Raw genomic sequence first — 72,089 nt, 5'->3', positions numbered from 1 at the left:
ATATATATATATATATATATATGGTTTGGTTTTTTGTTTCCAAGTTTAAACAAGTTTGTCTTGCAAGATCATCAACACAAGGTTTCTGCTGGGTGCTCCACAGTGGCTCCTGAACACCCTGAACACCTCTGGACAGACTCCGTCCCACCTCCGTTCACTCTGCAAGGGTATAACCTTCCTTTTACAGACAGCACTTCTACTGAACAACTGCATTGGTTCAAACCTAGATCATGTCAGCAATAGTAGAAAAGGAGCTCAATCAACCTCAAAAATACAACCTGTTATGGCAGACAGGTTCCCACACCCTGCAAAGGACATCCTGCTTTTCCCCCATCTGACAGCAGCCCCATAAGCTATTTCCTGACACCTTCTCAACTTGAAGACACAATGTGTTTTTCCATCATTGATTATCTCAGAATGATGAAACAATTCAAATACTGTAATAGCATTTTCCCCTCCAAACTCTGTTAGGAAAAACAGATATTATCTGTACAACCAGTGTGTTGTAAAATGCCACAGGCACCCATCTGAGTAGCACTTTTCTTAAGGACAAAAACACTTCTGTGATTATTTTTATATCTTTTTTAATAAAGCTGTTTTCCTCTCTTTTTACTCTTTTGAATTAATAGCTGTCACAGGCACAGCACCACATCTCTTTCAGTTTTAAGTACTTAAAAGTGAGGAAATATCCTTAGAATTGGTTAAACTCAAGATCTGATTATATGTTATTAGTACAGTCAAGAAAATTTTTGATACATTAAGTCTCTCTCTAGCAGACAAAAACATTAGCAATGCAAGGCACTCTTGATGTTCAAATAAATTCCTCATGCCCCTAATTTTAGCTCAGGTGTATACAACACACAGCAGCTTTAAAATAGTAATAACGCCCTTTGCACAATGTATTTTCATCATCTTTTCAGGGCAAGTTCTGGATAAATACCTCTGGAGTGACTGTGCTTCAAGTGGAGAGCAGTTTAATTTTACAAACTTTCTTGTTTCACCAAGTATCAGCCGCACCCACACATTCCCACCAGTTATCCCTAAAAATGACCAACCTTGAGTCATTATGTCCTGTCAATTTGGAAAGCTTGGGTGGAAGAATTCTGTTTAACCTAACTGTGGTGGGTTGGCATCAATCAGCAGCCAGACACCCACCCAGGCTCAACAGAACAGGAGTAGAAAATAGACTGCAAAATCTTGTGTCAACACACAGAGAGTAACTTACCAGTTATGTCATGGGTAAAACAGACTCATCTTGGGGGAAAATAATATAAATTATTGCCAATTAATTTAGAATGAGATAGCAAAAAGCAAAGACAAAATGATTGAAATAATACCTGCCCTCCATGTCCCTTCTTTTCCCAGGCTCTTACCTCCCAACTCCTTCCCCACCACTCTGACTCTGCAGGACACAGGGTGATGGAAAATGGGGAGTGTGCTCAGTCTGTAACAGCTCCATCCTCTTCACACTTTTCCCCTGAGCCAGCCTGGATCATCCCACAGGCTGCAGCCCTTCAGGAACTACTCAATCCTCTGTGGGCTCTTCATAGGCTGCAGCTTCCTTGAGGGCAGCCCACCTGCTCTGACGTGGTGTCCTCCAGGGACTGCCTTGTGGATGTTTGCTCCAGCACGGTCTTCTCCAAGAGCTGCTCTTTTCCAGCACCAGGAGCACCTCTCGTCCTCTGACCCTGCTCTTCCTCCTGCTGTTCCACTCTGTTTTCCCCTCGATTGGTGTAGGGCAGAGCTTTCCCCTTCCTCAAAGAGGCTTTTCCTGAGGCACCACGAGCTTGGCTGTGGGCTCAGCTGTGCCCTGGAGTGGATCCACTGGAGCTGCCTTGAAGCAGCTGTGTCAGGCAGAGGACAGCCCCTGGCCTTTTCTCCTAGAGGCCACCCCTGCAGCCCCTTCTCCTGGGGCCATCAACCTTGCCAAATGCATCCACCTAGGAAAGAGGGATCACCACTGCCAAAACCTCTGTGCACTGTTTTCCCTCCACTCCTCCATCCAGGGGAGTGCTGATGTGGGTGAGGCCAATGCTTCAAGTCCCATACCTACACTGGGGGCACAAAAAATGGCTTTTCTAGTCTTGTCAATGCAGCTCTGTCCAGCATTAACAATATGAGTTTATTTTCCCTTTAAACTAACTGGAGAGAGCTGGGACCTAGTAAAATCCCAGAGAACAAAATAAAACGGATGATTTCAGCACTGATACATCTCTCAGTAGTTTCTTTGTGCTTTCTCATATTTCTACAACTTCTGGGGTAAGGTGTTAAACCAGAAAACTGTGCTGCAACACAATCCAAGTACCTTGTGTTTTCTCTCCTGGATGATAACAATGCTGTTCTGAGATGGTTGTTCACTCAGGTAAATTCTTACCTCCTGGCCTGCCAGACACCAACAAGTTGCATGAAGCAACAGCAGAATAAGTTAGTCCTCTGAATTGACACCACTGCACTTCCCTCATCAAATTGACCGGCTCATTTTTTCTCTCTTTCAATGCAGATGTTTCATCTCCCTCTCTCCCAGTTTCAGTGTTTCTATTGAAGTACAGGCTGTGGAGGATTCCCAATGACATACCTATCTCTGGCTCACACACAAACTGTAACGCCTAATAAGGGTACCTCTGTTTCCATGGCATCTCAGAATCATCAATGGGTGGCTCGTCTCTGCACAACACAATTTTCATTCAGTGCAAAATCCTCAAACTGTGAGTAACAAGAATGCCATAAAATGCAATCTCTTTTCTGCTTAGGGTATTTACAGCTTCACAGCTGGTCAAGGTTTGCAGTCATCATTCTGTGCCTGGTTTTCAGGATACAATTCAGACCCTTCACATTAATTACATATTGTTCCCTAGAGCAAAGTCACTTTTCTCTATGATTTCTCACATGCCACATACACTGATGTCACAAAATAGATAATAAATCATCCACATTAGATAATAATAAATTAACACATGTTCTGCTCTCTAGACTTAGGCAGATATACAAAATTGTGTGCTACAACAACAGAGCTGCTTGGGCTGCCTCTTACTTGATGGGTCAGCCAGGTCACACAGAATATCACAGTAATACCATTTTCACTAAGGACTCATTAAGGAAAAATTCATTTGCTTGGTGCTGGAGGAATATCCCTAATTGGTTCTCTTCAGCAGTATATAGCTTCCCTACTGTTATGGGGCCCTTATCATCTGCACTAACACTTTGTCTAAGGCTGATGATTCAAAGTCACATTTAGGCCTACACAGTTCAACAAACAGTACCTGTAAGAAAAGTGTAGGATTAGGTATTTTGACAGACAATCAGGTATTATTACTTCAAGCATTTTTACCTTGCTGAAGAAATTAATCAGGAAATCAAGAATAGATTCTCTGAAGGAAGCAAACCATATTTGATTTTTCACATTCTGAGGACATTTGTTTGTGCTGGTTTTACCTAGCATACAGTGCCAGAGTATGTCATGAATTTTCAATTTTTGCTTCTTCATTACATCCTTAAATTGGTAGCCTGAGAGTCTCCTCATAACCCTCACTGCCTTAGGATTTGTTTATTCTTGGTTCAGGTAGCATCATAACTGATCACTTACCTAATCCTCATTATTTCTGAAGTTTTGGGAAATAACACAGCCTGGGAATAAATATAATTAGGGATTTATCAACATCTGTGCCATGCTTTTTGTTCTTGGCTTCTGCAGAAATATCTGAAGAGACACAGATTTAATCACACTGGACTCACAATTTATAACTAAGCAAAACTCAGCAATGTTTTGCTAAGTACCAAATTCATTCATAAGATAAAAATCCCTTGTGCCTTTCAGTAGTTCAAAACAAGGCCACTAAGAAATGTGAATTCAGTAATTTTATTATTAGCTTGAGAGTTATCACAGACACTGAAGCATAAACATCTTAAAGTTCTTAATACCCTTAACTGCAATCTTCAGTCACTGAATATTTCAATGGCACCAAAACCCTGTTTAAAAATTCTTTCCATTAGGACTCAGAAGAATATAACATTTTTCATGTACCTGAAGTTGTTTAATACCTTTGCTTTTCTGCCTTGCTATCAAACCTGATTCAGTCACACTACTGAAGACAACAGGTTGAGTATTTCACTTTTTGCAGTCCTTACCAACAGTGAATGGAAACCAGCCTGGGACTGGAAAGTGAAATGTTTTGGGGTGGTTTTTTTTGGTCTTTTTTGTTTGTTTGTTTGTTTTTGTCAAAACCCTTAATTTAAACAAATTAATAAAATTTCAGATTGCTCTTTGAAAAAGTGGTCTTTGTACCAAGGGATATTTGTTAAATACCTTTTGGGACCATTAATATCAAATTACAGAGGAATTTCCATTATAAATAATATTTTGTAGTAATAAGATATAAAAATATGTTAAATATGAGCATAGTGTGGGAATATTTAAATTATTTTTGTTACAAAAAAAAAGATAAAATGATGAACTTCTTCCCAGTATCTGTGCTTTATTTTTTGCAAAAGCAAGTGTGACCTGCATAATGGCTGTAAAAAAATAACAAGCTAGTCATAAAAAGAAAGTCTACAGAAAGCAGCGTGTAGTGGTTTTATTTAGTGTGGCTTTTAAGTTTCAGGGAAACAGATCAATATAAGTGATCAAAAGTGAATGCTAAAAAAATTTCATGCCATGAAGAAATTCCTCATACTCTTTTTTCTTAATTATCAGGACACAAAAAGAGGTGAAAGTGAGACTAGATAAGAAAGCACAAGTTTCAAGTATCTCAATTTTTGTTCAAGTTTTGCATTAACTTTTTCTGATCTTCGGCTTTCCCCAGTTGTGGCAAATTTTGGGCAGGAGGGAATGGAGGGGAAGGAAAAAAAAGAAAGAAAAAAAGAAGAGTCTTGTCGGCACTGGTCAAAACCAACTGTATGTCCTTGACCATTTCAGTATCCTGAGCCTCTGTATCATCAAACAAGTCAGAGAACTGTTTGTGCAGGATCTTCAGGGAAATGTAAATGAGAGAAAGACCTTGTAAAGAACAGCATCATAATGTAAAAGACTAAGCTGGGTAACTTGAGGATACTAACAAGAAAAACTGTTTGACTGATCTTGATTTACTTTTCAGATTTTCCTTTTTTAAGACTAAGATCTATTCTAAAGATAACAAAAGCCAAATAAACTGCAGTGCAGCCAGAAGTTCCTGATTTTTATAAACAGGTGCATTTTGCATCCTGATTCTGATGTACAGATGATCAGACCATAAAGAAAAATTCAAAAAGATGCAAGCAAAACTATTATTACTTCCCTTTTTCCATTTCTGGTAAAGCCCTGATTTCTCTTCTTTCACATCTCCATTTCAGCTGTGCCTGTTTCATGACTGCATCACTGGGTCTATCAAACCAACAAACCAACCCAAAAACCCCTCAACCTCTATAAGGAGTAGAGAGAAAGGATACCCTTCAGCATTTATTATCAAATATGTCCCTCTCCAATTTGTTAGTAATCTTAATTCTGTTACACAGTATGAATAACTAAATTTAAAACCTAAAAAATGTGAACTCTGGGTTTTGAAGGACAAAAATATTTCCTTCTTTGCTAATAGACAGAATTTATTAATACATTTTGCTTAGATACAATATGGCTTTGTATAACACTTTTTGGCAGTTTATAACCAGATGCTCACTAACATCGCTTGGAAAATTTGACTTCCATATGTGCCTTTCCTTATGCTTTTCTTGCAAGGCAATTACCATTCATTCATCAAATGACTGCCTCATGGAAAACCCAAAGCCCTTTCACTCCTCACCTTATGTGCTATTTCCTCTCCTTCCGCCCTTCTTCTTATTCTAGTGGATTTTTAAAAGGACAGATTTGACTGATAGAGAGAAGAAGCACATCTTTTTTCTTCTGGCTCAGCTTCTCATAACCCTTGTCTAAGATGGTCAGACACTTCCCCACACTGTGGGTATTTTTCAACTAAAATTTCAACCTTCTTTAGGAGGAACCACAAACTGAGTGTAGCAGCATGTGACCAGCAGCAGAAAGCCAAGAGCTGCCACACTGCACACATCTTCCTTTTGTCAGAAAGAAAATTCAGGACATGTCAGGATGAGTTCATTCAAAGCTAGTCCTGGAGTGCTGGTGGACAAAAAATGTACAGAAGCAGATATGGATGTACTGACACCATAACATATTTCCAAGGCTATGTTTCTGGTTAAGACTATCCATTAAAATAAATTTTAAAAAAAATCATGGCCTAGCCTCAATAAAATATTAAATTATTTGGAAGACTAATAAACTTTGTCTCCACCATAAGTGATCTCCTCCCATGCGTCTGCTGTTGAGCACAAACTGCACAGCTCATAACCAAAAAGATATCTTAAGGCTGACAATGCAGCACTGCTTCTTGCAAGGCTCCTCCAAAAAGCACTAGGTCCATGCACAATTTGATTTTCTATTAACAGGTCCATTCTAACCCTCATGTCACTACTAAAATTATAAGTTTCTATGAATAACATCAGCAAAGGTCAATCTCCAGTCTTCCAAACTTCATTACTCCTGGGGTGTTAGGCAGCTGTCATTTCCCTCCTCCACAAGTTTTCCTCACTAATTTGAGCCTCTCCCTACCCTAATTCCCTTTTAATCCTGTAAGAAAAAGGCATTGACTGAACTTGCAAGTGCTTCACTGAACAGAGGCTGATGGGAATTGTCATTGTTCTGCCAGACTGCTCCAGCCCACATCCTTAATCTCTGGTTTTGCCTGCATCTCACACTTATTTCCTGTTTCTCCCTCTTCAGTTCATGTAACCAAGTATCAACATACACCCTGGTTTTTATCTCTTTTTTGCTGAGTTAATATATGTACCACACCTGAGGTACATATCTGTGAATCTGTGTGGAAGAGAGTGTATTTTTCTTGTGTTGTCACACTGCCGAGGACTACAGATTCCTTATCGTTGACTAGGATTAATAACCAGAATTATGTGAAGGAGCACATACAACCAGGTTCCACCTCAGTCAGTAAATAACCTTCCAGACATTTCTTAATTATGTCTGCCCAACATATGAGTGACAACTCTCTGTGCCCTTGCACACCTTCTAGAACACCCTCCCAAGAAGAGACTTGAAAACATGCATCCCATATCTAAATATAAAGTGAAAGATGTCAAACATGTCACTAAATATAAAGTGAAGACAGAATGGAAGATTTAAATGTAAGGGTAAGAGAAAATCTGTGTGCATCAGGTGAAGGATGTACAGACACACAACTGGATATCTACATGTATCTATAGTAGAAACATCTGCTGGTTCTTATTGCTACTTTTCTCTTTTTTTCCGCTTTCTGTTCATTTGCTTCCTAGCCCTCTTTACTGAATGTAGATGCTCTTTCCTTATTATTATTTTTCACATTTGATTACAAGCTTCTAAGATAATAAAAGGAAAGGAAAATTAATATATGGTTTCCTCTAATCTCACCAGATCTAGACTTTCATGACTAAGTTTCAACTAAATTCTTAACATTTTAAATTGTTATTTTTAATAATAAGCATCATATACCAGGGCTTGCTCATTAGACAGGCCTGTATTACTGTAGGTCTATTTATAATCAACAGCTGGCTCCACCTAGTGTCCTATTAATTCATCAGTGAAAGAGAAAGCTAAAACCAAATACTAGAGAGAAAACAGAAACAAACTATAAAATCACTTGTCAGCTGGGTGATGGCCACAGACAGCATGAAGTTACAATTACTGGCATCACAGAAAAAAGAACATTTTAAGTAACTACTGCATGATGATTGCCAGCCAGCACTCTGGAGACATGAAGAGACTAAGCAGCTTCAGGAGTATAAATATAATATATGCAATATAAAACAGTTTTACTGCTACCCTGAAAAGGAGAATGAGCCTTAAGCTGTTTATAAGGGTTACTCTCTCTATGGTTTCACTGTGATCAACAATGAGAAAGTATTGTTAAAATTAATTGAACTTCTATGAAATAGAATAAAATTTTATTTTATTGTCATCAAAACTACAGAACTGTTTCTGGCTATTCCTACCCTACAGTGATCCTCTCTGTTAATGAGTACATCTCCCCTCCCGGCAGTTACAAAATCATTTAAAATGTCTCTTGTAGATGATCAAAACAGGGCAATGCACAAGCTAAATAACACTAGCTATTAGTTTTATTAATCCTTACATTCAAACTTTCCAAAGGCTGGTTCACTGCTGTGTATCTAGAAACATCTATCTTTCTAGAACTGTTACAGTTTTACTCAGCAACATTTAGTCTTTAATAGCCTGATCCCTGTTGACAAGACAACACAGAGCACAGCCAATAAAGTAATTTAAGATAAAGTCAGAAAAGTGAATATCCAGTTTGACAAGAGATTCCTTAATTATCACCTGTGAAAAAAAAAAAAAACTATAAATCTAATGAAGAATGGAGTTTACATAGAAGAAAGCATTTTGTAAAGCAAAATAATCCAAGTAATTTAACATAATCATAGCCTGTGAGCTATCAAGCAGTGTTTGAGTGGTTGTTGAACCTTTGAATAGGAAGAAAGAGAATGCCTTACACTTACAAAGCACTACCTTCACTTCTCTGATCGAGGGCGATCCACTCTGATAAAGCTGATGTCTGTTTTAAACCTGTTCCTATCACCTGTTTGGAGCTGCTTAGCTGTTTCACCCTAGTGGTGATAAAATATATTTCAATATGTACAATATGCACTTAATGACTGTTCACCGTGACAGACAGGGAGAATATATATGTTGTGTGGGGAGAGGTGGACAGGAGGAAGGATCATGTAATAAGACAATACCTACACCAAAGAAAACACCTGTAAATTTTCTCAAACTCTCTAAAAATATTCAGTTCAAAGTTATGTTTGTGACCCATCTAAAGTATTCACAGTTAAATTCAATTATTACATGAAAACCTCACAGTGCAACACAGAACATGAATTTAATAAAATGCACACAGAAATGCTCTCTAATGTTTCAAAAATAAGAGAATACTCAAGTTCTCAACAGTTAAGCAGTTACTGTCATTTCTCATTAACAGCTTTCAGAATCCTGTCTGAAACAAGTTGATACAGAGAAATTAAGAACAGTAATCAAGCGAGAAATGACAGACCAGCTGGGGAGGCATCAAGTTGGCAAAACGTGAATACAGTTCAATAGCTGAAACAGATGCTGGAGTTGTTGAGAAACCCTGCAGGAGATATTGATGTATTTTCTTTATATAATTCTGAACAACCGGATAAATGTCAAGAGCTAAAAACTGATGGGGAATAAAACCTGTCATAAAAACTTACTGTAAAGCAGAGACATGCAATAATATCCTTTCATTATACCAGAGCAATCAGTACATGCATCTTCATTTCCTTGGAATTCCTTAATATGCCAATATACCAATCAGAGCTTGCTAGTGAATCAGAGGGAGCTTTTCCCAGTCTTGTTTCACATTTGTTTTTTTCTATCTACCTGAGGCTTCAGAGACTTAGAAAATACTTTATTCCTCAGTCTCATCCTAACCGACCACTCTCTTTCAAGCAAGCAATTCCCCGAGCTTTCAGGCAAGCAGGAAAGAAAGAGTAACACGAGCATAAATGAAACTGCAAAATCCATTTTGCACGAGGAATTTTGTTTTCAGAGTTTCAAGACCTCAGCAACAAATCCTCTGTCATAAGTGACAGCTCATTCTAGCATATGCTTTGTCATGGTCAGTTTCTAATTACATTCATAATGATGCAATAGCTTTGATAATCCTACCTTCCATGCCAGCTGCTTTTCTTGTCACTCCATCATGCCAATAAGTTGGCTGCCGTAACAAATCAAGATAGTGCAAAACAGCATCTTTCCCCTGCATCTGTCATCTTCCTGAAAGCATTCTATTACTGCCGACTGCTGGGAACCAGAAAGTCTATTTGAATTCCAGCAGCTCCCCTTTCGCATGATTCAAGTTAGGTTAGGTGGGCATGCCTAACATGATTCTCTCCATCATTTATTATGCAGCTGCTACACCGTCGGTGTGGTAACCACTCTGACTTTATCTGATACGTCAGTCTTGCAAACCTCTACCTCCGTGCAAGCCCACGAGCCACAGAAGCATCTTGCATTTAATGAGCATTCTCCCTGCCTAAAGAAAGTGCATCTGTAAATCTGTTTCAAATCCTGCTGCTTGTATTGTCCTCTAAGGCTGATGCAAATGTTTGAAGGTTTTCTTTTTTTTTTTTTTTTTTATTCTTGCGTTTTTTTTCTCTTCAGAAAGCTCTTCATGCACGCTGGAATTATTCAGCTTCAGCTAAACGTTTGCTGATTTGTGTCCAACCAAACAGCACCTTCCCGTTGAAACTCTCTGCTCGAAAGCTACTTCTGAATAACAGTGCTGTGCGTTCAGGCTCTCAACTCTGTTTCATTTTGAACATAGCTTTTATAGCTACACCTCGACAAATACATTTCGTTCTTTTCATACAATGAATGGCTGTCTAATGAGGGAGCTGTACATTTTTAAGCAATTTATCTAAGCCTATCTGTAGGTGACGCTTTCTGTTCTTTATACATTTTAACAGTAAGTAGATAGCTCTGTTACAGCATCTTGATATTCTTAAAGTGGTAAGAACACCACCATAAGCTGCTTTTTGCCAGCCTGTGGAGGACACTTTCAAATGACAGAGTTTGCTTAACTGTTTCTGAGTATCGTGAATTAAAGGGACAGGGTTATTTTGTTGTCTTTCTATTTATATGTTCTGTTGAGTGGGGGAAAAACACGCTTGCGTCAGTGATTTCAAAAGAATATTAATAGAAATTGACATCTACACATCAATCATCCTCCAAGTCAAATTAACTGTATCTCCTCCCACCACTTCTGCCTGCAGTTCAGAGTCAAGGCATTTCATCTTTAATGTGTCTGGTTGTTCATAAGCTGAATAAACAACCCCAACCCCACGGTGGAAAGTTTGAATACTGTGAGAGAAAAAAGGGACAATTCAATAACCCGGCTTAAACCTGATAGTTAACTGAAGTAGTGAGGGGAGAGCAAGGACTGTCACTGGAGTAATACCTACCTCCTTCCTCAGCCTTTGCACAATGGCAAAGGAGGAGAGAGGAAGGGGAAAAAAGGCAGAGTCTCCCAGGAAAGCTTTCGCTTGCGGCAGCTGCCAGCTCAGCATCACTCACCAGTTCTCATATTCCTGGCTCAAAAGACTCATAGACTTAAACCTCATTTCTTTACTCAGATTATATGTGTTGAACTTTTCTGTGGTTTGCAATCCCTCCCCACCCTGATAGCCCCTTCCTCCCCCACAAGTTTTGAATATCAGTTAAGTTCCTCAAGGTCTTGGCTGTGAAAAACGAGCCTGAAAACATGAGCTCAGGGGAGATCCAAGCCACAGAAAGTAAATGTTGAGGGGGGCAGGTGGAGGGACAAACCAAATAAACAAAAACCAAACCAAAGCAAAAAAAAAAAAAAACAAAAAAAACCCAAGCAAACAAACAAACAAAAAAAAAATAAAAAAAACAAAACAAACAAACAAAATCCAAACCAAAAAACCTAAATCCCAAAAACAAACCAGGAAACAAGGTAAGAGGGTTTCCTATTTTGAAAAAACAAATAGAAATAAAAAATCAGGACATCTGATATCCCACAGGGGTGTTACCGGTGGGTGCCCCTGGCACAGCACTCAGCAGAGACCCTGGACAGAGGGGCAGGTTGCTGCTGGGTTGCTGAATGTGAGAGAGCTCCCAGCCCTTCTGGGAGGGATCTGACTCCCTGCTCTCGCCCACATCCAAATGGCACAGCTGACACCTGAAGGAGCTAACATAGCATGGCGCCGTTTCTATATGTGATACTGTATTTATTCCTAGCACGCTGCCAGAAAATGCCTTTTTAGAGATTTCATGTAAATAAAGTAGAATTACTACATCTGTTCCTCTGTCTGTAGCAGCACGTATCAACAAGCTAATTTTGCATTCAAGGCAACAGAGATAGTCCTATCATATAGTTGCAAAGTGCACAACTATAAAATGCCTATCTGAAAATACTGTTAGCTCCTTTTTGTTCACAGTTCAAGTCATTGCTGAAGTGAAACAAACCGGGCAGTGAATGAGGACTGACTTTGAAGTCGCCATCAATTCCAAGTACATAAAAGGATATGCTTAATATTTCACACTTCTAGCTGCGTTATGATTTCTAAATCATAGACATAGCAAAAAGAAATTTACATGGTATTTCACAACAGATGAGTTTGAGCACATAGATCATATAGCTTGTATTTGCAGGGAAGATCTAAAGTACCCAAAAACTCAACATAGATTTAATTTCTAATTCAATAGACTTTAAGATGTGCAAGATTATAGATTAAAATGTCCAGAAAAAACATTTAATATGTTATTAAGATATATAATAATGAAAAGAGAATGGGAGCATCTGGTGTGGCAAAATGTATTTTACCAGAATCCTATCCCACGCAGATACCTTTGAATTACAAAAAGGAAGAGGGGGGAATGAGGGAATGATGAGAAGTATTTCCAGACAAATAAGCATGGCATTATGGGTAGGACCCACTGTGGTTTATCATTCAGTATTACTACCTTGCAACACAGCACACAGTGGATGAGATACAGTTCAGCCACACAGACGTTCCCAGACACATCAGATCTATGGGGAGTAACCATTTTTGTTCAGGGAAAAGAAAATATTGTTAATTATCTTTTTTGGAGGAGAAGGAAAGTGCAGTACACCAGTGTTTGTATCTTTTGTGTGCACTAGCTGTATAGAAAAACAGCCCAGAGACAAATGGAGAATCTGGGAGGAGAAACCAGTATCAGTCATTCTGAACACATACTAATAGGCCAGATTAATAGCTGGCTTTTGTCTCTAGCTTTTTCTGCATTTTTCTGCAAAAACAACAGCCGTGGTTTCTGCATATTGTAAGTGGATTCAGCATCTGCATAGATATAATTATAGCAACCCACCCATATGGAATGAATTGCTTTAGAGAGAAAGCTCCATGGGTTGCACTCCCAGAATCTACAATAACACAAATACATAATTTTTTGTCTTATACAGAACCGTTTGGAAAATGCAGAAATAAATGACAAGTGGAAAAACACTCATCAAGTTGCATTCTGCTTTTTACAGTACTGAAAACTCAGTAGGCAACGAAACTCCAGCCTATTTGGGTGACAAGTCTCTTCCTATCCATCTACAGCTTATGGCAATGACATACCTATTTGTTTTAATTGTTTCACTGCTGTTAGGGGTGTGGGACTGATTGGTGCATTCAAGGTGCTTGAGTTCTATTGTGGTGGTGTGTGCACATGACAGTGACAACTCAGGTACCTTGAAGAGCCTCTTCTTGATGCCATTTCTTTTTTGTTTGTTTGTTTTTGTTTTTCCTCTTTGGAAGCACCAGTGACTCTGACCAAGCAAGAGTAAATAATGGATCACTGAAAAATAGGAAGCAAGCAGATTGGCCTTGACCTTCAGCTCTACATGATGTTCTACATAATGCACTCTCTCTGGTATGCAGAAATGAATGCTGATTTTGCTTAGCAAAAATTGTTCATTTGTTTTACTAATATATCTCACGAAGAAAGTCAATTTCTCTTCCCTTTTTCCCTTCCTCCCATTATACTTAGGTACTTCATGCCTCTCCCAGTGAACAACTAATTCAATCGATCAATCATGCAAGAAAATACATTAATGATATACTGTGCATGTTTAGATTAATAAACGCCTGCAATAAAAGCACTGTGAAGTTTGTTTGGATAACACAAACAGGAATTATTATTTCTTACTGTTAATCATTCTATATTAACTACTTTTCAATTATAGGATTCTTGATGTATAAGAGTAATCTGTGCATAAACAGTCACTTTCCAATATAGTTAGACACATCAGTATTTTCATTTTTATGGCAATATTTTAATTGTTTGGAGAGGATAACTTCTGAAAATTTCAGCAAATGTGGCTTAGACTGCTCAAGATTTAAAAAAAATTACTACAGACAAGTGTATGAAAAACTGAAAATTAAAAATGCATAAAAATCACGTCTCTCTAAAACAAAAGGCCAGTGCCACCATCCTCTCCACATGGATGCTTACAAGCCCTTTCCAATGGAAAGGTTCAGAGGCATCATCATCCAGACAGGACCATGGTGTTGGCCAGAGAGAATCTGACACATGTATGTCCCAAGTCATCCAGCCAGGAATCTGACAAACATCCCAGGAGCTGAAATTTTCAAGGGTTTAAAAATTTTTGCTCCCCTGCACCATAGCTTATCCAGTTATTTTTGTGCAGAATTCACCTCTGTTTTTTTAACTGAATCTCAGGTATATGAAATTCAGCTAGGTTCAGGCATTTGTCATTAAATGAAAGCCCAAAACACACTGATCTCAAAATGTGTTAGGAGGACTCATGACCAACCTTTTAAAATAAGATTGATCATGTTTATGGTAATTTTTTTTCCAAAATTTTATTACAGATGTACTTACAACAATAAGAAGCAGTGATTTCTTCAGCAGGAACAGGATTTCATACTACACGATATTAAAAAGTTATTCACAAAAAATGCTACAGAAACAGTTCTCTGAGATGCAGAGCATGGCACACTAAAAAGCGGATACTCTACATTAATTCTGAATATTGCTGTGTGATATAGTCATCTGAACACTGCTGCAAACATGAATAATATAATCTCTCACATGCAGTAACTATTGAGGATTTTTAATGTCAACCTCCGCTTACATCTACAGATAAGCCAACACACAGTCTACATTTGGTTCTCACATAGCATATGTATTTCAGTGACACTGAATTTAAAAAAGTAGGTTCTAGCAAGAAAAAATAAATCTGGTTAACTCATTCTCCAAATATTTAACATACATCAGGAAGCAGACACATAGAGTTTCCCTATGTAACACTCAGAGAATTAGTGACTTTGAACTCTTCAGCAAATGCTGCTAATCTTCCACTTTAAGGAAGGCTTGTATGTTCTGTTAGCACAAAACCGAACAGTGACATGAAGTTCATGCTAATTACATAAAACATGTATTTTGTTCCCTTACAGTCATTTTAAATCAGACTGATGTGAGCTACACAGCTTTAACCTTCTACCATTCGTACCTTGACTTCTTCAGAAAAATACATAGTTCAGCAGTACTGAGCTTGAAATAATTACTGACTTAAGCCCCTTAATTTGTTCATTCTTTCTACAGTTGTAGTCCATGTGTAAAATGACGTATAACAGATGTACCAGTAATTTTTAAAAAAAATGTCAAAATTAATTAAATTCAAAACAAAACCAAACCACCCAGATCTAGCACACACCTTACAGCCTGCCCTTCTGTGCAGCCCATGGGCTAGTACTCAGCTCGCTGTGGTTTTGACTTCATCAGCACTTTCATCTGGTATAGCTCTCCAGCAAAGCATTCCATGTTTCTCTCAATTTTCACCAAATGCAGATGATTGTCACACAAGCTAAATCAGGGAACTAATTCAATAGCAGTTGGTCAATAAATGTTTTGGAGATCACATGCTTTGAAATGTGTTCTATTGGTTACTTCTACTGCTACTGCAGATACATTCTGCTTTAGTGGTATTTCCAATTCACTGTATTGGTTTTCTGATGGATCATTAACCAGCTGGCAACATGCATATGACAGCTATATATAACAGAATTAATTAAAGCAAATTCTGCCATATTCCCAATTTCTGTAATAGCTCAAACTTATTTTTTCTTTGCTAATTTTTCCTGAATTAATTACTTATGTTGTTTGGGTTGCAGTAATATTAAAACCAGATTAATATTGCTGATGAGACTGCAACTGCTAACACAAGCCCAAAATCTCCAAAGATGGCAACTGAGAGTTCTTAACAGGCAACACTTCTAAGGCTTTGCTTTTCAGTTCAGGCTTTAAGTTAAAATTCCAGGCAACTCTGCGACACATGTTCATCAAACACCAGTAACTGTTTCAGAAAAACCCCAGTCATTCCCTCAAATAACAAAGCAAACACCCCAAACAGAAAAAACTTACCCAAACCTGTTAATCTGTTAAATGTTCCCAAAACCCTCAAAAATACAGGATGCAGAAAGCAAATTCTTTAATACTCAGTGAACAAGCCTGGCCCTAGAGTCTGGGATTCCTGTTGTCTGGATTTCTGTGCATGTCAGCAGTTGACTTTGGAACACTTTCTCCCCTTCCTGGGATAAATACCATCATGAGAGCTCAGAATATTAAAATCTTCACATTTTCTCTTCCTGTAATAGGAAATAAAGCTACACAGCAACATTAGAAGATGTTTTAATATATATTCTAAATTAAAACAAAATAAAAGCCATGGTGGTTGTCTTCCACTTCACAGCAGACTTACTGCCTTAGAAAGGAGAGTTCTCCCTGAGGTGTCCAGGGCTCTAGCCACAATGTAAATTAACAGTGGGAACCACAAATAAAAGCATTTTCTACCTTTCCCACCCTCCCTTGTCAGCAGAAATAACATACTCCATAGTTTCTACTCCTGTCATTAAATAATCTGTTTTAGCTTTGGCTATTTACGACTGGATGTCTTCTATTTTGTTATAACATGCATAAAATGTAGAAGAACAAACTGGACTAAGCCAGCTTGGTTTCTCTGGAAATAAATGGATAGCCAAAAAAGCACTTGTAATAAGGGATTCAGGGGATTTTTATGTGCATGTGTTTGTTTTTATGTGGAATTTGAGATAAAAATCTAAATGTGAAACAAAAGTTGAATTTACCATCCTCAGCTGTTAGTGCTCAATAACCTTCTCAACTTCAGCACAGAGACCTTGAATGTTCATTTTTCAGTGAATGTCCTTTTTCATGAAAAGTTTGAAGAAGACACTGTGCATATTTTATTATTTTTTAATCCCCAGAAGAGCCACAGAACAGTGAATTATTTGGGCTGCCCTACAGGCCTTGGTTAAAAGGGCACACAACAGTAACTTAGCAGCCACTTCAGCAAGAACCTTTTCTCCCTCAGCCAGAGCTGAAAGCAGATTTAGGAGAAGGTGAGACCCTTAGAGAGTCAGGTCTCAAGCAGACAGGAACTGGGGAGCCCCATGGCCTCAGCCCTCCCAACCCCACAGCTGTGGTGGCCTGGAGCCACGTGAGACCATGAGCGCTTTCCAAACAGACAGGAGTGACAGAGGAAGAAGTAACCCTCTGCATTGTGATGGGATTGATGCATAACTCACAGATTAGTTGAATTAGTGAAACTGTGGCCCAATTAAACCCTCTCTCCTGCATCTTGTCAAACTTCCAGCGTATCTGGGACACTGAATGGCACCAGCGAGCAGGGTGGCAGCTGCCAAGGATCACTTTGCCTGCCAGGCTTCATTTTTAACACTGTTTTGCATAATATCAGAGTGCAATCAATTTTGTATTGTATCAGTACAATAGCTTAGATTTTGATTATATAAACAGAGCATATAAAATAGCTCAAATTTTAGTTAAAACAATTACAAAAGGTGAATTCTTAAACAAGGTATTGCATATGGAAACAAGATATTGTGGGAATACATGTTCCCTGAACAGTTAATACTTTTTTTTTTTTTTAACTACTTATAATTCAGGGCATATTTACTAAGATTACAAAACATGATATTACACTACTTGATTCAACGTATTTTACATTACTGACCCTTTTTATGCAAAAAAATGCAGAATTTAACAACCTCATTATCACCAGAAAGTATTTATCTTGCAAATTTCCCAGAAAAATATAAGTTCAGTTGATACAAACAGAGAACACCAGTTCCAGTAAAAGTGACAGACATCTGCATCAACTCCCACTTCAATGGGGTGATGTGCAACATGTGGATGCTGCTGCATGCAGCATCCCCCCAGGTCATTTTGGAGTTACTAGATCTGGTCCAAAGCACAGAAAATTGTACAAAAAGACAAGCAAAACAGTATCCCAGACAGCAAACACAGAGAGCGCATAAAGAAAGGTTCACCACACACATGGTACCCTAGCTCCAGCATGCAGTTCACAAATGTTAGCAACAGCAGTGGCACTTGGGAAGTTTTAGTACCTTCCTCTCATCCAGATACTCAGAAATTTCTGATATCTATCCCTTAGAAAACAGAATTACTCAAATTTGTAGTGAAATCAAACCTGCCCAGAATGCCAAGGCCATGACTGTCATTGTGCTTGTCTGTTTGGGGTGGTCATAACAGAGGACTCACTGTTAAACTTCCCCTTTTATTCTAATTCATGCCTTTTGCCTGCCTTCATAATTTTAACTTAAAACTCCACGCATTTTTTTTTCTTTGCATAGTTATCCAAAGACACTTTAGATTCAATTAGGAAAACATGGAAGAGAAAGATGTTTCAACACCACGGTGCATACAGGTTTCCTGTCAAGGAATATTTACTGCCCTTTCCCATAAGGTCCCACTCACATCTCCTCTCAACAGGAACAACAAAAGATCAGGAAAGACACTTCCTTGATGTAGGCACAGAGCTTCTTCATAACCATTTCAGGCTAATCCCTGTCTGACTTTAATATATGCACAGTTGAAGTAACAATAGTTTCTGCCATCAATATATTCCTGAAACTGTCTCCACGTCTGTCAACACTTCCCAATTGAACAGACTTGAGTAAAAGCACCATTCTGCTTCTTCTCTGGCTGGCAAAATGGGGCTACAATATCAGTGAGAAAAATATCCTTTTGAAAATCACCAAGAAACTGTCGTATGAGCTCTTCTGATAGGAGCAGAAGTCAGCTCTTGACTTCCAGGCACAGTTTTGGCTATGAGCCTAAATTGGCATCCACTCCAGACAGAAAACTAGGGAGAGGGGAAAGGGAAGGAATGTCATAAAGCAACTCCCTTCCCCATCTCAAGTAGGAAAAGAAACTAAGAAATGCTCTGAGGCCTCAATCATGTGTTTAGTTTTACAGCTAGACCCTTGACCAGTATTGAATAGTACCAAAGCTGCAGGTTCTCTCTACACCCGCACATATTTCTTGTATAATCTTTTCCAAAGATGGTTGTTCAGAGGTCTACATATGCCTACTAAATCAGAATGAAAAAAAAATCACTTCATTAGTGTAGTATGGCTAGGGCACAACCTGAGTTAAACCAAAGACAGAAAAACAGTTATGAAAACAGAAGTCTTCAATGAAGTGGCTTCGTTTTGTCACAGTTTATCACTTCATGGAAAGTACTGTTCAACTGAATGTATTATGTGAGTACATCAAAAGTTCTCTTAATTTTTAAGCACACTGTGGATTCAGAGTGACTCATTTGCTGTGAGTATTGGAATACTTGATCTTTAAAATGTGTGATGTGAATGGGAAGATTTGACAAGATATAGTTTCTGTTTGCTCTATGGGATAAGTGTAACACAGTCACTAGAACTTTACAAAAAGCCCTAAGGCTCTGAGTCTCTGTGTGAAAGGACTTGCAATTTATGGCGAAGCAATAGATGAAGAGAATCATGAAAACATTAAGGGACTTTTTTTTTCTTTTCTGGGATACTTGTATCCTTTGCCTGTGGCATCATTCCAAGAAAAGTTAGGCAGCTGTAAGATTTATTGGCTGGGACCAGAGCTTAAATGCAATTTTCTCTCATCACATTCACACAAAGATATTGCATCTTCCTGTACCTTCCTAGCTAAGAATGGCATATTTAATTGCTTCTGTGACAGGTTCTGGTTGGGGGTTTTGAGAACCCACTTCTATCTCTGTGTCAAGTAATACCACAGCACTGTGTACAGTTCCACTCCCAGTATGCATATTAAAGTGTGGAAACTTAAAATTTGTTTACAAGGAGCATTGATGTGAGCAAAATTTGATTGCTTGAATGTTTTCAGAAAGCAAAACACAGAAGTTAGACAGTGCCTAGAGCAACTGGGTTTAAAATCAAGGAAAAAAATCTAAGAATTAGAAAAACTTTTTGCTTGGGTAAAAATACCACCAGTTCTAAATGACTTTTAAACCAAATTGAGTAAATAATATCAATTATATCCTAAACTGACACTGAAGAATGTCAATTTATTAATCTGTACCTGGATAAGGCCTGTAGCCATAGGACAAAGAGTAGTAGTTTTAAACTAAGAGAGGGAAAATTCAGATTAGATAAAGGAGGACTTTTTCTTATAAGGGTGGTGAAACACTGGAATAGCTTGCACAGAGATGTGGTGGATGCCCCGTTACTGGAAACATTCAAAATCAGGTTGGATGGGCTCTGAGAAACCTGATCTAGTGGAAGAATTCACTGCTCATTGCAGGGGGGCTGGACTAGATGACCATTAAGTGTTCCTTCCAACCCAAACAATTCTATGGTTCTATAATTATAATGACAATTGTTAATAATATGCAATTATAATATTAAATAATTGCATACACATATATCTATTTCTCTAGATACAAATTTAAAATGTCAACATTTCTAAGATAGACACTTTTCTCCCTTACCCTTCAGAGCCTTCATCTTCATTACTGACTAGAACATGGTTCACAAGAAATGCTGACTGGCTGCACCCCCTGGCAACCCAGGACACAGTCTCACATTTCTGTTCTTAGCTGACAGTAATTAAAAAAAAAAAAAAAAAAAAGCGCATATATCTAGATGTCTTCATCAAAAGCTCTGGCAGCAGCCTCCTAACACCCTGACTAATAAAATTCAAATATTAGGATAAACACAGCTGAGAACTATATCAGGTTGTCAGCCAATGCCTAAGCTATTGGATGTATTTAATAAATTGCCTGAAAGAGGACTGGAGAATTTCTTGAGAATAGAAGAAAAAGTGAATTGCCATAAAAGTTTTACCTAACAGGTTTATTAAAATGTGCCTCTTCTTCAAACACTGTTCCAAACTTCCCCACAGAAGTTACAGATACCACATAGCGTCCAAGAAATTAAAAATCTGCCTTATAACCCAGGCTAATCACTATTTCTAATATTTCCTGTTGATCAATACCTGAGGCACTTAACCTTCTTCCCTACATTTAGTCCCATCCACCTGGAAAGAACATGGGCTGCTGACTGGCCAGGCAGAACCAATGACATTTATAGGTTTCTTCCTCTATTTGTCACATCTGAATGACAGCAATTAAAATTTTATTTTAAAAAATCCCGCACTATATCTCTAATAAAAAGTTGACTACCAGAAAATACATAATAGGAGGAAGCAATTTATGAATATTATGTTTAATCTTTCATTCTTCCTAATACCTTACTGCCTTCCCTGACAAAATAAATCAAAGCAACATCTACAAATTCTGACACAACATTTCTGCAATATGATATTAAATGTATTTTTTTTTTGATATGGAGTGGTACTATGTCAATAACTGTCCTCTGAAATGGGTGTTTAGGAGATTATTTCCTTGATTGCTAATGAGATGAGTATCTCCATATATTCTGATCTGAAAATACCTGTGAGTCATTATTACTGCTGCTGCTGTTCATGCCTTGAAAACAGCCGGCCTGTGGCTGTTGTGCTGCACATCATAAACACAGGAGTCCTGTGCTTTGCCTTTCTTCAGGAACCACAACTGAAAATTTGTTTGTTCCAGCCTGAATCGGCATCTTTCCTCCTCTCATGCCAGAGAAGCGCATTTTCAGTGAGAACACTGCACCCTACACAAAGCTGCCTCCTTAGCAATGCTAAGGAATCACTTGCCACCCAGCTCAAGGCTACCTGTCTTTTTCCCAGTGACACCTTCATGCTCTCAGTGCTCTGACTAGTCCTGATGAAAGGGAGGCTTAAATGAAGTATGGATTTTCCTTCAGAGGTTTTCTGAACAATACCTTCACATATTAGTAAGCGTTTGGGTTTGAAATTGCAATCAGAAAAAAAGAAAAATGTTCTAAAGTAAAGAGCTACACCACTTGTACTCCTGTTTTAAGGGCAGGAACACAACATGGTTCTGTTTAACCTGCAGAGGAAGAATGTGAAATAAGAAGAATTTCTAAAAATTATATTTTCATATTCATAATGCAATAAGAGAATGAGTAATACACTTTCCTTTCCATAACCCTGAGTAGCCAACATATGAAATGCACCTTCTCGTTGGCCAGGCACTGGTGATTTTAAACAAGAGAAGAAGAAAAAAAGGCTTGGAAGAGGATAATGCCATATTGTGCTGTTTCTGATCTGGTTATTTCAGGAGTAATAATGTCTCTAGTCACAGTAAGGCAGGCAGGAAAAAGAGATTAAGAGGGGTGAAAGGAGATGGGCCTGGACTAGTTCCTTTATTTAGCTTCTCCTGGTTGGCACAACCATGGGGCAAACATTATGTCCTTGCCATATGAAAACACATCATTACAGGATCTCCTTCAGCAGTTATGGAGCACTGTTTGGATAAATGAATGCAGCCACCTTCAAATCACCTACAGGGGAGAGCTACAAGCAAGGACCATTAATGGAATCATGCCCAAAACATTGCCACAGGGAAAGCTCAGAACCAGGCTGAGATTAAGCACTGAAGATTTACTAGAGAAAAAAAACCAAACCAAAACCAAAACAAAATAAACAAACAAACAAACAAAAAAAAGTCAAAGACTTAAAAGGTCATAGCTGAAAAGAAAATTAGGTACTTTTTTTTAAGTAGGTAACAGAAGAAATCAGAGCCAGTTTTCTGTAATGAGCTAGAAGCTAAGTTTTTTAGAAAACATTCTGAAGGAATTAGGATTTCCCTTATTGAATAAAGTTTCTTTTTCCCAGAAAAATACCCCAGGATCAATTTCTACTTCACAGTTGTGGCAGTGGGATGACAAAAAGGAATGACCATGCACGTTTAAAAGAAAGCATCAAAGACATCTTCGTTTCACTGAAACATTAATCACATAATAATTGTTTATTAGTCTGCAATTCCAGAGACTAAAGTTTATTCCCATTTAAAACAAAATACTCTCCCACAAACTGCATAATAAATGCACCAAAAATTATGGGCTTTGAAACTAGAGTGAAGATTCATTGAAACATGAAATAACTCATCTGTCATGGGAAAAATCTAATTGAAATTAGGGAAAAGAAGAGCTTAGAAAGAATTATTGCATTCAGAAAAAAAAAAAAAAAAACAAGGAGACAAATCAAGATTGATTAAGGGAAGATAGTCTTAGAATTTATACTATCTCAATTTTTATATCTCTGAGTGTTTTGGTGATCAGACATGCTCCCACCTTTATAAGAATAACAGTTCCATTTTTACCAGAACTAACCATAACCTTTTATGCCTTTTAAAAATATATATTTCCTGCAAAAAGTAATATACTTTAAAGTATCAACATATTTTCAAAAAACAAAAACAAAGACATTGACATCATTGATTTCTCTTGATAGCTAAAACCATGTCTGGAGCTTTTCTTCATGCTTTAACTTGGTAATTTTTCATGTTTCAATGGGAATTTATAAATTTTTAAAATGAGAGAAGGGTACTGGGTGTTAAAAGAAGGAGTAAGTAGGAGCTTTTAAATTATCAAAAAAAGCTCAAAACCAACAAAACCTAAACCTTAAAAAGGTAGAGGAAATAAAGAAAAATAAAGTTCTTAATCAACGCTGGGTCTTATTTTGGTCCAGTCACTTCTGTGGAATATGAGCTCCAGATGATGTCTGAGTCAGAAAAGCAAAGACAACCTCCTTCCTCCCAAGGTGTTTTACAGCTGAAAAATCCTGAACCTGTCATTCATAAAGCCATCTCAAAACTAATGGCAGGATATATAATTTTAGTCAGATGACAGTTATTACAACAGCAGACTGACAAGATTCATGCTGTCTATAAAATGGCAGCCTCCTTGTAACATAAGCCTGAATAATTAAGTTAAAATACAACATATTGAAATACATCTACTTTTTTTACTGTTCAACAAAGACAATGGATCTAGTGAAAACTGAAAAAAAAGATAGTTTCATGCAGATGTTTAAATAAATAATAAAACTTTGTAAAATTGAGTGTGTAAAATAAAATATGGACTCTTAAAAGTGGTGGAAGTTTTTTGGAACATTTTTTCCTACAACACTGGAAATATTTTCCACTACAACAGCAATTGTTTTCTTTAGATGATATAATTACTCTATCTTTAAGATCTATGATGTAAGTTAATAAATTTTATGCTTTGGTTTTTTCTTTCTCCTTACTCCTGTATATATTTTTGAAATTCTGTGATTACAGCTTACAGAAGAAAAATCTCCCTAGGAGAACCATCTAGCACGTGAATCAGTATCTTCTTTGCTACATTAGTCTTATGCTAAGATGAAAATTATGTAGTCTTCTTCTCATCCTGCTGGAGAAAGCCCAAACTTGAACCAATTTCAAAATTTAACAAATATAATGTAGACTAGGAAACACACAATGCTTTGTTATTTTTTGAATCATATCCCAGCAGTCATACTCTATTTACAGGGAATATTTATTATTTTAATTTTTCTTAAATGAGGAATCAGAATTTAAATATAAAATTTACTCAACAGTACTACTAAAAATTTGACTTAGCAACCAAAACCAGATTTTACCCCAGGAGTCTTAAGTGTTCCTTCAAATTACAGTGAAATGCCTTTTATATCTGTACCCTAACAGATATAGCAATCACAAAGCTATAAACCTGCTGCAAACATAACCATGACACCAGAAGGCAAACTGATTACATCTTAGGAGACCCACACTTCCATCTAAATGTGTTTCAGTAGCAAAACTCACTTAGGCAAGTCCTGAGCCAATTTCCCCTGTAATTTCTCAGCAGGAATCAGCATAAGCAATATTTTGATGATCATATTTCTACGGGATTACCTGCTACAGGCAGTACCTTTCTTTGCCTCTGGACAAAATGAAATAAATTAACACATTTCTCAGAAAGGCAATTCCAAAGGACTGAAGTGTGTCCTGTGCCTCTGTGGGGATCTATGCATTCCTAGGTTTTTCACACGTTAGGTTGTTGCATTTTTTAAACAAACAAAAAGGTAGAAGAGCTCCCCACAGTTTCAGCAACATTTACCCCTTTGGGTTTTTTTTTACGTATCTTTCTTTTACTACCATCCTTCCACGACAATTTCTGCAGTTATTTTCATTGCCAAAAATAATTTTAAAAGCTCTCCTCATCCCCAAGAAGAAATCCTAAGTAGTGGATGGCACACAGAGCACAGGAACGCTATAAAACCATACACTGTTCCATCAACAAATTCCTCTAAATCTGGAAAGTCATTCTCTTCCCCATCCCAATCTGACTGGCTCCTTATAGTTCCTGTTGACTCAAATGGTGATTGCATCCTCTCAATTCAACCTTCAAACCAGGAGTTTACTTTTCTCCCACATTTTCCCCTCCAGGAATAGCTGAGGTTGAATTAGCCCTTGAAGATCAGCAGCACTGAAGTGGTGATGCCCATCTCCAAATACCAAGGGAAAGTGCAGCTCCTGTTCCCTGTTTATATCACATTTTCATCCTTTTGATTGGCACAATAACAGTAAAATGAACAAACCTCATGGGTCATGTGCGTGGTAAAAGCACAGACCCTCCCTCCCCACCGTGCTGGGGCAGGGACCCTGCTGAGGCAGATCTCCTCAGGCGGCCCCAAGGCTTGCACTGAGCTCCCCAGCCTGGCATCCCTGAGACTGACATACAGACTCTAGGGACTCCTCTGATCTGAAAGTATCAATGCCCTCAGAGAATTAAGTAATGGCATTTAACCCCTCTTTTAGCACAATACTGAGAATTTCAGATTTTCAGAAAAATCAGACATCATGGGGTTAGAATTCAGTTTGCAGGGTGATATTCACCTTTCTTGAATTATTTGAAAGTGTATCATAGAAATGTCATGTTTTGGTTTTTTTTTTTTTTTTTCCCTTTAGATACTCCCATATAAACTCAGAACAATCTTTTGATTAAATTACTGTGAAAATTTGTTCTATCATGGCAAGAAGTCTCCAACACTAGACTTGATTTTCCATCTCATCGACTGTATTTAAACAGGCATTTAGCAAGTTGAGAAAACTCTCAGAGAATACAAATCTTCTTTCTTCCCAGGGTACATGAAGCTACATATGAGAACTACCAAAATCATTTCACTGGGGTTATTTTGGAGATTGTACAACTGTTTGCAACTGAAAGTAGACTCCTATCCGCAGAGTGGTTTTGAACATGAACAAGATTTGAAGGGACTGATAGTATAGGTCCTATTTATCCAAGTTCTACAAAGTGTGAAAATGAATGTTTAGTGAACGAATAAATACAAGTTCTCAGTACTAATATCTAAGAAATCTCAACGGTATGATACCATAAACATTCAAAAAGTATCTGTTTTTCCATCTCACATAATTAGTACTGTATTTGGAATTTTTGAAACTTCAAATTCACAGGACAGAGAAATTTTAAAAAACAAGTCCTATCTAGGAACAAAATATTAGTATAAATTCACATAATATTTTATGTATTTTTGTTTTTCTTTGTACAATTAAATGTAAACATTTTTAATGTTTTGGTTTATAAGTAGGTGAAACATTATTTAATATAATGCAATTCCAAAGTTTAACTGCACAAACTTAACACTGTATTTAAAATAGTCTCTGCTACTGAGAAACAAGTTATAAAAGAAATAATGAAAAAGCCTAACTTGTAATTGAAATTGACATTGAAATATGTTACTCTTGAGCTATGTAACTTTGTATGGATTTGCTAAGAAAGATGTAACCATCACCAAGATCCCTGCTAAACAAAATGAGAATTAAACATACACACAGTTTATTCTGTTAGTCAAATAATTTCCAAGTGACTTAGAAGTGACAGTGGAATTAGGGAGAATCTGTCATTTAGAAAAACAAAACAAGAAAGCAAAGGCCAAAAAGAGAACAAAAAACCAAACTAAACCGATGTTAACCAAAATAGGGTACTTGTGCTGCGCTGTCTGTGGACCGAATGGATGGATGACTGGCAAAGCACAGTGAGAAAATAGATTGTATTACTTTTGGATGCAGCAGTTGAATATGAAAAAGGAATATTTGGTCAAAACTGAGGCTGATTCCAATACCAAAAAAATATACTGAAATCACAAAGATTAGATATTTTCTCAGTATATTAACGCCCTCTACTTTGATTAGAATTTGAGACACAAATCATCTGTTATTTTGTTTTTCCCCATGGCTAGCACTGCACAGCTCCATTTTTTTACTGAGTGATACTCTCCTAAAAGAAAAAGAAAAAAAAAAAAAAGAAAAAAATACAAAAAAACAACCAAAACCCAAAAACTGTTTGTAAGGAGACAATTTTAAAAATTGCCCTATTTCTAAGTATATCATTGGAAAGTCAGAAGCCCAGGTATGTACATGACTTTTGATACTTGAACTTCTAAAGTATAAGACAGCAAATGCCTATAGCACCATTGACATATCTAGCCAGAATTTATAGGAACTGTAAGTAAATTTAATGCATTTTTCAGAAAAGTTGTTCAAGGATACAGAAAAACAAGTCTCAAGTTGACTTTTGACTTTGAAAAGTCTATAAGTTTCCTCTGTCAGAAAATGTCAAAACTGAACAAGAACAATCTTACAAATTAAGAGACAAAGATATATTCAGAATAATTTTTAAAATAAGCAAATTAAAAACACTTCTGAACACTCTGGGTATTGTGAAGTATGACTCTAATATCCAATTAAAAAAATCAAGTTTGCAAAATTTCAGGTTTATTTCCTTCTTCCAATGAGGCTGATCTGAAGCAGCTTTTCTTCCATCTTGCTCTGATATGAATGTTTAATTCACATTCCTTTTTAATCTCCCTTTCAGATAATCCCTTGAACATACATTATATGTCTGAAAGTTTTCCCCCCTATTTGGTTTATGTTTAAGGTGTTCAAAACCACAGAGTTATTTGGCTGAGTCTTAAGGAATTTATAGCTACAAAATGATGGAGCCAATTTTTCTGGTCACTTGGCTTAGTTACCACAGCAGCAAAGTAACAAAGACAGACTGAGCCAAAATTCCTTGAAGCCAGCAGAGTTTACTCTCAAAGAATTCACATTTTCAGGGCATTAGGATAGCTGGTCTCAGGTTTCTGTAAGGGTTTTGTGTTGGGCATCTCACTAACAGGTATGGGGGAGTGACTCAGGCAGGCTCCCTGATTTCTATAAGTGAGCAGGGAATAAATGGCTCAGTGATGTGTGAGAGATTTAAATGTACTGACTGTCAGGTTAGTGGGAGATTAGACTGACACAGCTCAATGTTTGTTGGCTTTGTAAGGTTCATCTCTGCCCAGTCAATGAAATAATGTCAGAAAATCACAAGTTTACTTCTGCAAAAAGCAGCAAACAATATCCCTTACTAAATATCATCATTGTACCAATATCCTTTATGTATTTATCTATTTTACCCTAATTACAGTTAATACTTCAGCAAAGGGCCAGCACATGGTCTTCTTTGAGCAACTATCTACACCTGCAAGGATCATCCCTCCTTCCCATCACAACTTCATTTCCATAATAGCCTTTGATTAAGGGGAACTACCTAATTACTTCTGGAGATCCCAGCAAGCTGTATCAAAAGGCAAACCTGATTTGATCTAAGCATGAATTCCCTGTACAAAGACTCTTCCCTGGTATACTGTCCTTAGCTTCTGTGTTCCCCTATTCACTGCTTGCCATGGTTTCTCCACATTTGGCATTTCTGCAAAGATCAAATAGAAGCACTTGAGACTTCATATCCCCCTGCTCTGAGGCCAAAATTTATTTGAGTACAACCCAGTTCCTAGTCCAGTAAGTTTCTAATTCTTCCTGCTAAGTACACCCTTATACATCAACCCAAAACCTTATGAAAACAATCACATACAGAAACAAAATCCCTGAAAAAGGCCATGAACAAATATTTGTGAGCTGTGTTGCCACCCATTGTATGAAAACACTGAACTAGAAGTGAGGCAAACTCTTTGTTATGCTTGTAGCAATTTTGGGACTATCAGACAAGTCATTCAAACCCTGTAGTGTGCCATGCTGCCTTCCAGCACTTGTTTGTTCCATGTAGACTTCTTGTCCTCCTGGGTCTATAAATAGCTTAAAACAGGGGACACCTTGCAAATAAGGCATGCAGGTATTGTGTGAGCAAACTTTTCAGAAACAGATAATGATTTTGGATGTCCAAGTTTAGTGGCCTCAGAAAGGACTACTTTTCACATGGCAGGCGCTTAACTTCTTAAAGTCTTTAAGCCATCTTAAACTGACTTCTGAGACACTCAAACTTACCATTTACTTTCAAAATGTCAGCCTCTGTACTCAGACAGCTTAATGCCACACAAAAAAAAGAGCGTTTTTGCTTTCTAAAGCAGCTCAGATTAAAGTTATGTAATATAGCAGATAACCATGAGCACTTTGTGAACCAAAAAGCTTTGTAATGTTTCAATATACCATGAATTTCGTTTGCCACTACACAATTCTGCAGTGCCTTTCACTCTGTTTTCTTGTTTCATGCCTGAATCAATGGTATGACAAATCTCAAATTCTGTTTTAATAGTTTCTTGAAGGCTGATTTTTGTCAGTATTGTGTCCGATACAGTAGAAATAATAATCATCTAGATATCAAAACAGTTATTTTGCATTATTATAAATCCATTAAAAATAGGTAATTAAATGAAATCAGATGCAAGTTGAGAGAATGCAGACTGTACGTAATAATTTACCAGTGGATGGCAGGTTGAGAATCAGTCTGAATTTCAGATGTTACACCAGAATTGGGACTCTTTCCAGCAGCAGAAATGGAAAAAAGTGAGTAGAGAAAGTAAAAGAAAATTTATTAGTTTTTAATTTTTTAATTGTTAAAAAGTGTGGGAAAAATCGAGAGAAATCAAAGGAGGTCAAGTAAAAAGCAGAACTGAACTTATCTGAAAACCCAAGTAGAGTTACCAGATTTATACAGGAGTTGCTTTTGTCAGACAAATGACTATCCTTCATTCTAATCCTTGAGACAATCTGCATATCATCTTACACTTTAAATACTCCACTCATGAAGATAACTGCTCCATGGATGAGATTCCACCAAATGTCATTCCTAAAGATGAAGGAATTAGAGGCAAAGTACCTGGAGAAATTCAACAACTGAAGAGCTCATGTGCCAAGCATGCATGACAGAAAGACTGAGGAGTTGTTTGGATTTCGAGGAAAAACACAACAAAACTCTGGCTGCTGGGAAAACATCTTGAGAGAGAAGAAGATACTTTCCATGAGAGCCTGGGAGTCCCACCCATGCTGGGAGCTCATTTCCAGTATTGCATAAGGAGGAAAAGGGGAAAGGGATGCCAAGTTCAGATCCAACCAACCACCCCAGACACTTAAGCTGAGGTTCCCCAGGGTCCATCCAGGCTTAGAGGCTGAACAAAAGCACATTCCTGGCAAGCAGCTCGTACCTAGAAACTCTGAAAGCTGCACTCCATTGTAATCAAGACACAGCACTCCTTTTAATCCTCCAGTCTATTAAATTCAATTATTGTGGTAGGCTGCATTCTTAAATAAAAAGAACACATACAGTCTGTTTTTATAGGAAATCATATTACAGGATATGGTATTAATTATCTGTACCAAAAAGAAGTAAGAAATGTAATCAAAAGGTTATATACAAATCTGAAAGAGAACTAATTACAGTAAAACCTGGGTATTTTTGCTAGTAGCCTCAGTCAGGGAAAATAGGTATTTATCACAAGTATACTCCTGGCAGGTTGTTCAGAGAGAAGACATTCACAAAAGAAACTGTGAAATAATTAATACACAAAGGACCTTTCTGATGATACATAAATAGACTTTACTTCGATGAGATGTTGCATCCAGATTTAGCAGTGGGATACCAGACCAATTTAACATTATCAGCAAAACCTTAGACTAGATATTAAATTACTGTTGCTTTTAATGAGAGTAGACAATACTTATGCATGCACCTTTACTGAACAGGATACACTATTCCAGCACAGCAGAAGCAGTATTTTTTTTTTTCTTACAGGCTCACAAGTAAAATCTAAAGACAATTTCATCTTGTTATTAGTTAGGAAGAGTTTTGAGCAGTTGACACAAATGGCCACCCACATTTAAATCATGGCTCCAAGCAACCATTGGCAAATAACTAAATGGAAGGGTCCATTCTCTCTTTATGATCAATAAAGATATAGAATTCCCCCCAATAAGGGATTCCTGCTATTCTCACCACTTTTCAAGATATACAGCTCCAAGAGAGCACACTAATGGTTTCATCAGCACAATTAAACCTTATATATTGGTTTTGTAATTCTCTCAGCCCTGTGTCTCTCTGGGTTGCATTCATCCTGATCAATACATGGTCCTCTGGTGTAACTCTTGTTTCTCTCTCTGTGCTTCCAAGGTCTCTGTTTTGACTGTTCAGGCTGTAACACATTATTCCTCTACAGACCAGCAGTGGTCTCCTGCAACCATATGCACAGAAAACATTCAGCACTTTCTCAGCTATTGCTATCAGTATCTAATTACAGAAAAGCTATTAAAAGCAGTTTGAATTTCTCTCTTTCTGGTTCAAAGTGGAGATATTACTTCTAGAGCATAACAAGCAAGATTGGGGCCACCCATCCCTTCTGCCTGCTCTATGGGACCACTTAAGGCTTTAGAAAAACCTTCTTAAGTAGAGCACATTATGATTGCCCAAGTTCATAAGGATAGAAGAGGGCACTTCTATCCCTAATGGCAGCATAATTCCTGTGCAATAAAAAGGAACATTCAAATAGAGGTTATACTTCCGTTCTCACTGAGTTGCTATGAGATGTAAATGAAAGGAGGCAGAAACAGCTACTTGTGTGCTCTTCAACTCGTGAAAGTAAACCACAAGGTCCAAATTCTTGGCCCCAAAACTCTGTTCCTGTCATTTCCTACCTATGCCATCTGCTCACTCCAACTTTTGTTCCTCCCCAAATCACAGATGTCTCTGGAGCACTGCCAAGGGGGACCCCTTCCAGGGCTGGGACCATAGGCTGAGGGGGCTGCAAGCAAATGCCAGGTTACAGAAGTGGTTTTGATCCTCTCAAATTTACCTCCTATTCTAAATAATGTGCATCCTCACCATAAAGGGTTGCTTACAATTTTCCTGTTGCATGGTACTTCTGACCTCTGATGATATTAGTGGTAGTAGGAAGGCAAAACAAACCTTGGGTAGTTCCACTAGTAACTAACAGTGTATTAATCTGATGACTGACTTAAGCATAAATGCCAAAATGGAATATTAAAAAAAAAAAAAAAACATAAATTGGTATTTCCACATGTCCCAAGCAATTTGCTGCATAATTCTTCAAAAAGTCATGACAATACTGCTACATGGGTTATGTCCTCCCTGATTAAAAAAAAAAAAACAAACTAATGTCAGGGTCTATGAGCAAAATCTCACGAAAGTCTTGTTGGAGATGAGTTTTAGTATCAGACCTCAAAAGCAGCATATTGCATCTTCAGAGATTTTTTCTTATTCCTCCCCTGAGATCCCAGCACAAGCAGAGCTGACGGTCAAATGAGGGATCCTATAAGTGGAAGTAACACCTCAGGAATGCATCTCAGAGAGCTGCTGAGAGCACAACAACACCAACTAAGCACTTACAGCAAGGCAGCACAGACACTTGCTGCCTACTCTTTCTCCTCCCTTCTAGGTTCTTTTTTTCAGAGCCACTCATTTGTCTTTTTTTTTTTTTTAATTCTATGAAAAAAAAACGTACTAAATGAAGGCATATTGTCTGAAAAAAAGTGAAAGCCTGAAAAAATTCAAGTGACCTGATCACTTTTTGTCTGTTGCTTGACAGACAGAATATTTTAACAACTGCTTTGGGACTGTGTCTGATTTCATACTTTGTACATCTTTTTTGTGCAAAAGAAAAAACAGGTTTATTGAAGCAGTTAAAACTTTATTTTCACTAAGTCAAGTACATCATCATCAAAAAAAAAAAAAATCTAATACCTATAGCTGAATAAAACAAAAAATATCAGTATGTAAGCAGTTATATGCAGCTCTCAAAACCACAGTGGTCTCATGTCAGGTTCTGTCAAAGTTGTTCTGATCCACAGCAGACTCCCACATTTTTACTCTTAAATAGACACAAATCAAGCAATTACACATGATAAAGCACTTACAGGTCACTTTACAGCATAGATGCTTTCTGTAATGTGTATTTTGGTTTTAAATGAGGAATGTAAAAAGGGAAGAGGATACTTCAGATTTTCCTGATTATCCCATTCATTTTCTTTGTACTTGAGTTCTAAATTAGGCAGCTGTTCAGATGTCTAATCATAACAATAAACCTAATCTCCAAACATAAAGCATTCAAAAAGTATTTTAATATCCTTTAAAGAAGCTTTCTTGGGTATTTTGTATTTTTTAAATCATGAATTATACATCAAAGTAAAAAGAGTTAATAAAATCAATTTATGCAGTCTTCATCAATTATTAACGTGAACGAAGTCGTATCAAACTTTTTTTTTTCTTCTTACTATATGCTTTGATTCCACTTACCACTCATGACACAGCTCCTTTTTGGAATGTATTTTGCTTTTTTGCTTTTATTTTTTGTTTACACACTACATAAGGTCTTCCTGAAATTACAGCTAAGATAAAAGCAATGCAATCTTTAGTTTTCTTTTTCATCTTTCTTTTCCTCCATTATTCCGACAAATAACAAATTATAGTGACCATGAAATCAAGATGTTAGAAATAATTGGCCTCTGTAGTACTTTTAAGTTAATATACACACATATGCATACAAATTTTAAACATATATCATGTACTTGCAGATAAATAACAGGCTATCTATATTGTACTCGCAGAAGAGATGGTTCAGCAGATAATATTTTTATAGCTGCACTTGCATAATAATAACTACGACAAATATAATGCTTCACTCAATAATTATTTGTTGCAGAGTCAAACTCTGTTGCAGTCAAAAACTATTCTTGAGAAATGACAGAAATACCCATCAAAATTCCATGCTCTGGTGTTTCCCTAGCCCTCCTGTTGGTTTTGTTAATTAATCTTTTTTAGCAGGCATCTGCAGGAAAAAAAAAACAGAACAGATACTACCAAAGAAACTGTTTGATCTGTATCTAAACTAGACATAATGCAGACCATCAGGCACAGTAAGAATTAATCAGATGTTACATTTTGTTTGCAGAATTAACATGAAATAATTATCTATAATATCATTGATCTAGACAAATATTCACCACCACTTTTCAGTGCATCAAAATGAAGCAAATCCTGAAGCCTAGGTTAAGACAGTTGTTCTCCTAAATGTCCTTAATTGTCCCTTATAAATTTCCTGTTACTGCCTAGCTGCATTCTTTTCTTTTTTTTTCTTTTTTTTTTTTTCTTTTTTTTTTTTTTCAACATGTTTCCTGTTCTCTTCTGGTTTCTGCTTAATTAAGTTGAGAAAGTATTGTATAGGAATCCATACAGAACCTTTAGCACATGAATCCCATGCGCTCAAACTTTTCCTGCCAACTCCAACATAGTCAAGGTACCACCTTTACCATCTACCTGTGGTTTCCTAATTGCCATGATTTCCCTAAGCAAATTCAGGCAACTGAGAGACCCTTCACTTTGTTTCCTTGGGAGGTGAATACTGACCTGGCAGTCTGAATAAAAGAAAATAAAAAATAATTGAAGTTATTTTAACAGCTGTATACCACTGTGTTATTCTACTCTTTTAGCCTATAAAAAGAGTCAACTCAAGATTTTTATCCTGTAAGGTAATTGAGCTCAAGGGTTTTTTGTCAATGGTTTTATTTTTTGCTCAAATTCCCATATCTAAGAGCTGTCCTGATATTTAGTGAGAGAGGATACAGCTCTGAAATAAATAAGCACTTATTTGTAGATCCATTTATATTCTTTTGCTCCTATGAAATAGTCTTTTTTATTTTTTAAATCCATCAAGACTCCATTTACAAAAGAGTTTTCATCATGCTGTTACTTAAGAAAAAAAAAAACCAAAACAAACCATATCCTTTCCATCCATTCTCTCTTCAACCCAAAAAGCACACAGCCTTCTTCTGAAGCAAACTTCATTTATGGATGATGTGGACCCCACCCTTGTCCAAAGGTAGAGGAATAACTTCTTCCCAGAAGAAGTTAACTTCCCAGAAGAAGAAGTAACTTCTTGGAGCAGAGGTGCTGTTCCCACCATCTGAATATGGCATGTACCAAGGAGCACCACAGGGCTCACAAACCTTCTGCAACCCACAAGTACCAGGGGAAAAAAAAAATGTGACAAATTTAAAAAGTGACAGAATACCCTGCAGAGTCCAATTTTACAGCAGAAGGAATCTCTAATTTTATGCACCAAAATTCTAATAAATGCATTGGAGTATTTCCATATTATTCTGTAATTTGTATATGGCTGGGGGGAGTTTTGTTGTGGGGTTTTTTGTTTGTTTGTTTAGTTTGTTTTTTGTTTTTTTTTTTTTTCTGGAAAGGAATAGCTATTAGGTGTGACTGTATCCTGCACAGCCCTGTGTAGAATGATTATATTAACCCGATCTCTGTCTCCACCCTACCAATGCCATTATATTTTTTCAGGAAATGTTATCTATTCAACAACTTGCTCCAGTTAACATAATACATTTAGCATTCAATAAAAATGGGACATTATTAGATAATAAGATACATGGTTCATTTCCTAGTGTGCATAAAACAGTATCTTATGTGTATGCAACTCTTGCTGATTAGGGCATTGACCTACCTCCATATTTCAGACTTAATAATTGCCACTTTGAATATTCTACATCTTGGCTTGTCCCATACCCATTTCAAATGTCTCTTTAGTGGCTGCCCAAAAGTAGTTTTTGCACTTAATAGCAATTTATGCAGGATATATAGCTGATGTCAGTGTATTTGTCTGCCATATACCCTTGGCAGCAGGATACCCTTGCAGCACTCATCTTCCTCACCCTATGATACTTCTTAGCCCTTCTTACTTCCATCCAAGTTTACAAGTTTTGCTCTCAAGGTTAATGACTCACTCCTGTGCAGTCAATTTTACACCAGACATTTGTTTATATTTCAAACAGTGGTTTCTGAACACTTACATTACCTAGCATATTCATGGACATGCTAAATCAACTTTTCTCAACTTTGCTTAGATGTAGTTTGGGGACAGGATTCAAATCCAGCTTGTTTCAGCAGCAACACCTCTGAATGCAATATTTCCATTCCTTTCTCAAATATATCCTCTAACATCATAAAGCATCAGCTCAAATATGCAAATAAATGCCACTTAAATAAAATAAAGAATAATTTGAAAAGTCTCATCAGGAAGCAAAGTAAAGTAAACAAAAAAATCACCAATGGTATATTTGGCTATATCTTAACAATTTTTTTTTTTTTGCCAATACAGAAAAACATCTAAAGCAACATATAGTTATGCTTGAAAAGAATTCAATTTGAATTTCCAGAACCTGGGATTTCAGTACTTCTATTGTCTGCTGACATCATCACAGAAGAAGAGACCACCTTTTCCCACAGCCACTCTTACAAAAGGGATTCCTTTTCCTGGAAATCCAGGTGAACAATTCCAGCAAGACTCATGTATAGTGCCTTTGTTGGATGTGGGGTTTGGTTTTGGTTTTTTGTAGGCAGGCCTAAAAATATTGTTTGTTCTCCCTTATTTATTCACCAGCAAGATTTTTAAATAACAAAACCACATTACTGGCATATATAGGTCATGTGGTTTATAAAGTAGCATCAATTAAACATGTGTAACATTTGCAAGAGAAAATGTATCAGTATTAGCTGTGCTTTTTGTTTTCTAGATGAAAACAGTAGGATTTCACCTTGAATAATGCATGACTGCTTGGATTAAAATAAAAGTACAGACAAGCTTTTTTTGTGTTCTATTACCCATTTGGTGTTTTGTAAGGAAATCCCACTTCACCTCACCCATCAAAGGCTGAAATTAATTATAAAACCACATATATCTAAAATGCTGCTGCATTTATGAAGCTTTTAAAGAAGACAATATCATGGATCTGTACAGTTCGCTACAGGATTTGTACTGTATTTGACATATTAAGAAATGCTTTTCTAAGAACTTACTCTGAACTGACACTTTTTCTCCTCACTGCTTTATATACAGTTTGGCTTTCAGAAGAATTTTTCATTCCTCTTGAAGTAGTGGAAATTATCATTTTCTGATACAGAAGTGTATTTTGGGGCATTCACACATGGTCTGTGGCTCTGATGTATATGTGCACATTGGGAAAGTGGAGAGTTGAAAAAAAGTTTTGTGAATCCTCACACATTAAACATTTTCAGCATGATTGCATCCAACTGTAGGTCATGGGGCAGACACAACTATAAGACCCAGGAGTAGAAGTTTCCTGTAAGACCCTGAAGGATTATTAAGCCATCTGTATTTTCAAGTACAGGTCTCTTGGAAAAGCATTAATTGACATGAAAAAGCACATAGAAATGATGCACATGAGTAAATACTGCAAATGGTACAAGGGTGGATAATTGCAACTACCTCTTAAATGAGATGTTCTGCACATAAAGAGGCTCTAGGCAGCCTCTGTTCCTCTGTTCTCAGAGTTCTTCATTGTTTATTGCTGAAAGCTTGTAAGTGTCATGTATAGCAGTTTTGTGTTTATGACACCCTAGATAAGCCACTGAATTTCAACAGAGATTCTTATATCCAGCAATTTTAATCAAATGTCATGTCACTCCTTATAAATAGTGAAATAATATTTTTCACATGTCCATGGGCACTTAGAAGTTTGCCTCTCTACCTTAAGAAATGCTGTGAGAAAAGATGCCATCAACCATCCACCACCCTATGGTAAAATTCTGATTTAAAAAATACGCTTCAAATAAAGCACACATTCAAAAAAAAAAAGGGTCCCAACAATGACAAACTATGCTGTTCATGAATGTAAATATTAAGTATAAGCCTTTGTAATAAAATCCAAATTAAGCATGGTTTGAATCCTTGTACCACAGATTTCAGCAGCCTCTGGCATACCTGCTACAACTCTGAAACCCACTTACATATACAGAAATGACTTCATGACAGGCATTAAATATTTTAGTTGTGCTCAAGAGCTTTGGTCCATCCAACTTCCACTAAATCAAGCCAAGCCCTTCAAAGGATCACAGGGCTTGGGTGCCCCACAGCAGCATTAACAACTTGTTCTTCCTGCTGTGGGACAAAAAGGTGGTCAAAGCTGCTGCCACTAGAAAAGCTCCTGAAAGGCCACTGAAACATTCTGGGCTCTACCCAAGCGTTTATTTCTGTAGATCTGGAACGAGCCAGACAAATCCCACTCCACTCTTTCTATGGCACCTGTGTTTTCTGGGAGGGACAAAGGACCATCCAGCCACCTCCACCTGCAGGGTTGGCACCACCGGACTCACAGAGGACACCACCAGGGTCAGCCTGGACTCCATCACGATGACAGTGAGTCACAGCAGCAGCACGTCACCAGAGCCACCTTCTGGCATGAGCACACTCTGGCCAAACTGGGATTGAATGGCTGTCTCTGCTCCAGGAAGCTCTACAAACCCACAGAACCCAGCACAGCCGAGACACATTAGGGGATAATAGTCTCTGTTTCCTGAGGAGACGTTAACAGGTACACAGTAAATGTTACATGTTCCAGATTGCTCTTTCTTTTTGTTTCATTCTGAAGATATTCAAGTTCTTTAAAGCTTCATTTACATTACTGAATTGCAGATTCAAGTTATCTTACTGGATTCAGTGAGTTATCCACAGCCTGATACATGCCTACCTATCCCAAAATGAGATGTGCATTAAATCATGCCCTTTGCAAGACATATTTTATACTTCCATGTAATTTGTACAACTTATTATCAGCCTTACTGTCAGAGACAACACAAAAACTGTTCAACTGAGAAAATAATTCATTTTCCCTTGATTCTGAGAGGGAGGAATAGAAGAAGAATATGAAAAAGGCGATAAGCATGTGTTACTGATTTTAAATATTCAAGAAATTTATTCAAGGACTTTGAAATGTCATGGACATCAGGCTGTGAAATTATTATTTTGATACTATATACAGTAAAATATAAAGGTGCATTAGTGCCATGCCGTATGACATTTCCCAAGCGATTGCTTCCCCATTTTTTATGTCAATTGGGTAACTTTTTGTTAAATATCATTTACAGATTTTGTTTCTTTTTTGTATTTTTAAATGAGAAAGCTATTAGCTTTATTTCTCCAAGTCCATAATGCTCAAACATACTAAACATTTTTATTAAATACATGCTTTCCTAAATTTAAAGCATTCTTAGAGACCAGCTTTTTATGCATTTTCTAAGTTGTGTCTGTTTTCAGTCACTAATATAAAGAGGAAAATACAAGCAGAAGGTCATTTTTGAATACATACTGGACAATACTGAAAAATACTTCTACTCATTAAAGTGATTGTGTTTCAGAATATGTAAAAAATAATGAACAGGTTGAAAAAAGAACAGAATATTCTGCTTTTGTTTGTAAGGTGGAGGAGTGGCACAGGCAGACTCTGAATCACCCATCCCTCAAATGGACATGGCACAGCAGAAATACTAACAGTGCTACATCTCCACACCACAGTGTGAGGCTGTGGGGCCCCAGGGGGCAACACCCACCATGGTACCCAGCCCTGCACTGCCACTGACATCCCTCACTCAGGGCCCAGCCCACACAGCCCACTGTCCCCTTAGGTGGTATTTAGAGGGGACCATGGATGGATTTGAGCTTCTCAGTCCCTGGTACATTTCTGTTTTTCAACCTGCAACTTCTGGCTCCCAGGCTGATGTGGTTTTTCAGTCCCATGATTTTCACCGAATCACAGGTCTGGTTAGAAGGGATCATGATGGGTCATTTGGTTCAACCTCCCTGCTCAAGCAAAGTCACCCCAGAGGACATGGCACAGGATTGTTCCAGTCAGTTCTGGAATATCTCCAGTGAGGGAGGCTCCACACTCTCTCTGGACTATTCAGTGCTTGGCCACTTCACAATGAAAAAATTCTTCCTCAGGTTCAGGTGGAACTTCCTGACCATCAGTTCCTGCCTGTTCCTCCTGTCCCATTTCTGGGCACCACGGAGCAGAGCCTGGTCCACCCCCTGACCCTCCCTGCAGACACTGGCAGACAGGGATGAGGGCCCCTCTCTGCCCTCTCTTCTTGAGGCTGGACAGGCCCAGCTCCCTCAGCCTTTCCTCACTGAGATGCTCCAGTCCCTCCATCATCTTTGTCACCCTCCACTGGACCCTTTCCAGGAGCTCTATGTCATTCCTGTCCTCAGGAGCCCTGACCTGGACACAGCACACCAGATTTGGCCTTACCACGTCTTACTGGAGGCACAGGATCACCTCCCTCTGCCTGCTGGCAGCACTCTTCCAAATGCACCCCAGGACCCCACTGGCCCTCTTGGCCACAAATGGCTTTGCTGGGCAGCTTGTTACCCCCCAGACCATCCGGTCCTTCTCCCCAGAGCTACTTTCCAGCAGCTAATCCTGGTGCATGGTGTCGTTCTTCCCCAGTTGCAGAACCCTGCAGCATTTGCCTTCGATGAGTTTCAGCCAGCTCTTCTGTGCCTGTGTTTTCAAGACACCAAGGTCCTTCTGAAGAGCTGCACAGCTCTGATGTATCAGCCACTCCTCCCAGCTTTGTGCTCTTTTGTCATGCTTGAGTTCCTGTAAGGCCTTTCCTAAACACCTTGTGCTCCTATTTATGAGTTTAATTAAGTAATAAAGACAAAAAGGATTTTAGACTATGATAAGCTATTTACCAATAGAATATGAGCGCTTTTATTGTGCGGTTATGTAATTTATTATGGAAGTGATTAATATATTCAATATGCATTTCCTCCTAATGAGTGCTTCGTAATTGATTCATAACACTATCACAGTGTTTTCCTGCAAAATGTACAAGAAACAGTGGGGAAATTGACTATTGCAACTGAGCTCTGTAACATGTAATCAGTTAGAACTGCATTGCCATCCACTTAGGCAATAAGCAAACACTATATTGTGTAATAAGTCATGCCTGCTGTGTTGCTAGGCACTATACTAATGACTATGCTTAACATACGTGTAAATTATTACACCCTTATTCAGATCCTGCAGTGCCTCATTGCAATTTCTCATTTTTAAGTACAAGTGGAGAAAATACAAATTAAAGGAATTTTTTTACACAAAAACATGGCCTTTGGTTAAAAAAAAACCCCATGAAATAGCAAAAAAAAGAAAAAAACCAAAACCTTAAGTGCTACCACCTTTTATAATTTATGTAAAACACATAGAATTCAATAGAATAATAATTCAAATACCTACTGGCAAGATTTAATAAAAGCTGTCAGGTTAGAACTCCACTGTCCTAGACACAACTAAAGCATATAAGCCCTTATAGTCCCTACCCCAACATATCGGGAAAAATTTCCACGTGGAAAGGCTGCTCAGAGGCATTGGAACAGGTGCCCAGGGAAGTGGTGGAATCAGTGCTCAAATGTGGCTTTTGGATTTATGGTTTACTGCAGACTTGGTGGTGGCTGGGTTAATGGTTGGACTCCATTTTGGCTTTATAATTCTACATTGTCAGTCAAGACACAATCCTAAAATGAAGCAAAATTAACCTCCTGTGATATTCCACCCTTAAGGGGAAGGGAGCACCCAAGATTCATAAAAGCTTGTGGTTAAAAGAATAACAAAAGTCAGAGGATCCACAAAAACTCACAAAGTTTTAGTAGTAAATTACACACTTGGCATGGAAATTGGTATGTTAGTCCCTGACCCACTATATAAGGAAATGGCAGTGGTTTTGGATAAAGGGGTAAGATGAAGAGAGAAGGAAAGTAAAGGAAAAAAGAAAGGAAGAAAGAGAGAAAAAGACATCACCAGTCCTCGTTCCAACATTGGTACAGCCAATGTCCAGGGTGCACAGCCAGGCTTGGTGGGGCTCTTTATATACAGGCCTTCCCTGCCCTGAAAGTTTCTTGCTTTCTATGCAAATCAGTTGTCATGTCCATTCTTCCAGACCTTTCTGGAAATGGGTCAGAGGCTTTGGGTGTCTTGGGTGGTCCTGATCACCCTACAGACCCTGCCAACTTCTTGACCTCATTCCTTCTCTTGTGCAGTACTGTGTTGTGCTCATGTTCAGGAACTAGAACAAGGATGTTTGTCCCAGAAAAGTGCTACTCTACCTCCACATGACCTCTTTCTCCAGGAGCATCCTGCTTTTCCCCATGAATGGGGCATGTTATTACCAACAACTCTTGTCTGTTGCTCCCAACAGTCCTGGGTTGACTCCACAGCCATCCAGCTATCAGTGTTTGAGACACATTAACCCCTTACCTTTTGGGTTTCCACAACCCCACACTTGCAATGAACACAGGAGCAAATATAAGGAGGCATGTCAGTTGTTCAGCTGGAGCCTTCCCTCCTCCTGTTGTTTCACTTGCCAGATTTTGCTGAAGGAAAATTTAGAGAGGTGGGAAACAGCAGTAGACGTCTGCCCAATGCTTTTTCATGTTAGAAAAAGCCTGTTCCACCCCTCAGTATTCATTATTACAGCAGCTTGTCACTGAAAGCATTCCCACTGTCTTTAACTTTTATCTCCTCCACGGTCTAATTAATAAAGCTCAGGCTGGAGATTATTACTGTCTATAACTGTCTGGAGCAGTGAGACAGTCATAGAGAGTTACTACAGAGGGAAGAAGCAAGGAAGACACCATATCTTTTGAACAAAACAAACCCAAATCACCTCCCCACTCCTCCCCTGCCACAATCAATCTGTTCAGGCACTCAAAACACGAACAGTCACATCAAAAAATCTACCTTGTCACTTCTATTAACTGGAGCTGTGATGCAAAATAAAGCTGTGTTAAGCACAATGAAAATGAGGCCTGAGAGGTTTGGTGCTTGGGAGATCAATGTGTGAATGCAAGACAGTCAGAAAGAAATCTGTGCTACAATGAGAAGGAGCATCATGCATAATGCATCTCTTACCCTTCCGAAACAGCAGATGAAAATTGCTTTAAAAATGCAAAGCTTTCTTCTTACATAACAGGTAAACCACTCGTTTTCAGGAGCTTTCTTAGTCTGATTTATTGACACATACAGACTGCTATTGATACATCGCCAAAAAAACCATTGAGACAATCCATTTCTTTGAATCTTAACACCAAGCTAGAATTCAGCTCAGTTAAACACATGCTCATGTATGGCCATTGTCGTGCTGCCATAGGAACCTTTTGAGAAACAGGAAAGAATGCAAGAGCAATAAAGCAAATTACTCCTACAAAGGAACAATAATGGAACAATACACCTACTTTCTCAGGAAGCATCAAACAATGCAAGTGATGACTTTGTCTCTCAAACATGTTATATATTTTACGTCACCAATACATGTGTTGCACTATATGAGATAAACAAAAAAGACTAAAAAACAAAAAAATAAAAAAAAAAAAAATTGAAATTGTTCTCAAAAACCTCCAGAAAGTTCAAACAAAGTATGAATTAACTTCAACCAAATACTTACCCACAAGAGATAATGAAATATGGAGTTGATCAGTGGATATTAAATACAGTGGATAAAGATTATTAAGAAACTTTTTGTCAGAATTCAATAGCTTATTTCTGATAATAGAAAAACATTTTTTTCTCTGACAAGAGAAAACCACACTTGTATTTAGTGGAAGACATAAAGGAATTATCTTTTCGTCAAACATGCAGTAAAACACCAGGAATAGAATATTCTCCAGAACACAGAGCTGCTGCGGTAAGAAAAAATGAGACTCTGAGGAAAAGAAAACCACCACAAAAATAAAATTAAAAAGAAAAAAGAAAAAAAAAAAAAAAGAGGAGAATACTTATTATGAATCAACACACAGAAGAACAGAAGAGCTATTCTGAAGATGGAAAGCACATGAATATAATCCAGTGGTGATCAACAGATTTCCTTTGGTGCGAGACCTCCAGGGAAGGGTGAAAAAGCAGAAATTGATGAAATAAAGACATCTTCAGCAGGAGGCCTATATAAAACATAAACCAGCTTTCATAATATTGAAAACTAAATATGACTAATGACAGCCATGAAAGATTTCCTCTGTGTGCCTTCTGATGTTCTGATCATGAAGTTTGTTTCCTACTTTGTAGTAAACAATCTGATTTTGGCAAGAGAGAGATGCTTCTAAATGGAAGTCCTGTGGGCATTTATCATAACCACCTCTTAAAGCTAAGACAGGCATCATAAACCACCCCTAAGTTTCCAGCTCAGATAGGTGCTCAAAATGTGCACATTGAGTCAAACCATTTCCTATTCTCATTGAGTGTTTTTTAAGCTAAAGGCCTTTATTTTACATAGTAGAATATATCCTTTATTTTAATGCACTTCATCAGGAGTTAAGGGTTCCCCACAACTTTAAAGATGAACTGCTCATCATAGAGGAAGTGCCTAACACATCCTTGCCTGCACAGCTCCATCGAGTTCCACAACAGTTCCCAAGGTGCCAAGCAGCTTCACCAACTCCCCCACTGCCCACTCTCAAGAGCACTTCAGCACGTTTTCCCTGGAGTGTTTTTGTCACACAGCATGGACAAGCAGCAAGAGAATCTTAATACATATTCTGCCATTAAGATCATCTAACACACACATGCAACACAAAAAAAAAAAAAAAAAAAAAAAAAAAAAAAAAAAAAAAAAAAAAAAAGGAACAATAGTGGGATATTGCTGACTCTTCTTGTCATCCCACCAATCTCTTGCTATTTCTAAAAGTGCATATATATTTGTCCTAATAGCTATGGAAAAAAGAGTCATTCTAATAAAGACTTTCTACACAGGCAAGTTGTGTTTGTTTTGGTTTTGGATTTTTTTTTTTTAATTTTAATTTTTTGTTTAGACAGAGCACTTTGAAAATATGCCCTTTGCATAGTTGACGTGTTTTGTCTCTGGAGCCACAAAATTGGACATCAACTTGTCAAATAGTACAAAATAAACTATTGCAAGTACACCAGTTCACAGAGTAAGGAAGCGACTACAGCATTATTTCCTAAGCATTTCGGAAGAGTTCTATGAAACCAAATATTCCTTGCCACTGAGTTTCCAAAAGGTAGAAGAGAGGCTCTAGTCTTCTAGTTGAAAACATTAGGTAGATGAAATTAAGGTTTTTCTTAGGAAGAAATAAGAAAATCTATTCCAATATTGTACATGAAATGTCCTCAGGATATATTTTTGAAACACTTCCAGCACTGTAATTTTAACTGGCTAGAGTAATTGAAGTTAAATAAAAAGCCCACAATAAATGAAATTTTTTTCTACCTTGAACTTAAAAAGGTAAAATATTCAACATGTTTGTCAAAACAATTTAAGACTCTTTTCTCACTTTTCTGTATGAGGAACCATGATGTCACTCTGCGAAGAAAAGAAAATCTGACAAAACTGAAAAAAACACCTAAAGCCTCTGATTCTAGGAAAGCATTGATGGAAACTTATTTTTTGTATCCCGCTAAAAATTGGGAGGAAAATTAGAAGAAAGAGAAAAGCATGTAACATCACATAACTTGCACTCTCTTTGCTCTAACAGAAATTTCTGTTATTTACGTGAACAGTATCTTCCTATCTGCTTAGGAGAAAAAAAAATTATTTAAAAAAATATTTTTCCCTAACAATTTTTTAGAACCTTTTAGCAATAACTGGTTACAAATTACAACTCTAAATCAAAAAGTCAGCAGACATTAAAGTTCTCTAAGCATATTATTTATGGACAAAGGAATTTTGAAAAAAAAAAGCTAAAGTTTGAAACAGAATTACATTTTTTTCTCTCCCGTACCCCATCTTGACAGCTCTAATAGCATGTCTATAAAGCTTTAGAAGTAGTTCTCTTGAATATTTGGACTTTGTAACAATTCTCTTATTTTAAGTTTACTTGGAAGATTCTTTTATTACCTTACTGAGTAATAATCTTCAATGCAATATCTGAATCTGGCAAGCAGCAAAGTCAAAATATTCTAGAACTCTAAAACTCTCTAAACAAAAAAAAAAAAACAACAACAACCAAAAAAAAATTTATCCCTGGTCATTCTTCAGATCTTTCCAATCCTTTGTCAAATTTACTCCTGAATTTTATGTCAAAACATTTTACCATCTCAAACTGTCACTGAAATCCTTTGTTCAGCATCTTGGCATCACGAGATAGCAAAATTAATTATGTAACACATTAAAAAAAGTATAATCAATATAAATATAAATACAGGTATTAGAGTATCCTTATTTTCCATCAATGAATGCTAAACTCAAGAGACAAAGAAACTGAACAAAAAATAAAAATTGGCAACAGTTACAGCCTGGCATTTAAAAAATAAACCTCCAGTGGAGTGTGATAACTCCACTGTGGTATAGGAAATATTATTTCTTCAGTCATCTGAAAATAAGCTAAGACAGAAATAGCAGTTAATGAGTAAATACTAGGTATGAAGATTGAAATAGCAACAGGTGCTGCAAAACAAAACCTTTTCTTTTTTCTGGCAAGGGACTGTTTCAGACACCATCCCTCTGCCCAAGTGTGTGACACTTCCCAACTTCAAGGCTGGATTTCCAAAGGGCATTGGTTGCTCCAGGACCAACTGGGGGCCACGTAAGCCTTCACTTAGACTACCCTGGGACAAGTATAGATAGAGGCTGCACAAGAGAAATGTGGGACTCCTATTCCTCATGCACAGCAATATTTCCTCATGCTTGAAAAGGAGGGGTGGTGTTCTCCAGTTTTGGTCAGTAAATCACATCAAGGTGCACGTGGAAGGTTTGGCACCAAGATGTATAGGAACAAACCCCCAGTGCTGTCCATGAGTTCCAGCAAAAAGATGCTGCCCATCCTAAATAATGTTTATGACTACCTGTAGAGGATATAGGATGCAAATCAAAACCAGAGCAAGGTGGAAATCATTATTGCTAATGATGACCATTGGTCTAAACCCACCTCCAAAATATTTTCTGTAAGAATCATGATAAAGTTTCTTGGGGAGCCCAAAGAGAATGATGGAGTGATCAGTTATGGCAATGTTTTAAGGGTGTTCCCCTTCAAGAGAGGAGTAAATACAGGCTTCTGGCACTTGGCTGTGCCCAGGAAGACGCTGACAGATGCAAATGGGGTGACATAAGGTTCAAGTCAGATCTACAGAAACCTCCCAGAAAATACATTGTCCAGTTTAGGTAAAGAAGAGAAGTAATTCAGTTATCAGAAACACAGATGCACTCAGTGACAAGATGGAAAGATACCCAATGACACATGAGAAATTGTAAAACTTGGGTTTATTTGACATTGTTTGGGGAGGGTGCTGGTGGTTATTTTGGTTTTGTTTGCTTGTGGGTTTTTTTGTTTAATTTTGCTGGTTTGCTTTTATGATATTTTTTGGGTGTGCATTTTTTTTTTCATTAACACATTGCTAAATATTTACTTTGAGATGCCCTTTGATGTAAAGATCAATATACATGAGAATGTGAGAACACAATCACAGGCAGACAGATAATTAGTAAATAGCAGTAGAGGAAAATTTAAAAAACAACGTAAAATGTAGGTAAGTGAAAAGCAGGTTTTATAAAAGAACAATAGGTTTCATCTTTGCAAAAGCCCTGATCCTAAAAATGTCTTCTCAGGAATACATGCTTGCAAATATTCAGAGTTTTCTGCTTGGTACATGTTTTTCTCCAAACTGTAACCAATGAGCTTTAAAAGCAATGTTAATCTTTCTATATGTCATCTTATTCCTACTGACAGGTGAGAACAGCAAACTTGAAACGTTTCCTAACATGTGTCCAATGTTGAGAACAACAGCAAAGTCAGACCCTAAAAGCTAACTGAAAGAACAAAGAAAAAAAAAAAAGTCCTTAAGATTTTAGGAGAGACATGAAATTTAAGGAGTGAAAAGAATCATCCCTATTTCGTATATCTCTTTCCATTTTTATGGGTTGTATTAAATCATCACCAGTATTCAAAATATTACAGTTAACAGACTTCTCTGTTCTTCTGCCATATCCAATTACTAAACAAGAAACTACTGCTATAAAATGCAGTCTGTGCTGAAGACTACCATACCCCTATGGCATCAAAAGAAATTCCCCTTCCCTCTCTGACAGCTGCTGCTAAGTTAAGTCTGTGCTCCTGTGGATCCTGAGTTATATACCATAATATCAAAGTCAACATTTTTCCTTATGAAGTCAGCAGCTGGAAAATCAATTTATCAATCAACTATTAAGCCCCTATTACTTTACATATGTATTTCCAGTAGATATTTAAGAGGTGAGGCAAAAATGTGTTTCTGCTAAATATTCCCCTGGACAGTTTATACTTCAAAGTGCATTTCACATCATAAGGAATACATAATCTGCTTACAGTTTTTTTAGAGTCAGAAACCTTCAAATCACTTCATGGAGATTTTTCATTCTCCTTTACTCACTTTTTAGGCCATCACAAGTATGATGACATGAAACCTACCAAGCATAGCGGTTCTTAGCCAACTGAATTCCCAATCACCTGCAATGTCAGCAATTAATTTCAGTGACATGAACTAAAGTGATTTTAATTGTCACATTGAAAGTGAATACAGGACTAAATGCCTGTGAAACACATAGAACAAGCTGCCGGAGACTTCAATCAATGTTAATATGTCCTGTTAGAATCACAGAGGGAGAGTAATAAAGACAGTGCAGCACACAAAGGTGCAGAGAACTAAATTAAATGCACAAACTTGAGCTCAAAACAAATCTGATCAAGGTTACAAATACTGCAGGAGACCTGGAGACCAGCAAGTAAGAAAAAGTATCAGAGATGTGACAAACACGAGGAAGGAAAACACCTTCTTAGGTGTAAGATGTAGCTGCTGTACATCTTATTCTAATATACTCCATTATCCTGTTTCATAAAATTCATGGTGATTTAATGCATTCTCAATACTGTCCCATTCTGCCTATCTGCTGATTTGCACTACACTTTTTATTACAAATATGAAACCTGTCAAAATTGGGTCCATCCCAATATTGTCTAAATGGTTATTCCCTTCACTGCTCTGAGGAACTGCTAAGGAGACATGGCCAAAGCAGTATCACAGGTATTTCTAATACATCTGAGAGAGATATATTAGAAAGAGCCTTTCTAATACATCTGACACTTTGGTAGTTCGACATGATAATGAACAATAATTACCTCACAAGCAAGTCTCATACTCCTCCTATCTCTCTGGGTGATAGAACAATGCTCTCCTGTCAGCAGTGGTTTCTGTCAAAGAGCCCCATCCACATTATTTGCCAGATTTCACCTGAAGACATTTTCATATAGATTATTTATTTCTTTTTAAAGCAGAATCTTCGGGGACGAGGATCTGTCAACACTATGTGCAACTGCAGAGTAACACTAAGTCTGGAAAGCTTAATGCAATCACAATGCATCCTTCATTAAAAAAGTCAATCTGGAAAACTCAGATGAATTAATGTTGAGGAGGCAGCTAGAGGGTTTAACTGTAAGGAATGCATAGCCACTATCTGTATATTGTTTTAATATAGAAGTCAGTGTTTCAAGGTTTTGAGATTTTAGTTGAAAACTGTCCTAGAAAAAAAAATGTCTGCAATTATGAACTGAAACTCCTCAAAAACATATTCTGCAATTTGGAGATCACTCACCCACATTTATGTAAGCAAAGAATCAGACTGTAGCTTTCATTTATGTCAGAACCAATAGTAGAGTCAATTTAAAAAAAACAAACAAACAAACAAAAAAAAAATTCAAAACCTCCTGAATTTTGCTATCATCATTCATTAGATCACTACTCATAATCTGAGAATTGCTGTAGGCAGGTGGTTACTCTTCAAATGCTTTAACCACAATGAAAGGACCCTGGGATTAGCTCAGTTGGTCAGAGCGTGGTGCTAACACTGCCAAGGTTGTGGGTTCAATCCCCATATGGGCCATCTGCTTAAAAGCTGGGCTTGATGATGTTTCTGGGTCCCTTCCAACTCAGACTATTCTGTGATTCTGTGGGAATAATTGGTTCCTGACAAACTGTTGAAGTGGTGATGTCCCACACAGATGGCAAGGGAATTCTCATAAAAAAATAGAAATAAAACTAAAAAATGCAGTGGCACAGGTACTCAACTGCATCCATATATTATACTCAGTTATTACCCACCGGAGAGGGAAAATAAACTAAGTGACACAAGCACTTACTGCAGTCCCTCTGCTCCATGATTAATAACTCACGTTATTATTGTGGCTATCCCTTTGTTCTGCCCATCCTTACATTAGCAAGTTCATAAAATCAGTCCTAGAACACTGGCTGGGAACATTTTTATTTTGCTTACGAGTCCCCTGCAGCCTGCCCTGCTGCAGCCTGCTCCTGGCAGGAAGCTCCAGGACTGATGAAGCGGTAGCACAGAGCAGCAGGTCCTTAGGCCAATGTCATGGGGGTTCCACCTGGGTTTAATGGGCAACCCCAGGAGCAACTTCTGCCATATTTCATTTCTACTGACTTCAATGAATTTTCAAAAAGGACCAAATCTAGACTTAGTCTGCAGCTGCAGCTTAAGCCTCTAGTACTAAGACAAGATTACCAACAATCCCCCTGACCCATCTGTTGAAATGACACCACAAGCTTGAGGAGATTTTATTGCAGTTCAAACCCACAGATCTTCAGTTCATACCCAACTTACACAACTGATGTGCACTGAAATATGTATTCCTCAAAATCTGTCTAGAAACAGCCAATCTCAAACCATCAGGAGGGGAGAGAGCAGCAAGAAGAGGACACTTTATAGGGAGAACAGCACAGCTATGCTGCATGGATTAAATTCAAGTTCATGGCATTCCCTGAATTATGTGAAGCAGCTGGAAAACGAAGTGACCTGCAGCACCATCCACTCAAACATCCTCTCCTTGCCTTGGGTGTTTCCTTCAGGTTTAAGTCTTGCTGCACAGCCTACAACATATTCTATATAAATATTAGGACACTTTGATGAAATGGAAAAAATCTCTCTTGAGCATGGTAGAGTTGGAAGCATGGCTACTCACAACTGGACAAGGTCTTACAAAATAGGTAATAGATAATAACAAGGGGAAAGAAATAGATGACCTAAAGGTTAGCTTTACCTTCTTTACTTTTAGTAATTCATCCACTTCTCTTACTATATCTTTAGTTAAATATAATATGTTTGGTGCTCTGAAAGTGTTTAATTAAGTTCTTTTGCATTATTATTATTATTAACACAGGAAAGAAGGAAGGCAAATGACACGGCAGTCAGGACAGATTACTTTCATAGATAAACTTGAAATTTAGCAAATATAAACTTAATAAATTACAAGGAGCCCAGGATTAGCAGAAGCAAGAGGCTGGGAAGATTTGCCCTGATAATGGAAACCTGTGTGGGCAGGGGCCCAGTTTGGAGACTGCTGGTGGGGCTGGCACTGGTGGCTGCACTCTGGTGCCTTTGGCCACAAGAGAAGTGCACAACAGCAAGGGACACCTTCCCCAAGATCTACTCCACTGCTTCTGCCATGAGGGATGAGGGCAGGAGCTGCAAAAGCAATGAGTCACTTACACCAGGCACACAAAACACATCACATGCCACTGCATAAGGCAGGGGTGTGAGCAGATATGAGAATGTAGTTATTTCAGGCTACCACCCACCTGGATTGTTTTAGAAGCAGCACCTCAGAGGCTGAAAAAGAAAATACAATACAATTTGTGCCTCGTATTTTAAATGAGAACAGCTAGAAAAGTACACACAGAGAAAGAATGAAATTAATTAATTATTACAAGTTAAATTACATTGATTTATATTATGCCCAGCATCTTAATTTTTTATTATTATCATTTGGGGGCATGTGGGGTGTGATTGGGGTTTTTCTGTTTGTTTCCTCTTCTCCCTTCAAAATTATTCTCTTTCCATATCCCTACTGAAAAAAAAAGAAATGCTACTATTTTTCACCAATATGCAAAATACTCTTTTTCTCAAAGGCTTGCAGTGTTCTGTTTACAGTTGGACTTGATGATCTTAAAGATTTTTCTGATTTTTTTTTACTGAATTACAACCAGAGTCCCTTCAAGCAACATTTTTTGTCTTAAAATATGAACTCGCTTTTTCATTAAACAAAAATGTCAAGATTCACTTTATGTATATCAATACACAGATATTAAGTAGTACCAATATTTTTTTCCTACAATATATTCAATTATTCTTTCTTAATACCCAATGCACCTTTCCCTCCCCAAGTAGATTTGCTTAAACTCCCTTGATCATTTAAACTCCTCCACCACCTGAGAGAACATATATTCTTAGATAACCCTGATAACTATGACTATGAAGGATTCAGAGTTCCCTTTTTCTTTCTGAAAAACATTAATCACTCTCATTTTTGGGGTGGGGGGGGAAGTTTTCTTTAAACTTCAAGAAATACTACATTGAGAAAATGTATCTCTTGTTCTTATCATTAAATAAACAATTTATATTTTCATAACATTTCTACACCCAAATAGCCTTATTCACTACCATGCCAAGAGACTACTTAGATTCTTCACATTTTAAAGTGTTTCTGGGGTGGAATCAATTCAATCCCCTCCTGCATGTTCCTGCACATCAGGTATTCCAGAGTGCGCAGTAAGAACCACACGAGAAGCACACAGTGCCTGCGAGACACATAGTTGGTCCTGAGGAGGTTTCCTTTCCTATAGAAGGCTGCAGAGGGCAGCTCCTGTGAATCTCTGGGCTCAGAGGCACTTGCTGCCCTAGGGTGGCATCTCTGCACCTCACTGGGGAGGGCACAGAGAAGGGAGCACCCGGCCAAGAGCCAGCAGGGAGATGGATGGAGAAAGCTGAAGGCCATGGCTTGGTACTGAGGGATGACAGGTGAGGACACAGAATGCTGGAGACATGGAGTTAGGTTTCTAGAAGATGCAGCAGACACACTTGGTGATTTTAATTTTGGACACACAGTAATTTAGGACATACTCTCTAAAACTTTCTCATCATTTAAAAAGGCCCCACTCCCTTTCAGTAATTTAGGCTGTTAAGGAGTGTGAAGCAAGATGATTGAGAAGATATTGCATATGTTTCATGGCACCAACAGGCAAAGTGGCTATGTAGTGGGAACACTGACATAGTTATTTTCAATATATTTTTTTTTTGTGTTACATATAACAAAGTCCATATTTTTCCATAAAATAAGTAACACAGGGTTGTCTTTAACTGGGGACCTTTTAGTCTAATTTTAGACACATATACAGATTAAAGTTATCTTCTCAGAAAATAAATTCCTATGAAAGTCCTCTGGTGAATGAAATAATGTTCACCAGCTTAAATGCAAATTTTTGATCTAATCACCTCCACCTAACCTTATACATGTGCTGCTATTAAAAGAAAACCTAGCTTAAAACTAAAATTCAGCCCAGAGAAACTGTATCAGCAGAAACACAATTCTGGAGAACATAAATTTACAGCTAAAGTTAATGACCTTTATAGAATATATCAAGAAACCAACATAAATAAAGCAGCAACAGATTTTCTATTATTCTTGGTAGTTTAAGTCTTTAAATCAATTTTTCACTTAGTCTGGTATTTCTCCTCCAAAACACTACACAAAAAAAAATTAACCATTATAAACAATAGACTAATTAATTGACTTTAAAAAAAAGTCAATCCCTGTAGATTATCTGGCAGATAAGTATCAAGAGAAATATATTACTTAAGACAATTAGTGAAAGGTTCAAAAGTTCATTCCTGCTTTGAAACAGCATTTTCTCCAAGCCATCTTCAACAAAACTGGATGTTTTATAAATCTGTTTCTTAATGATTTCCCATAAGGCCACTGTACCTCAGCTTGGAAGGGGCTAAACTGAGCATGTTCCACCTCCACCGTGGCCCATCTGTGCACTGGGAGGAGGAAAATCACACCCCAAGCACCTCCCAGCTTTAGCTTTTAGGTCTGCCATAGCCTTGGTCCCCCTAAAGGAAACCATGGTGTTTGAAGAACCTCAAGGGTCCTCAGGACCGAGAGTGGCTCCTGGCACCCAGCTGCTGCCCTAGGTGAGACTCAGCCCCCTCCTCTCTGCTGTCCAGCACATCATAGCTAGAATGAGAAACCATGGTACTCTGATCCTTCATTTCCACAGGATCCAGAAAGAAGTAGGTGAGGAAAATGGGATGGTAAACAGAAAGTATGGCTAAAAAATAACCTGACCACAGTACAGGCTGCATGCTATTTCAGCCAATCCTTTCTGTGCCTGCATGAGCACCCTTTCCCCAGCAATGTATTCCAGCAACTGCTAGTTTCAATAAAGATAGTGAAAAATGATACCATTCAGTTTGAGCAGGAGACCAGATACATGTCCAGGTTTTCAGATAGGAACATTCCTACACGCACATCTATTATCGCATAGGGTTGCAGTCAGTAGTCAATTAGAAAGTATAACAGCAGGATCAAGGTTATGATGATAATTCTGATTTTAACGGTTCCACAAACACATGAGGTGAAAGGTGTAGAAGGGTTTTTTTTCAAAAAAAGCCAAGAAAACTGATGCTACATAAAATACGAGAGACATTCAAGGATATTTAATACTTTGGAGATCTGACCATTAGCTTCCCTTTCAAAGTGAATGCTTTGAGGGTAATTACTTAGTACACATTTGTAAATCCCTCTGGATTTCCAAATTCCGGCCAAGTGTGCTTATGGATCAGGAACTTTTGATCGAGCAAAATATTTCTGGCACCTTAAAGAGGCACTTCACTGCTGAGTGGAATCTACAATAGCATCTAGACTCTACTACTCATTGATTTCTTTAACTGCCTCTGCATAGCTTTAAAATCTCTGTAGTACTGTTTTCCTTTTGATGCCCATGGATGCAAAATCAGGATCTTTAAAGATGATCCATCTGGACTAAAGTAACAACTTTGTATTTTATAAATTATATGTATCAAAGTATGTTGAACATACATAGATATACCATTATGCTTATTTTCATATTTAGCACTGGTAATTCAAGAAACACACAAGTTACATAAATAAAAGCACAGCAGAAATAACCCTCTGCTGAAGAGCTTACAAGCATGAATTCTGCATAGAAAACCACAAACAAAACTTTGAGTGTAATTCAATCTCACAGTGATGACATTAAAATACAAAGTTGCACTCAGACACGACACTGTAGGAGAGTAAAAATATAACAATAAACGCTTATATGACTTTTGGGGAGAAGAGGCAAAAATGGGAGCATTTGTCAACACCCCTCTCGATAGCACAAAATGGGAGCAAGTTGCTCCCATGTCTGACCTTCCCATGGTTTGGTTTACAAAGCACAGAACACTTGGACAAAGTGAACTTGACTCAACTGGACAAAACTGGATAGGGCATCTTCAAATGCTCTCTATTCTAATTAGGTGTGTGCAGTGCAGCCTAGAGCACTTGGCATGGTGTCCCATGGCACAGACAGAAGGGATCTCAGCCCCCAAGGTCTCGACCCACAGATCTGCTCCTGCTGGGCTGCCCTTTGTGCTCAGGTAGGCACTGCCTAGCATCCCCTGTCATGGCAAGGGAAAAAGATAGTTTGCGCATCTTAATGGGAAATCTATTGTTAAAATCCCATAAGCCTCATAGGCAATTTGTAAGAAGCTTTTAGAAAGAAAAAGAATTGTTTTCTCCATAACTCACCAAAGAAAGTGTTGGCTTCAGCAGTCCATTAACAGAAGTGACTGCAGGTGCCTTTCCTGCTAAAATTAAAAAGCTTTATGCTTAGTCCTAATTCTATTATATTTAATGATAAACATTGTCTCCCTAATCCTGAATTGTTCTACCTCTCAGTATCCTAATAGTAGCTCACATTTTCTCTGCTACACATTTTTTCCTCAAGGTCCAGGATTTTCTTATCTGGTGATTAAAACTGTTTAACCAATTTAACTACTTTTCATAGTAGCAGCACATCAATAAACAGGAGAATATTGTTTTTTGGGCTCCTACTGAGAAGATAAAACCCAGCAGTCTCCCAGTACAATAAAGATAAAACACACAGTACCACTCAGGCCAGAATGCTGCAGAAGAAATTTGTATTTCAAGCCTTTCACAAACTCTGAGAAGTTACTGCCCAGGGTCGCACACCCAGGAGCTGTTGCTGTTAGCAAGGGCACAGCTGGAAAACCACACATCATCAGAAGGCAGCGACTGCTAGGAACTCTGCAGTCAATGTGGAAAACCTTGAGCATCAAGGACTTCCTGCAATCTGCCCAACAGATTATGGCCATGGTCATCCAGATCACAGGCAAATGTGATCAGAGAAGTCACAAAGAGAATTAGTACTTTTACCATAGTGGCAGGATGACATAGCTCGGAATGGAGGTCTAAATATAGGCAGGGGAGAAAAAAAATCTACTCAGTTATACAACCCATAGAATCACTTATGAAAAAGGTTGAAGGGCAAAAAAGCAAAGGGCCTGGAAGTTGTTGGGTGGGTAATGTTTGTATTCAGCTCCCTTGAGAAGCTCAGGTAATTGTAATAGCAGCCAGGCATTTCAGAAACAGCCATCTGAAACCAAGGAAGCCTATAAACTTACAGTGAATTTACAGCAGACTCCCGGACTAAGATGATTTCTTTTAACCATGTCTACAGAACTGTCTACTCAGTCAGTTATTTTAAGTTTGAGAGACAACTGTAAATACATTGCTAAGAGGAACGCTGCCATAAATCCTGCCTGGTGCTGTATATCCAGGCATCCACTACCCAGCTCTCTGCTAGGTAAGTATCAGTCATATCCTACACTTAGAAACAGAAGAAAGATGTGAGGAGAAGCCTTTTTCTGCCAGAACTTGTTTGTCAGGAGGTCCACGATGTCAGTCAAGGAGGAAGCCTCACCGATGGTGAAGTACAAACTGGTATTTCCTAGCGGCTACCTTTCTCCACTGTAACCCAGATCTAAGGCTGGCAAAATAAACTCCAGGGTGAACAAAAGGGAAGAAGATGGATGTGAGACTCACCAAAACAACAGGAAAATCTAAACTCAAAACCAGAAGAGAAACCTATTTTTTCTGTATCATGAGTAATTTAATGAGAAGTTACAGGGGTTGAAGCTTCATAAAAGAGTACTTATTATATACATACATCTTTAATAATATATAAATAAACCCTCTTATTTTCCTTATTTTGTAGAAAGCTCTCAAAATATGGAATGGGTTGGGTTGTTCCTTCTCAAATTTCAATTTACTACCTTTCAGTTGTTATTGGCCATTAGACTGAGAACTTCAGAAATCAATACACTTTTCCTAATGTATCAGAAAGAATGAAAACATTCCATTCAAACAGAAAAAGGATTAAATAAAATAAAGCACGCCTAATTAATAATAAATTTGTTTCAGGGTTTTATAATTTTTTATGTGGAAATCAAAGCTGCATAACGGAAATAATTTTCAAACACGCAAAATAATTATGAAAACAGCAAGGGAAGAAAATAAGAAATAATTTACTTAATATTATTGTTTATCAAGCTAATAACACTTATCTCTGGGGCACAATGAATACAAGTTAATGTTTATATAACTCACAGAAGCTGAAAGGTGCTATTTGAAGTAGCAGGTATTAAAATATAGGTGTAGCTAATTCTTATTTTAATTTTCCATTTACATGGTAATTTTTCTTATCACTGTTGCATCCAAATACTCTCACAAAAGGCTGAATTTGAAGCAAAAGGAAAATCCTTTTGTTAAAAAAATGACTGTTGGCTATGCTCAGTTTGAATTGCCATACTGCTCAACTGACCTATTCCACAAGAAGATGCCAAATAAGAAGCCAAGACATTTATTTCCTGCTTGTTTACATAGACTACAGCCATGCCTGCAGGTGTTCACTCTTGTCACTTTGGGTTTTCATTTTTTCTTCTGCATGTACATAAACTCCTGTGGAAGGGGCTGTGCCCTGAGGGGCTAAGAAAAATGCCAGCCTTTTCAAAATAATCTGTAGCAGACTTTGGGGGGCTGAGGATGTTAGGGAAGCCAGCAATTCCAGCTACAGGGAATGTTTATCCCAAAAAGCACATGCTCCTTCCACTTTCTGAGACAGACCGGGGAAGTCTTCTGCAGAAGTCCTTGTCTTCCAAAAACACATTTATTAAGTCTCACACAGAAGCTCTCCTTCCTTTTGGTACACAGACACACAGATACATTTGGACAATTAATGAGTTGGCAAGATTCAGTATCTTTGCATCTTATTTGTCAGTTTTCAAACTACACCATCTTACACATGCTACTCCAGTGTCAATGTTCTCCTGGTTCTGCTCCCCAGGCTCCCCTGGAAACCAAGTTCTTAAGAATAATAATTTAATTAATTCCTCACTACCAACAGTGCCTCCCTAGCTTTACACACCAGCAAACTATGGTAAAGTTTACCTACTAAGAAGAGTTTCTCCACCAAAATATAACAAGCAAACAAATAAAACCCAAGATCTGTCCCTCAACTAGTCCTCCCAAACAGCCTGTCTCTCATTTCAGGCTCCCACCACAATCTGCTGTAAATCCTCAGCTCAAGGCATCATGCTAGTTTTGATATGAGCTTCCTTTGGAAAACTTCTTTTATGCATCAATGCATTCTCTGTTTATCTGCTTAGCTTTATTTTCTCTTTCCATCAGTGTTTGTTTCATAATGCAGTTGAGATGATAGCAAAAGGTCAAAGGTTGTATCACTTACCAACTTTCCATCCCTCCTTTAAGAGAAACCACATCTGCTAGTTCTGGGTAGTATTTCCAGTGCCACACTAACTCTGGTTGTACCATGTGGAATAGGGTCCATTGTGCAGCTCACTCAGGGGACTGGAACTCGGGCAGGGTCTCCTGCCACGGCTGCAGAGCTGGCAGGCACCACCTCCCCCCTGCCCATCCTGCCACAGGCTGCAGAGGGAAGCTGCTCCATCCTCTGGGCTTTGACTCCTGCAGAAACCACCCCAAAATCATCACCTGCCTTTCTTGACTTGCAAAGGCATGGTAATAATAAACAATAATAAACACCTAAGACCACCAAAGGAAATTGGGCAGGCTCTGTGAAAGCAGGGCTGACACAGACATCTGTGTCACACATGATAAATCAGACAGAAGTATTCAGAAGCAAGTAGTGACTCATATTACTCAGCCAAACCAAATAAAATGAAAACTTGCCATAGAATGGGATGACCTTTAGTTTAAGGACACAACCATAAATCACAAAATGAAGATTTCTTCTTAGAAAAATATTTCCAAATTTTCTGGCTCACGTTAAGCCTTTTCTATGACAATCACTTGTGGGTTGAGAGGAGAGGGTAGAGGATTCATTTCTCCTTATTCTTAGAAATATAACCTTCTAATTTTTTTGAAAGATCTTGGAGTTACTGAGACAGCGAGATACGTTTCATTATTAAAACTGATTCACCTCACATTGACCATGAGTGCCAAGGGGAATTTAAACTCCTGCCTTGCAAAATAAACCATCTAACACAGAAGTTACTTTTCTTGTGTTTACAACAGAGAAATACCAAGGCTTTCAAAAAAGTAGACTGTCTACCCATTTTACTTTTCATCACAGTTTCTAAAATTAAATTTTACAGTCTGAACAAAGCAATCCAGAACTGGGCAAAGGCCGGATGTAAATCTGCCAGGTCAGCCCAGGACTAACAGTAGCTCAGTAGCTCCATTCATAAAACAAGGATTAGAATATATATCACCACAGCAGAAATCTTAAGAAAGTAGAAATCAAGATATTCCCATGGTGCTAGTCTGGGAATATGTGTAATGGGTACAGGAAAAAGTGCCCACAACCCAGCTAAAATTTGTTTTTTCCTTTTTCCAGTAAGTCAATTGACACAATCACAGTATTTCTGACCTGGCATATAATCAACGGGATGTAAATTAAAAACAAAACAAAACAAATGAACAAACAACCAACCACAAACAAACAAAACCAATCAAAACAAAAACCTAAAAATAAACAACAAAAAAGTGATTTTGATTCTGTGCAAATTAAGGTCTCTACACAGGCTGAGTAAGCAGCAAAGTACATGGATACCTAACAATAGCAGGTGGGATTTTTATTCTTTTGTTCCCAACACAAGTTAGTCTGCTTAGCTTTCTGCAGAGAACAAGCCCGCAGAAATCACGGCAGTCTAGGAGAACTCTTGGGTCAAACAGGCATTGTTTGCATCAGGAGTGAAATAACTCAAAGTACAACCAAAACTACAAAGAAAACTGCAGAAAGTACAAATATGTCGTGCAGTTTAAAAAATGCTTTTACCACAGAACCAGAATGGAACAGAGAGAGGATGTGTTATTCTTTCTCCTCTCTCTTTGAGGATATAATAAAAGAGTCAAGTACAAAAAACCCATTGGGAAACTCTGCACATTCAAAATTATTCTACTTCAAGTCACAATGTGTACTACTGAGGTGCTTAGCTTGATAAAGGTGAAATCTTGTCTCTAAAACTCTGCATGTTCTTTAGACCCAATCTTATTTTAAAGTAATTGACTGAAACTTAATCTTTGGATTCAGTCATGTAGAAAATAAGTTTGGACTACTAAAATTAGCAGCAAGTCTTCCCAGAGCTTAATGTTTTAAAATATTTTAACAAAAGTTTTTGATATTTGATCTCAGTAGCATTTCCAATGCTACTTTCTAATAAAAATTAAAATACATTCTTATCCACAGCAGAATAAGTAAAGGTCTACATATTCAGATTACTTGTGCCAGTAAAAAGACAGAACAATATGTAACTTTTATTTTCCTTTCCTTTAGCCATAATGCAACAAATTATATTCAAACCAAAATGATATTCAATGGGTAGATTATTGTACCTGAAGGGGCTCATATGACACCAGGAAAAAAACCAAATAATGTTATTTAATAGTATTTTTTTTCTTCTTACATAATAAAATAAAAATAATTAAAAGTTCTTGTACCTTAGGGTTTTTTCCCCTTAGGAAAGTTATTATCTTCAGCTGTTTATATAGGCATTATGAGATCAGCCTAAAGATAATGTAAAACAACAATGTAAATTAAAAATTCAAGGGATTTAAATTGACATTATAAGCTTATCACTCATCCTTGCTACCAGGAAAAATAAGGCAAAAAATTACATGGTGGTTTAGTCCAGAAGGACACCAATTCTCAAGCCTGAACAAGCCAATGAACATTTCCTCTCCCCAAAAATCAAACCAAAAACCACCACAACAAAACCAACTAAATAAAACTCCAACCCCCCAACATATTTTTACCTATCTATTAATTTAAAAGAAAAATAGAAATGACACAGTGAAGGTATTATGATAAGCAAAACAGAGGAAATGCTGGAGCTCTGGAAGGCATCGCTTGGCTGTAAGAGCAGGAGCAGAAGGAGCCAGTCTTAATGTGGCTGGCCTCGCTCAGGAGCCTGACTCCTCTTGGAGTCTTGTTCTGTGAGACAGACACTGCCCAGCACCCGTGAGAACAGACCTCGCATCAGATTTCCGAAAGCCATGGGAAATCGAGCCTAAGTAAAAATTACAGCACTAAATCAATTACTTTTAAAACAATTCTGCATCTTCGTAGAAGACCAGAACAATGCTTTAAGTCAAAAGACTGAAACAAATCAAGTTATCCGGCATAAACCACTGACCTGGAGAGAACCGATTATTTATGCTCTATTATACGGTCCGCGGTATTAAAATCTCTTGCATTATTATTTGTAACACCTGCATTCCCCACGGCAGGAGCTGCTCGCAGTCTTCAGCATCCCCGACAGGTGGCGTCTGGAATCCCACGGCACAATTCCATCGAAAACTTGGGAGTAATCAAGAGCTTCTTATGCAAAAGAGATTAATTTTAATTATTTTTACCTCTTGTGTGCTGAAACTGCTCTGGCCAAACTGTCTAACCACATAGAGCAGATGACAAAAATGGACACAGAGCAGAAATGTACATCTTAGAGAGCTTCAAAGACATACAAGTGCATGAATGCATTACAGAAAAAAAAATACACAGAAAAAATACACAGAATAATTATAGATTTTAAAAGGGTAATAGAACTACCAGGCAAGCAATAAGTAGCCAAAAACTGATTAAATAATTTTACTTTGCAATTTCAGACAGTCTCTTTTTTATTCCTGTACTAAATTCAAATATGTATTTTTTTAAAAAAACTAATTTGAAGAAAAAAAAAGAAACCAAAAAAAACAAAACAAACAAAAAAAAACCACCTGCTTTTTAAAATACTTCCACCTTTTGTTTTTCCTCTGGTAAAGTAATACACGTTTTTGGGGGGTTTTTCTTTGAGCCTGTGCCCATGGAGTGTAGCAAACAAAGGTAACACTATCTATAAGCCTAATTTCATTTCACATTAAATTTTTATTGTGGTTTGGTTTATTACACAATTCTGCAAGCAAGACCTGCTGTGAATGAATGAAAAGAAAAAAGAGAAAGAAGAAAACAGTTCCAGGGCTTGATGTATGCAGTGTCCTGTGGACATGCTACCTGTTACACCAGCACTCTCCAGGGAGAGGTAACTCAGTGCTATCTCTGCAGTACAGAAAGCAAGCACACTTGTCCAGCAGCTTCCCCAAAGGCACACAACAAAGCAGGGAAAGACCAAACTAGAAACCACTGTATTCAATTTCCCAGCATTATACACAAGCCTAGAGATTGCAGCTTCTCTTCTCTGCATTTTCCCCTAAAACCTCTTGGAAATTCTGTATGCAATTTTTCTCACTCCGTCTGCTTCTAATTTTTGAAAACTACACTGTGAAGACTGAAGCCAGTTATTACCCTTCAGAATTACAGAACCTCATGGATTTCAGCAGCTATGGGTGTTTGAAATCTTCAAGTTTGTTCACCTACATCTAGTTTTAAAAGAGTAGGAAAAACAAAACTGGTAACCATTTAGTAGAGCAAGATCATCAAAGGAACAATTTAATTCCAGCTCCAGTGAGAGCAATACAAACATTATGCTCTTTACTTTGCTGGGAGAGGTGATGAGCAGCAGAGGAATGATTCCTCAGGCCAGCAGGTTTCAGAAGCATGCAGAGATCATGCATTTCTACTCTGCCACTGCTTATATTCAACTAACTTTGATTTCTAGATTATTTTGGAATTGGTACCACAAAACATACTGTGCGAATGGTAAGGCAAAACAGAAGAAGGAGCCAGCCTAGGGGACAGCCAGCCAGGGTTGATCACATCTTTACAGTTCATGACCATCCCAGAGAAGCCTATTATCAATTCCTTCTGGTGGAATTTCTGGAACCAGCAATATGAATCTCTCACTACAGTGCTTCCAAACTCTTTATGTGTTCTGAACAACAATTGTGAAGAGGAAGAAACCACAGTCAAGCTATTTGGAATGCACTGCTCTTCCAGCACCTTGCTGTGCCCATTCAGGAGAGACTTGAAATTTCTCAAACACCATTTAAATAAGCAAGTAATCTCTGCATGTTTTGATAAAATATATGTAATTCTCATTTGAAACAGGACATTATGAAGAGCACAACACATTTTCCTAGCATGGAGTTGAGCTAGTGACAAGCTAAGTTCTTTTGCTTATATCAAAGAAACAATATAGAACAAAATAACCCATTAAATAGAAATTAATGTGTACTAGGAAAAAAAACCCTGGTATTTCCCCAGATACCACAGCCAGAACTCAAGCAATATAATCCAGGAGGAAAGAAAACTCAAAATTTTCTCCATACATAAGCAAAATTCGTAGTTTTTCTCATTAGTAACTACTCAATCTTTATTTCAAAAGAGTACCATTCATTGAGCTACCGTTCTAACATTATCATGTGTAAATAAGAAAGGGAGCAGCACTGAACAGTAAATATGACCTCATCATAAAATGGTCACACATTTGGGGCATTAGCCTGGGTGCAATACATTTCATTATGTGGCTTTAAGGAAAAGCAGGCACCAAAGCACTTCAGGAGCAGCTGGATTCTGGGAGAGGGGCCAATGTGTCACATGCATGGAGGACCAGGATGGGTGGTTCTCGGCTGTTTCATAAAGAAAGGCAAGAAAGAAGAGGAGTTGTTGCATTCTGGGCTAAGGAGAACCTTCAATGTATAAAAGTCAGCTATGGCAACTGTGGGAGCCCTCACCCAACACCTCTGGGTCAAGATCAGAGGGGTCATCTCCAAGGAAAAACTTAATGTTGTAGGTTCCTCAGAACTCCATTGGGAGGGACTCCATGGAATCTTTCATGGAGGCTAAAGGAGCAGGTGAGTGCTGGGAGTTTTTCAGGAATTCTCCTATGAAAGCATAAAAACAGCTCATTCCCTTTAAATGTAAGAGAAGTAAGTGGAGAACCCCCCTGGCTTCAGTGCGAGCTTCAGAGTCTGCTCAAAACCAAAGGAGAATTGTTCCAGACATAGAAAAGCACACAAATACCCACTGGAAACTACAAGGGCATCCACCAGTGCATGCAGAGATGAGAGGATCTAGGCAATTAGAGACCCAGTCTTCTTTCAGTCCCTAGGAAAGTTATGGAACAAATTCCTCCTGGGGACTATCACCAGTCAGATGAAGCACATGATTGAAAAGACAACACAGATTCACCAAGGGCAAAGTGTGCTTGGCAAACCTGCATGTTACAAAATTGTCTTTGAGGAATTTAGAAATATTTTACTCAATTAATGCCTTACTTTAACATTCTATTAAGTATTTTTATGATTAACAGCACACAGTCGATTTGCATAAATAAATGTGTTCAAAATTTTGACTGTGTCACAAGACTGTCAAAAAAATTAGAGTTTGAGGGATTTCTTATATAATACTTGATGTGAATTTGTTTGATTCTCACTGCCTGCATCAAATACCTATGATTCATTATAAGCAGCTAACAACAAAAAAGTCTTATTGACAAAGACAACTGTGTGGCATTTAATGGATCATATAATTCATAATTTACAATAAATGGAAGATTGCTCCCTAATAAGAATACAAAAAAAAAAAAAAGAGATTTGTAGAGAATGTAGTTTTGATATTGAGTAACCCACAGTCTTTTTTCATTATGTTGCTGTTGAGAGATGATGCCAAGCCTAATGAATCTTTTCTTTGTGGCTACCCTCTGTCAGGCACCTGCTCAGAACCTGAGGTCATCTACAGAGGTGGCTTTGGTCACAGAATAGCAGGTTGGAACGGACCTTAAGGATGATCTGGTCCAAATTTTCTTGGCAAAATACAGTTTAGACAAAAGAGGTCAACATCCAGATGTGACAGGTTGCCAGTTGGAAAAGGAGCTGTTTGTCACCACCCTCTAGGTGTGACCATTGAGTCAGTTTCCCACCCACCATATGGAGTACTCCTCCAAGCCATAACACATCATCTTTTTTAGGAAAGGACTGTGGGAATCCACTTCAAAATCTTTGGGGAAGTCCAGGTAGACAACGTCCAAGTCTCACCCCACATCAACTAAGCAGGTTGCTTTGTTACATGAGGTGATAAAAAATGCTACATGCAGGTTTGTCGTAATTTATGCAAATTAATTGTGTGCTGTTAATCATAAAAATACTTAATAGAATGTTAAAATAAGGCATTAATTGAGTAAAATATTTCTAAATTCCTCAAAGACAATTTTGTTGAGTTGTATTCTCTGAGGACATTTCAAATGGAGTCAGATGGGGATTTTAAGTATTTAGAGGCAAGGTGTTTGCTATAATGAATATATTTTCCAGTCACTTCAACATTTCCAGCTTTGTTATGCCTCACTGCCTGCAAAGTCAGTCAGCTTCTAACCTTCAAACATCTCTTATTAAAGCTAAAGATTTATACATTATGAAAAAGTTTTTTCCTACGGTGGAGTCCTCTTAATTGGTATGATCCCATGTGCATGTCTTTCCAACTCAGTTACAACACATAACCAAAAACCACAGACTTCTACAGGGAAAAAAAAAAAAGGTTTAAAATTATTTTAATTTTCCCCTTTTCAGTTTCAAGTTGTCTTTAGAATTACACTCATTTTTTTTCCCAGGGCCTGATACAAAGCTCGGTGAATTCAACGGAAAGACTGATCGGCTTCAATATCATGGGAGCAGGCTCATAACACACCATATGCCAACTATGAAAGTATCCATCTGTCACTGATCCATATCTTGTTATTGTTATGTGCATTACAACAAGGGATTACTTTTCTAAGAGATGAAGCTTGTAAAGGAGATGCTGGAGGAATTTCTGAACAACAATTTCTGAACACGTAAGCACCCCAGAGAGCAGGCACACATCCCCCAAGTCAGCAGTGCCACCAGCAGTGTCTGGCAGCATTTGGTGCTCACCTCCACAGCTGAGCAGAGAAAGAGCACTAAAATCTACAGGCTCAGGCCTCTTTTGGATTTTGGGCTGCCAATAAGTTTAGAACTGATGGATATTTCACTGCAATCGAGAGCCAAGCAAAAATCTTTGTGACCTTTGTGCACAGGGACAGAGGCTGCAGCAGAGCAGTGTGACTGCCATCAGGATCCCTTCAGTGGTACCACTGATAGTCAGCACTGGTGTCGTAGGGGCATCAACACCCTATCACATTATATTGAACTATCTACCCTTATTTTGTCTGAAAAAGCAGGAACCAGTATTTTCTCTAGCCACTGAAGTGTGATGTCACAAGTCATTTTTAAAAACATGCTGACAGAAGTATAAAGGCCCCCTGCAATTAAGGAACTTGCTTGTTTAATTAATTATCCTTTTCAACATTACCCTACATCTTGGCAAACAAACATAGCCCTCAAAAAAAGAGAGCAGAAGGCAGGCACTAATTCTAAGATCACCTCACCACTTCCTTTCTCTCCAAGATGAATCAGTTATATTTGAGAACATGCTGAAATTTTTTTTATTAACCCAATCACCCTTGCTCATGAACTGAAATAAGCAGAAGCAACTCTGCTCTGAAAGTGGTGGTCATGATGAGTGGGCTCCTATATTTAGGTGCTCACCAAAACCATGGTTATTCACTGTTTATTTAACTGCTTAATCCTACCTAACCTTTGCTTGTCCTTGTTGAGTCAGGAACAGGAACAAAAGACTCCAGTCTTCAGAAGGTGAAAAGAAGGTGTTTAATGGAGAATCATGTGCCTTTTATAACTTGACTCACTCAGCTAAGATTTGATTGGTCTTACAGTAAAAATCTCTCACACTATTGGTGAACTGAGAATAGCACACTCTGGAAAATCATATCTATAAACAACAGGTGCAGAAAGAGAGATAATAATTGTTTTAATTCTTTTCTCTAAGTTTCCCAGGCTTGGCCTGGGAGAAATTATCTCTGTTCTTTCTTGAGAATATGCACATTTGCTAAATTCCAGTTTCTGCTGCATGAACACAATGCACATGCAAAACCTAAACACCTTCCCTGGCACAGGCAGCCATCATACTCGGGAGGACAGTTAAGAAAGTAGGTCTGATTAAAAAAGCCTTCACAGTAACACAGCTTGCCTGGAGATGCAACTTGTCACCACCTTGAAACAGGTTTTTGAGCTTGGTTCTGGTTATTTGAAATAGTGTTCTGTGTTTCACCTTTGGTAACCTGTCCAACTTACCTGAACCAGTGGGCATAAATTAATATTTTGAGTTACATCTTTTCCAAGTCCAGCTAAAATGGAAATGTTCTTATGATAAAATCTATTTCATACTGTAGCCCAAGAGTCTTCTCAAACACTATCCTAATTATCTAACACAAGAGATTAACAAATCAGAACAGTGACTTCAAGCTGTTGAATGTTCACAAAATCTTGTTTTGCAATACACCAACACCAAATTTGTTTAGTGCTTGGACAAAGAGCAACAGTTTAGATCTAAGTTGTTAAAGACATTGGGATGTTGATGTCACTAGCATGCAACCTTTCAACGTGTAATAATTTAATACAGGCAAAAATATAGAAAAATATATTTTTCATTTTTTCAAATATAGCAACTAACCAAACAAAATACCCTGGAACATCTTCATCAGTAATGCAGACAGAAAATCTATAGTATTATACACCTGTCCTGGTCATATTACAGATGGCAGGTCAGCAATGAAGAAGGTACCTGAATGATTGAAGAGAAATTTATGCACTAAGCAGGTTACAGCAATGCATGATGAAGAGAGGTGCTAACCTTACAGAGCAGAATGAAAAGTTAAAAGCCTGTTTGAGGATTTCACAATATTGCCTCACTTAAAAAAAAAAAAAAAAAAAAAAAAAAGAAAACAACACCAAAAAAACAAAACAAAACAAACAAACAAAAAAAAAACTCCAAAGAGACACAGGATCTTCTCAGTATATTTTCCTACTGTACTGCTCCTACATATAAAAGAAACCACCTCCAGGCAACTCTATCCCTAAAGAACTGGAAACTATATGTGCTTTTCCACTACATGTTACCCTGCTAGCCTCCTTCATCTACCAGATTAAGGACTTAAAATAAACATTACACACAACAGCTCACTCTTCCCCCTATTTCTCAAAACTGAAGATTTTTGTTGTTGTTGTTATGAGGATACAAATTTTTCTCTGCCAGTCTGACATTTGAGCTCCATGGAATTATTGTGATTAATTTCATTATTCATTACAAGGGTGGGGTTCCCCCTCATTGCTTCTTAGGGGAACCATGTGGCTTACAGGAAACCCAAACCAAGTTCTGTATTAATTTCTTGTCCTACAACTGAATTAATTCTTCCCTTATTTTGTTGGTTTTAACAAGCAAACTGACCATGTGCCACCTATTCTCATTTAAAATAGATATTACCACCTTTATCCTCCTGAAAACTTCCATCTTCCTTCTTTCAGGAACATTCACTTGAAAGGAGTGTTACCTTTACAGTGCAGAAAAGGGCAGTGGAGCTGTCTATGCACATGTGAGATGTCCTTACTGGAGATTACTTCAAAAGGCCTAGGAAACTGAACACAAAGCTCAGGACTGTTTGAATTCTACAAGCTGGATGCATGTAAGGAGAACACTCTCTTTAAAAACCCAAAAACTGAATGAGAACTGACAAAGGCAACTTGAAAGCCTTTGTTTTGCTCATATTTCCATAACTTCTACCCCTCCCCCCCATAATTCAGGAAATTACTTTGAAGTCTATTGTTACTGAATAATTGATCTTACTGAAATTATGGACCCAATGGGTGACATTATTTCACTATGCACATCTGTTACTGGCATCACTGACTGGATCTCTGTTACAAGGTCAGAAACATGATTTTATTACAGAACTGGTAACAAAATTTAGTATTTAATAATTCTATTTGTCTTCCAATGGGCGACCTGTGATCAGCGAGCTGCAAGACACAAGGATAGCACTGTCTTCATTTTTCAAACGGTCCCATGGACATCCACTCACCAGCATGTGAGAGACAATAAACAATTAGTGCTTGCTTGTGTTTCTCAGCAGGGCTGGTGCAGAACAAATCCAAACATTTCAACTTGTCCATATAACATCATAAAAGTCATTGATATTTTGTTGCATTGAATCTTTTTTTTTTTCTATTTTCAGAAGCATACTTTATCAGAACTGCATTTATTATTCATATTGAAGTCCTGGCTCAAAACTCACTGTGCTAGTCAACTACAAAACACTGATGAAAGATGGTTCTGGATCGCAGAATTTACAGTCTACAAGACAGATGAAAGATGAATATAAAGAAGCCTGTACGAGGAACAAGACTGCTCAGAGTGCCAGAAACTGTCTCAGCACAGTGATTGCTAAAGAGGTTAAACCAGTTCCCATGCTCATTTCGCCTCATTTTTAAGTGAGAACCTTGTTGAGTGCCAGGTTTTCCATATGGAGAACAGGTTCCTTAAAACAGCACCTGGGATACACCCATCTCAGCAAAACACCCCAAAATCAGTAGTTTAAGCTGCTAATTAGCCTTCTGAATGAAATTATGACAGTCACTTCCCAGCTCATTTAGATTCGAATTGGTGATAGAGGAGACAAGGAAGTATAAGTGATAAGCGAGTTACACTACTTCCATGACAAATTACTCAGAAATATTGGGTGTTTTTTTTTTCCTGAACCCTTCACTTAAAACCTCCCAAAAGATCATTCTATATGAAATTATTCCTGGATGAATGCCTTAGTTGTCTTTTTCCTTTTGTTTGCTCTTTGTAGTTCCTGTTAGTTTTACAGATGGAAACCAACACTGCTAATTTATGTCATTGTTTTCTATAATTTCTATCTGGATCCAATAAAAAATATTTGATTGTTATGAAGTGGATTTCTTTTCCATGCCCTCATGCTTTCTGTAGTGTTAGACAAAATTATGATAAATCTAAGGGTGGTAATTATGTTATTGAAATTATATATTAAGCCTCCAACGGTAGTCACAGAGACAGAACAATAGAGACTCATGATTTTCCTTTTCCTCCTTTTATTTCAGAAGAAAGCCTCTGCTTTATTCACCTTACTATTTAATTAAGCCATGAAATCAGTATTAAGCTTCAGTTTGATTTTAGTACTATTCAGCTCTTTTATTCCTTCAATGATTTTAAATCAACTTCTGGATGATCAGTCTGAATGGTTGGTACTGTACCAGAGCAGTTACTGTTCCAAGGTTTAAAAAAAAAATGTGGGTGTGTGGATATGCACAAACTACCACTGGTCAGCTCCCTCTTGAAAATGAGCAAATTCTGCCAGGAAGTAAATATCTCCCCCATTGACACACCAGTTCCTTCCTCATTTTTCAAGATAATTAAATTTCATAGGCATCTTTATTCCCCAAACACTTTTCCAAGAGAACAGGGACGCTACATAATCTATGGTTTTGTTATGACACACACTGAATATTTAGTTCACTTTCTTGCTTTTCTTCTCTTTCAGCAATACCTTTTACCAATTTCCCTGTCTCTGTATCTCTGGGCAATCAAACATCTAAAATTTATAGAAAAGGTTTACAGAGGAACTAGACATTCCTCTAGCAGTGCAATTTGGGTATAAATTAGGACTTACAGCTACAAAAGACCTCAATGAAACACAAAATTCCTGATTTACCAGACCATTTCCAGAGCACATACCTCCACTTCTTCAAAAGGGAAGGGGGAGGTACGCAGAGGGGAGGGCAAGGGGAAAAAAAATTACCATAAAACCAATGAAAAAAACCCCAAGAAACCCAAACACACACAGTCCAAATAAAAATCAAAGGAACAGTCCCCACAAAACACACAAAGAAACACCAAAACTTGTTGTCTCAATCCAGTCTACTAAGAGCAGCAGTTTTTTTAAGCTCAGTTTTCTCCTGAAAGTTTATAAGACAGCTGAATGTGAAAGAAAAAAAAAGAAAAAAAAAAAGAAAAGCAGACATTTTATTGCATCCTAAAGCTTTGCCTGAAGCAAGGTAAAGGTGATAATGAGAAACATCTTCATGGCTGCATTCTCTGGGAAACCACTCTTGAAAATGGCTTTTGGGAAAAGTAAGGTCTCCACTACTGTATACTGCTATACTGCTCAAAATATGCTTTTACAGTACCGCTTCCTATGATACTAAAATTTCTAATAATATGATCAAATAAATGCCACTAAAAATCAAACTTTTTGTAAATAATATGATGAAATCTTTCATACATAATTGAAACTGGCTAAAACAGGAGCAACATCCACTTACACAAATATTCTGCTTCTAGTTGGAAATTGTGGGAAGACAATAAAACAGTAAGACAATTAACAATTACAAAAATAAAAATAATTAAAGACAATAAGACAATTAAAACAATAACTAACAATAAAACTATTTAAAGTAAATCATAACCCCACTACAAGATCTTTCTAGTAATGTTGTCTGTCTTCACTTCCCTGGTAGTGACAGCCCACATCATCCAGAACGTGTCTGAAGTGAAAACTGAATATTCTGTCTCCTCTGCAACAAAGATATATATATTGTGTACATTGTGAATATGCATAAGGTCACAGCCTAGGATCTCCAACATTTTTGGGTTCCTTTTCATTGGAAATAGGAAAACACAGTGTTAATCTCAAATGTAGACAATTATTTGAGCTCATATTCTCAGTAGTTTTGCAAAGTAATTTCTCATTTCTTCTTTTTTTCTCTCACACAATGAACTTACTCAGACAAGTATATTTTCCATTGATAATGTCAGGTTTAAAATATGCAAGACACTTTGTGAGAGCACAAGAGTAGCATTCAAGCATACATTGTAAAAAGAAATTGCTCCTGTTTGTTTTTTTCTGTATGGAAAAACATCCACATTTCAGCC

At 37.7% G+C, this 72,089-nt stretch overlaps 1 non-coding gene across 1 annotated transcript; it reads left to right on the top strand.

Moving 5' to 3' along the window:
- Window positions 1-49,786: 49,786 nt before the first annotated feature.
- TRNAV-AAC (transfer RNA valine (anticodon AAC)) lies at window positions 49,787-49,857 on the top strand. The gene has a single exon. It is a non-coding gene; the product is annotated as a tRNA-Val (tRNA).
- The last annotated feature ends 22,232 nt before the right edge of the window (window positions 49,858-72,089 follow it).

Source organism: Vidua chalybeata, chromosome 2 (assembly GCF_026979565.1).
Source record: "Vidua chalybeata isolate OUT-0048 chromosome 2, bVidCha1 merged haplotype, whole genome shotgun sequence".
Classification (NCBI taxonomy): Eukaryota; Metazoa; Chordata; class Aves; order Passeriformes; family Viduidae; genus Vidua; species Vidua chalybeata.
This window is presented reverse-complemented; position numbering and strand designations above follow the sequence as displayed.